Below are 72089 nucleotides of genomic sequence, written 5' to 3'. Positions count from 1 at the left end.
AAAGATGAAAAAAGATTAATAATACCAATACCATGAGATAAAACTCTAGGCCCATTAGTCACTGTAATCGTAGATAATTTATCCGATTAGGATAAAGAAGAAAATAAAGATTTATTACCAGTAATGTGATCAATGACACCTGAGTTAAGAATCCAAGGTCCAAGAGAAGAAGGTTGAGTTAGGCCAACAAAAGATATATTTGTGTGTGCAACAAAAGCAATGGAACTAGAGATCTGACGATCTTAATAGCATTTGAGAAATTCAATGAAAAGAGCAAATTTGCCTGCAATATCAGAAGAGGCAACAGAAGAAGCCATGGAAGAAGAGAAAGAAAAAAACCCTAAAAAGACCAAAGAGCAACGATCAAGTCAACAAGCCCAGATCAAGAAAGAGAAGGAAAAGGCGACCTTGCGCATGTGATCGCTATGGGAAAGGAGGCGTGACATGCTACCACACGTAGTAGCAAAACAAATAGTGGCGCAAATTTGAATGGCGCGTGAGGAATTGTGGCTAATCATATCAGCGATTTTTGCGACATGGTGGTCACCTGGTTGAGATAAGCAGAATGTTGTGGTCAACGGTTTGAACTATAACTCTGGGCGGTGGTGGCAACTTTGACTACGGTGATTGGTGCAGTTTCAACAGAGACAAATAAATAATCTAGAAAAGCTAAGCTCTATGTACCATGTTAAGAAGTGCACTTTAAGCCTAGCTGAACCCTACAAAATCGGTTTGCAAGGTAAAGTTAGCACCCACTTATATATTGTAAATTGGTCTTATCTCTAGTCGATGTGAGACTTCCAACACCCCCTCATGTCGAAGTATATACATCTTGAGCGTGAGACTAGACATTAATGTGTTGTCTGATAGCGACCCAATAATGAGTAGAATAATATATTCAACAAACATCAAACTTCGCTAGGATAGGCTCTAAACCATGACTATGATACTATATTAAATATAGAGAAAAACTAGGTACATGATTAATCTCTCTTATGTTGAAAATACACATAGAGTACTATATTTATAATAAAAAAAATATGGACTAAGTCCAAAATATAAATAATGACAGAAAATAAATAATAACATATAAACAAAAGATAAAAGATAAAATTATCTAACAACTTTCAAAGATAAAAACCAAAGAAAAGAGTAAAACATTTCTCCTTTGAGTGATTATTTTCTTGAATGATTATTTTTTATTTGAGTTGAAAGATTAATGTATTTTTCATAATTTTACATTGTTCTATTTAATAATGATATTAACCTCAAAAGATGTAATATAATAATTATTTAATTACAAGATGCCAAGAATTCACATATTTATACACATTTGTTTTTAATTTTTGAATCAATATGGTTAAATTGTCGTATTGAAATAAGTATAAATCTTATTTCATAACTAGGTTTCGTAAAATTTCGTGCAATAAGACTTTAAATCGATCCATAATACTTGAAACATTTAAATTTTGTATAAATTAATCTAACATTGTTGGAAGTTTTATATTAGATAAAAATAAACAATATATAAACATATTTTTCTTTGTCAGAAGTCCAAGTTATCCTCGTTTAGTAAAAATCAGCAAAAAAAGACAAAGTGTTTCATATTCTAAAAAGACAATGACGTAATTAGTCAACTCATGTAAAGTGGCATTTTGTTTTTGCTTTAACATGTGTTTTTCAACCAAATTGAAAATGTTTTTATTGATTTGAACTGCATAAAAATTGTCCCTCCAGATCCATCTGAGGAATCATGAAAGCATGCATATATCCGTAAATTGGAAAAAACATTTGTTGAGGTGGTGTTTCTCTGCTTTTTTCAACTTTTTTACTAGCATCTGCACCAAGTTTTTCATATGAAAAAAAAAATGAACAATAAGAAGTGGGGAAATGAAATTTTTCAGACAAAAACAATTCACTCAAAAAGGTATTATCACTTAAACATTACATATTAATAACTACATGCTTGCATTGTGTATGTTCTTTTAAAGTTAATGAAAGACTTAGAAGTGGATGTGCTGCCATATGCAATTTCATATTTCTTGGCAAGTTTGAATGGTCTTAAGAAATTGGCTACATTCCTTCCCTTTCATAAACTTTTTTTCATATGAATTTTAGGACTGAATTCCTTGGTCAAAAGGTACATTGTTAAAAGTCTTACACTAACCATAGAAAAAATCAATTCATAATATATAAATTGGTACAAACATTACTTTACAAGTTAGTTTTGTAAGGTTGAGTTAGACTTAAAGTTTACTTCTTAACATGGTATTAGAGTCATGAATTAGAGTTTATTCTAACGAAATTTATTGTTTGTTGGGTCTATTGCTCCACCCGTTATTAAACCATTCGTTAATGTCTAGTCTCACGCACGAGATGTATATGTATCGGTGAGAGGAATGTGTATTGGAAGTCCCATGTCAACTAGGGATAGGCCAATTCATAATATATAAATGGGTGCAAACTTCACTTTACAAATCGATTTTGTAAGGTTGAGTTAAGTTTAAAGTCCACTTTAACAATCATAAATAACTAACTCAATATGCTCGGCAAGTTTTGCCCGATCGACAAGGGGAAAATCCAGAAGATTGGGTAGAATATGACTAGTTTTATCAAATTAGTTGTTAAAGAAACATAGTATTGCAATGAATAACCAAATGAACATTTTTCTCTTTACTTCTTCGGGCTAGGGAAAATCAAACACTTGCCACTTGCCATGCAGAAGACATCATCACTGGCCTTCCTTTCCATCCAAGTAGAAGGTTTCCCTTCTCACTGGATAATGTGTATCCATCACAATCATAAACAGAAAGCATCATTCTAACTTGGCTTGTGCACTTCAATGGCATCACCTGAAATCCTGCTCTGCCTAATTGCCTTCTCCATTGGTCTACCCTTTCATGTCTTTCTGTTCTCTCTGAACCCTCACAAGCTACAATATTCAGAATTTCCTCTGCAAAGTGCAATCTCTCTATCCTCATCCTGTGTTGGCTATTTCTTGGCATGCATGCCTCAAGAGAGTCAAATATTGCTGAGTAATAGTGAAGTGACTCCAAAAATCTCCCAAGGAAAAAAGGGCCATTATGGTTTGTGTCTTGCTCCACCACTGTAAAAGCAGTTGGACCTAACTTCTTCACTGATAGGAGAATCTCCTTCAGATTACCCCTACTCTCTTTCACATACTTGTGCAACTGCAAGATACCGTTAACAAATAAAGCTTCACCTTTTCTCAAGTTCAGCTTCTCCACAGTAAGAAGAGAAGAAGATGCAGGCTCAGAAATTGTAAAAAATTCAAGATGAATCCCCAAAGAGCTTGCTTCATTCACAAGCACATTCATGCTGGTTTGAAGTTTAGAGGTATCTTCTTCATTGTGTGTTAATCCAGTGATTCTAACCATTGGAGGCCCTTCAGGCCTTGAAGCAAAGGCCCTTATAAGGGAAGACCATTGAAGGGTATGCTCCATTCCTAGATCAACAATGTGTATTGAGTTCTTTCCTTGTGATGCTTGGAATATGGCTTCATTTGCTGCCATGAAACCAAAGGCAATGTAAGGTGTGGTTTGGTAAAGAAGATGAAATGCTTCAAGCTTGTTCTCCCTATTGATCAAAGTTATATCCATGGAAGTGCTTTTTGAGAACCTGCACTTCAATCCTGTGGCAAAACAGTAAGAAACTCTCTGCAGTGCATCTCCTGAAGGGCTTGCCAAAGCAAAAATTCTGTTAATCAGCAACTCTGCTTGGTGGTTGTCCCTGCACCCCACAGCTTCAGCACAAGCCAGAAGCATATGAACTAACTCCAACCCTTGTTGCACACCAAGGTTGGCCTCTTTTCCACAATGCACAAACTCTGGTAAAGTACCAAAAGAGTCACTCATTGTTGCAACCTCCTCTTCCAACATTGTGAGATTTTCATACATTTCCAACTCTGAATCCTCCATGGTGGTTGGAAGATATCCAAAGACACCATTCATGGAGGAGTGTTCATCAGCATCGGCATCAGCATCATCATTATTCATCACCATACAGTGGCCTAAAGTTTGATGCTTCTCTTGGTGCCCTTCATCTGCTTTCTCATACTGATCCATGTTGATGAAGCTGTCAACAAAGTCATCAACTTCTGATGAAGCCAAACAAGGAGTGCTTGCATCAGAAGAACATAATTCAGTATCATCAAACACTACTCCCTCTTGATCTTCCTCCATTCTTGCAGGACAATACCTTCTGATGGCAAAATCATGGTTAACACTTTCATTCAAATAAGATGATAATAGCCACTTGTTTATGTCTTCCATTGTTACTTGAGATGCTTGAAACCTGGTAGAAAACAATGGAAGAAGGGTTAGATTAGAGTGATTTGTGAGCCTAGTTGGTCTTTTTCAAAGAGATTTCCCACACTTCTGTGTTTTTTATGCTTCAAAATTAGCTTGCAAGATACATAATAAACACTATTCAAAAGGGGTATTATTGAAGAATGATACTTTGATTCTGAGTAAAACTTGATTGTACATACTTTATGATTTAATATGAATTGCGTAATATTTTTGAAACAATTTGAGAATTTCCAGTTCAACATGGTCGTGCAACATTTTTCCCCTTTGTTTATAGTTTTTGCGCTTACTAAAAGTTCGTTCTGTTATGGATTTTTAGTTAGTTGTCATCTACTGAAGATTCTATCGAGGAGGCTTTGCAACAGTGCCACACACTATGTACAATTCTTTCACAATAAAATATTCTCTTCAGCATTTGTCAATTTTTACCTTTTCTTTTTTTCAAGGAAACATTTTCATTATACTTTTCTTACTTAATTATATATATGCAAGACCTAAGCGTAGGGTTTAGGGTTATGATTTAAACTCGTATTTAAATTTCTAAGAATTTTCTCATACTTGAATTTTTTTATTAGTATTTTTCTTTAATACTCGACCATAATCGACCATAATGTACATTTGATTTTCATACCACTGACGTATTTTTTGAGAAAATTCATCGAGAAGATATAATACTGATGAAACTAAATTGAATCTACATAAAATCTACATAAAAGATTAACATCATTTTCAATTCAAAATCTTTAAAAAAAATTTATAAGTTTTTTTCTTTATATGTTATTGTTCAAGTTTTTCATTTCTTCTCAAAATGAGATTTAGACTCAATTTCTTGATAGTTATAACTTTGGCAAAGGTTCTTTTATATTCAATTTTCATATAATTTTACTCTTATTATAGTGATAATGCTGTAGGATTTTTTATTGTTAATTCTACACTATATTGGTTTATATTGAGATAATTCTTTTATGGTACCTAGTTCTTGGCAATTTTTATTTTTTGTCGTAGGGGATATTCTTTTACACTATAACACCTGCATTTTTATTAGTGTAAATAAAAAGAGGTTAACAAACGCCTTAAAAAGACTTGTAACAAAATTAAAAGTGAAAAGCTCTTGCGGAAAAATATTATTCGACATGTTTGTTTGCAATTCAATAGCATAAGTATAGAAAATAATACATATTTTGTTGACGAAAAAATTTAAAGGAAAATTGACGACTAAGTTTGATCAAGGAAATATAAGTTTTTATCTTCTTTTACTCCAAAAATCCCTTTGAATTAAATACTCTTATGTACTATTTTTTTTTTAATGTGTATCTTGCTTGTTAACAAGACTTGTGTATATTTAGTTAAACTCACGGATGATTATTACTTACTTTAATTAACCCTTTAAGTATTACTTTAATCCAAGTTAAGAAAACAGTGATTTGGAGGTAAGATATCTAGAAAAAAGGTTACGTAATTTTAAAGACAACAAAAAGAAAAATTACAATAAGTGATATCATTGGCTATATATAATATTTCATCAAAACTAGTTTAATATTTTTTTTACAGGTTAAATATGTTTTTGGTCTTTCAACTTTTAGTAAAAATTGGAATTAATCATTCTTGAAAACCTTGAACCAATTTAGTAATGTGTGGATTGAGTCTTTTAAACCAAATTTTTTTAAATTTATTTAACAGTTCAAACACGTTTCTCAGCTAATATTGAAGAGAAAATATGTTAAATAATGTAAACAAACTAAACTATTATAATGAAATATGTTTGAAACATCAAATAAACTTAATAAAATAAATTTGGTTAAAATGACTACATCAACGCATTTACAGGATTGAGAGATTAAATTGGTTCAAATTTTTAAAAGGGACTAATTTCAATTTTCACTTAAGGAGCAAAACATATTTAATTTGTTTTACTTACATTTGTCATTACATTTGTCATTGAAGTTCAAACATATGAATTTCATACTACATTCATAATGTTCCTATATAAGTGGTACTTGGAAAAAGTGTCCAACGCAACCGTTCCATAGTTGGTGAATTCTTAGTTAATTCAGTACCTTGAATGAAATAATTTATCCAAAATTTTAAACATTGCTTGAAACTTATTGTGCAATGAGTTTGTAACAAACAATAATCAAAGTTTATACAAAATCTCAATTTAACACTAGTTTCATGGATTGACATCTATGTTAAGTCTTTTCAAAAAAATATATAAGAAAGATTCGGTATCAATGATGTATGAGTCAATCGATATAAAAGATTTGACGTTGTTTCTTACATTTTATATGTTAAAATAATGAGTTTATAAGTTTTGGCTTTTTTTATGTATTTTTCAATTTTTTATATAATATCCAAATTCACAATTTGAATCTTTACCATAGTTAAATATTTTGTAGGTTGATTTGTGTTCGATTTTATTATGTGAAAATTTGTTGGACCACGACAATCACCGTTCTACTAAAAAAATTCATTCATTTATTTAGAAAATTTTCATACCCCAATGCATGCATAAATTACTTTAAAGTCATTTAAGAATTTATTTTTTTTGGTTAAATATGTTTTTGTCCCTCAAGTTTCAGTGAATTTTGGAATTAGTTCATTTTCGAAACTTTATACTAATTTAATCTTTCATCTTTAGAAATGCGTACATTTAGTCTTTCTTACAAAATTTTGTTAAGTTTATTTGACATTTTAAACGTTTTTTATGATAATATTTGAGTTAACATTGAAGCGAAAATGTATCAAATGGTATAAATAATTCAAATACTATCATAAAATGCGCTTGAAATATCAAATAAACTTAACAAAAGTTATTTAAAATGACTAAATTCACGCATTTTTAAAGATTAATTACTAAATTAGTCAAAAATTTTGAAGAGAGACTAATTCTAAATTTAACTAAAACTTGAAGGATAAAAACCATATTTAACCCAAATTTTTTTTACCAATTGTGTTGTGAGTGTATTTTGTTATTGGCATCAATAAAACAGTTTTACATTATTATTAAACTTTAATTAATATTAATATTACGTGTGCGTGAAACTTCATTGGTTTAATAAAAAGTCTCATGTCTCCACGACCATTTTATTTTGTAAGTAAATTAAGAGATGAAAGTATATATGAATCAAATTTTTTCTTGAATTATTAAATAATGTGAGGCTATAAAATAAAATAAAAAATGATGACTGAAAAATCAAAGAGAAAGAAGGATAGACATGTTGAAATTATTAATAGAAGCCAATAAAAATGAAAATTGCAAAAGAGTATGAAGCCGGCCACACACACTAAACATTTATATTAATATTTATGGCCGGTTGGTTCACATAATTAATCACCAAAATTCTCTTATTTTTGTTTTAAGTCTATTCTCACTATGGTCGGCTAACAAGCAATGAGACACAAGGTGCCTTCAAAATATTCCATGTACTTTTATAGTACAAGATTTTAGTTAAATATATATAAATAAAATGCCATTCAAAAAAGATTTACAATAAAATATAATATTAATAAGCTCAAATTCAACTTATATAAATAATTAAAATCACTTTTGATTCATTCTAAACCTTAAACCTAAACCCTAAACTCAAATTAATCTTTTATATTTATTTTTTAAATTATATTTTAACAATTTTTTGTTGACAAACTTTTTATAATATACACGTGATAGCACCTCAATAAATGAAAAAATATTTGATGTGACTTTAAAAGAGAAAAAAAATAATATTCGTTGAAAAGTAAATTTTGTTTATAAAAACAAATTGCCAAAGTATCATAATCAATTTATTTAACTTTTTATCTAATAATATAAAATGAGACGACTTAAATTTCTAATAATATATAATTTAGTTAGATTCATTAGTCTTTCTCATATGTTTGTGTTTATTTTAAATATAAGTAATCTACTTCTTTTAAGGACTTTTTATTAAAAGAAATACTTATTTCATAAACACTCAATTTAAGTTTAAATAAAATAATTCCTGAGTGAACCGATTCCCTTTTGAATATCTTTATTATTATTATTTCTTATTTTAAAAAATATGTGTATATATATTAACAAACATATGATGACATATTTGAACAATTTATATTATATTTATAAACTAAACTTTGATGTTTGTTTCACAATATACGTATTTTAGGATTATGACAATGAGAATTGGCTTATTTATGTTTTTATGTAGTTTTTCATGTTTCATTTATTACTGGTCAAATTTTAATAACAACTAATATACTTTTTTGATAAGTAAAATTCGAGCAATCATGTTTGTGTAAGAAAATAATTAAGTACCTAAAAAAATGACAAACTTTAATATTTACTTAAAATTCACTTAATTTGAGCATGAATCATTTTTTTACTATTAATTATAAAATATCCTATTTTAGTAGTATTATGTTATTAAAATGGAATGTTACATATTAATTGAATTATTAAAAATTAAAGTAAATAAAAATATATTTAAAAATTGAATTAAATTGTATAATAACTTACTAAATTCAATTCAATTCTATCATGACATAAGTGAAGTAAATAAAATGTAGTTAGCTAGTAATATATTTTTTTAATTTCTTATGATAAAATTTTCAATGTTTAATAAATTGGAAAACTTTAACAAGTTTACAAGATTAACCAAAGATTTTGGAGAGTTGAATGATAAATTGATAATCTAACATTTTCATCCATATTTGTACTTTGACATGCACGATGAATTTTTTAAATTGGCATATTCAGAAATACATAATACTTGTCTTTTCTACACATACAAGAAGTTGAAACGTTCATGTAAGAGTTTAAAGAAAGTAACTAACATACACAACTGAAAGTTTTTATTTTTTGCAGGTGGGAGCCAGCACTCGACCCCTGGCCCATGCGGGCTGTGGATTATGCAGGTTGACTTCTGCGGGTTAGCGGACTCAATATCTCGGTATGTCCCGTATTTTTCGACTACATTGCCACCCTTAATTATAGTAAGTATATTTCCATTTTTTAGGCTAAATTACTCTTTTGGTTTTTGTTTCTGTCAAGAAGTGTAAAGTTGATCCTCCAATCTCTTTTCTTTATTGTCTCAATTTGGTCTTGGTTTTTTTAGAAGGGATTCAATTTGGTCATTGTCGTTAGTTTTTCACAAATAATGTTAAAGTCGGTGTCAGGTGTCAATTTATGGTTTTTTTACTTTTTTTATTTAAAAAAAAGATTGAATTTTTATTTTTTTACACATGTCACTCCACAGTTGTGCCACATGGACAGAGTCTCAATTTGATCCCTATATCTGTTTATATTTTGAATTTAGTTCTAATTTTTGTAAAAATTGAGCAATATTGTCCCCTTTTAATTGAGACTCAATCTATTTTTTGTATAAATCTTATGTTGATATTTATACTAAAATTAACATTTTTATTAAATTTTTAAAAATATTTTTAAATTAACTTTAAAATTTATACGAAATACATGTTTGAGATCATGTTAATTAGAGTTTGAATGTGATTATTAAAATCTAACATGATGCGGAACACAAATCATACAACAAAAAAGTGAACAAATTAAAATTAATAAGTTGAATAGTATAATTCTCAAAAGATTTAAGTATTAATTCAATCAATTTATCCATGCCAGTTGTGTTAAATATTTCGCAAAGATTTTAAAGTTTTTTTAAAAATATTTCTATAAATATTTAATAAAAATGTAAATTTTAATAAGAATATCATTATAAGATTTATAAAAAAGTAAATTTAGATAAGACAATATTATTCTATTTAAAAAAAAAATTAAAACTAAATTAAAACTAAAAGTAAATATAGCAGTCAAATTAAAACTCTATCCACGTGTAAAAAAAATTAAAAAATTTACAAATTGAATTATTTTTAACAAAACCAGAACTAAACTGAGAAAAAAGAAAAAAGACCGGAGAATCAAGAAAGTAATTGAGCCGTTTTTTTTTTTAAAGTTCGTTTTCAGTTAAGAAAGATTTAACTTACGGTTTCTTCGTTTAAGTCATCTTGTACTATGAGATTAATTGGTGCATTTCACATTATCCTCTACCATTTATTAATCTAAGAATATATTGATACCATATGGATCTGTTAAAGCATCTCCTCCCACTTTAAATTAAAACTATTATTTTTAAAACAAAAAAAATAAAAATAACACCTTTATTTTTATGAAATACAGTAGGTGAAAATTAAGTTTTATATATAAAAATTAAAACATCCACACAAATCCACAAATTATAATGAATAAAAAAAATATAAAAAGTCACATCAAAATTTTCCACAATTTTAAATTATAATAAGTAAATAATCGATTAAATACAATATTTCATCTTTAGTGTAATAAGAAAAAAAATTATAATCTTAATATAAAATTTGAACTATGTTTGATAGGTAATTAAATATGTAATTGGTTTTTAATAATTTTCACATATATTTAATAAAAGAAATATTAAGATTAATATGCAATTTTCTTTTATATTTTAAATTTACAAAGGACAAAATTCTATGTAAGATTAATTGCATATTAATCTTAATAATTCTTCCGTTATTAAACACATATAATACTTATTAAATATTAAATATATATTTAAATACTTTAATTATTAATAAAGTTCAAATAAATTTAACGAAATTATAATTTTATATTAAAATTATAATTTTTTTATTATCCAAAAACAAAATGAGTAACGTCCCAATTAAAACTTTATTATAATTCTAATAAATAAAACGTTGTATGTTTATAGTACAAAAATAGACTACGTAGATCAGAATTAACCTTTTACAATTATCCATAATATACTGAAAGGAAAAGTACTAAGGCACAAAATAAGGTCATAAGCTTAAGTTAGACATGCAACCGTTTAACTTGAGAGTGCTCACGAGTTGCAAAATAAAACAGTTCGACAAAAGGTGCTCAAAAGAGCATTAGCTACCACGCCCAAGACTAGATAACAGTATCACTATCATCTAAAAAATCTCCAAGACTCTCTACGTCTGCTCACACCAAATATTTGGTGATCATTGCAAAAAGGAAAAGTCAAACAGAGAACACAAACACAGAAAGAAAGGGTAAGCTAGAAATAAATAAAAAAATAATTTTCATCATATATGTATACATGCAGATTTTTAAACAGGCATTAGTAAACACACAAGACATGTGAAGGCAAACAAAACAAGACCCTCAAACTCAATTATCCGAAATAGCGCTTGATATAGAATTCTAAAGGAAGTGTGCACATATGCTGGTTTCTAAACTCTGCAGAGTCTAGATACAAAGGGTTATCACCCAACCATATACAAGGTTAATCCCATTATGCCTTGGGCCCAAACACATCCCAAGACTAGGATCTCCTGTCACTCTCACCACATAATTCATTTTACTCTATATGAGTGTGAATGATTATCAGAGTTCAGAATACCTTCCTTTATTTAGACATCTTCTTTATCAAGGCATATACTAATCACACATCACCAAGAATTTCCCTCGAAACTCTTTGATCATCAACATTACACATGTTATCTTAGAATAATTATCATCCCATGCTACACACATCAAGTACAGGTCTAAAAAAAATGCCACATCATCCATGCATAGCTTCATACATCATATTTTTAACATTAACTCAATCAATTACAAGTCAAAATAAGGAATTAAAATTCTACAGCAATTTTCGCTTAAGCTAGAGTGATCTCGCTTAAGCTAGAAATTCTCGCTTAAGCTAAAAATTGAATAGAGAGCAAAGTGGAATTGTTATTCTTGCTTAAACTAAATTGATTTCACTTAAGCTATAAATTCTTGCTTAAGCTAAAATTGTAGGTTTTAACTAGTTTCAGCATGCTAAAACCAAAAATATCAAACAACAAAACTAAAAACACAACCACGAACATCAAACCAACATTTTAAGCACGATTCAAGACCAAAAATATGCAAGACACTTTAAAAAAAAAGTTTTAATGCCCTAGCTTCCCTTACCTTAGACATGGATTAACCCAGCCAAACAAGCACCAATAGTAGAGCACCACAGCACGACTACTACTTAAGTAGCTGACAACCAAGATCAAGAAAGGAAAAATGAGGCCATGACAAACCAACAAAATCATTCCAAAACTTTGGAACAGAAACAAAACGGAAAAAGGGACGGAGGTTTAGTTCAACTTACATGTTACATGGAGGAGGAGCTTTCAATAAGCTCGGAGGAAGTCGTAGGTCAAGTTCTAGCAGAACTTTTGTTTTAGGAGGGGGGAGAAGGAAGGTGAACTATTTGAAAAAGAAGACAAAATAGGGAGTGAGTGGCTAAAAGGGAGTCTTGGGGGTAACAAGTGGGTTGACCCTGGACTCTTTAATAACATCAAGCCCAAAACGTTTTTAAGAGAGAAAGTGGACCTTACAAAATATGTAGTAAATGGATGATGTTTCTCTTTGTCAACTTCCAACTTTTACATAATATCAAATTAACTTTTACAACTAAATTGTTACATGTTTAGTAGCTCTCTCAACCGTTTGTTTATATACATTTAAAACCTACAATTTTTTTCAAGACAATAATATTTTAACAATTAAATTTTGATAATTTTTTTCAAGATAAATTTTGTTAAGTAATTTTAAAATATAGAAAAATTTAAAAAATTAAAAAAAATACCGCCTTAAATTATAAAAGAAAGATATCAAAATTTAGTTATTAAAAAAAATATCTTCCTTCTTTGTATGGCAAAGGAATTGGTTGGACATAATGAATTGACTTTTGCACCATCAAATACTTAATTGAATGTTCAAAATTTTACCTTTGAATATTCCAACGTGTATTCATTAATGATGTTAATAGTGACAAAAACTAGTCAATTTGCCTGAATCGGACGTTCTTATAATATGTTAATAGTGACAAAAACTAGTCAATTTGCCTGAATCGGACGTTCTTATAAAACCTCTTAAGACGTCACACACACACACACACACCACACACACACACACACACACACACACACACACACACACACACACACACACACACACACACACACACACACACACACACACACACACACACACACACACACACACACACACACACACACACACACACACCACACACACACACACACACACACACACACACACACACACACACACACACACACAGAGAGAGATATATATATATATATATATATATATATATATATATATATATATATATATATTCAATGCATGTCTTCTCTAACCAAGTCTATGCAACTACCTTCTAATTTCATAATATACTTTTCAAATTTAATATTCTTCTTTTGAAATATTAAAAACAAAATATCATCTTCATAAAACTCTTATTCTTAACATTTTTCTTATAAATATTATGTTCATGATAACACTATTTCATGTATCTCTTTTATCTCTTTTTCGGCACGTGGTTCATTTTCTTTTTCTAAAAGATAAAAATTAGAACTAATTTTTATTTTGTCTTTGCTCAGGTACTTGAAAAAAAAAACTTTTGAATATTCTGCTACTAAGGAATTTTCATGTCTTGCTATATACTGAGAATATCTCTGTATTGCTATTAGCAAAATTATTCTATACATAAAAATATATAAACTCTAATCTCTATCCTTTACATTCCACGTTTTTTTTCCTATTAAAGGTACACAAATATTACTTTAGTCTAATTTCATTATTACTTATTAAATTTATTTATCTATATGAAAACATATTTATCAGATTCTTGATATTGTGCCCAGCAAATAAGGTATATGTTATTGTTTTTATATTTGAGAAATTACTATTTATGTGAATTATGAAAAAACACATAACCTTTTTTGAGACAATTTAAAATGTAAATTTCATATAATTACCACAAATACTTTCCAAAATTGTCGTAAAAAATACTTTTCTTTATATTTCTAAAAAAATATTTTCAGAGGAAACTACTCTTCAACTCTTTGTTTCCGTACTAATACGTTTTTAGTTGTTGCTAAATAGAGAATCACCAGAAGAAAAAATAATATTACCTACCACCAAAATTCATAGATAATTCGTAAGTAAAATAAATTTACTTATGGATTACTTACAAACAAAATTCTGTAAATATATAGACATAACTAATGCTTACTTACAAAACTTTAGATTCATTGATAATTACCTACTAATAATTTCGTAAATATAATAAGTTATTATCTATCGATATATTCGTAGGTAATTATCCTTTTTAAATACTTTCTAAAATTTTTTTCAAACTCGAATCTTAAAAAAGTACTTTCTAAAAAGTGTTTTCTGTAACAGTTTTGGAAGTTATTTTATAAAACTCTTTTTTATTATACTTTTAAAATAATAAAAAAATGTTATATATATATATACACATATATATATATATATTCTATACACGATATCAATAATTTGATAAAAATATTTCATACAAAGAACTACATTTAATAAATTATTTAAAAAAATTAAATTAGAAAGTAAGATTTGCCTACTTGTGATAAGTTAAAAGAAAATAGTTAAGATTAAGGGTACTTATAAAATGTTTATGCTACAAGTTTGAATGTAAAGCATAAAGTTTATGGTTTATAATATTTTAGTTAAAGGGTATTTTTGTAATAATAATATAAAGAAAAGGGAAAGGTAAAAAGTCATTTCAATGTTAAATAGTAAAATTTCGAATATTTATTTTTGTTATCCCTCTATTTACTTAAAAATGATCTAAACTTAAATTAAAATTTTCTACTAGATTTATTATGTTAATATATTAATTTTAATATATTTAAAATATCGAAATCAATTTTTTAATATATCAAAATAATGCATTTTAAATATACAATTAAAAGACAGTAAAAAAAAATCAATATAAGATTTAGACTATGGTTTGTCCAATCCTATATTAGTTTTTTTTTTTTTACACTTTTTTACTCCAAAACATTATCTTAAATAAATAATAAATAAAAAAACAAAAACACATATATCACTTCTCTTCAAAAATTCATTAAAAAACACAAGATTTGAAAATAAAATATTATGTATTAAAATGGCTTCTATAGATTTTTAATGATAAAAGGATATAATAAAAATTTTCAAATGCTCAAGCCAAAATTAAAATATATCTGTCACATATTACATCTGATTAAACAAGTGTAAATTTGACCATTTTTAATTTCGTTTCTGTTAGTAAAAGTTTTTTTTCTTTTTGTTTTTTTACTTACAGGGTCCTTCAGTAAGAAAAAAAGAGAAAAAAAAGTTAAAAATATATTTCGTATATATATATATATATATATATATATATATATATATATATATATATTATATAAATACGTATAAATACGAAGGCAGAACTAAAACAAGTATAAAGGTGAACAGCAACACATTTTATAAAGTTACCTTAATTTCATTTTATATTTGATAAAGATGATTTGGTATTGTTTTCATTTTGTAAATAGTTTATAATGCATGACAAAATATTCATTTTCCAAATTAAAAGAAACAAAAGATAGATTTTTAATAGTTGTAAATTTTTAAATTAGAAATTAATTTAAACATTATTTTTTGTAGTTAAAATTTTGATATTTAATGTTAAAAGAAAATTTTAGATTCTAATTTACAAACTAATTATTATATTTTATTCGAGATCATTTTAAATATTATTAATTTTTAATTTATAAATGAATATTTAAATTAATAATTATAATAATTAATTATTTTTTATCTGTAAAATTAATTGCTATTTAATAATTTTTTAATGCATTATTTTCCTCTTTAAATAATTCTAACTAAAGTTCATATTCGAGTATACAAATAAAATAAAATAAAAATAATTTTGTATTAAAAGTACAATAGGTCCTATATTTTCTATAAGATGGTTCTATTTTTCCAGCAGCCACTAATTATTCCACAAATAAATTTAATATTTGTAAATATATTAAAATTGGTGAGAATGGAGTGTAAAACGTGGCATTTCTAAGTTCTGACCTATTCCAAACGGGTACTAAGACATTTAATTAAATAGTTGCATATAGACTTCCCAATACATACAAGACTGAAATTGAATATGTGACCTAATGAGGTTTTATAAGAAGTTTTCTTCACGAAGACTAGTATGCAGAAATTACTATTACTCTTCTGAATATCAATATTTAATATTAATATATAACTATATTAACTATTAGTAGAATTTAAATAAAACTAAAGTTTTTAAAATAAAATTGTATTTTTTTTTGTCATATTTTGAAATGAAATATATTAATATTTTTTGACAAATAATTTATTATTTACTCTTAATTTTGTATGGAGAGAAAAAAAAAAGTGTTCATATGATTTTTCAATTCCAATTATGTCCATGGCCGAAATTAGTGGTAGATAATCGAAGAAATTTGAAGAGTGAATAAGTGATTGAAGGGGCTAAAGTCAAAGGTTTTGTTTGTTTGGTAATAAGCACTTCATGCATATAAATAGAGGTTATGGAAAGAGAAAAACATAGAACAATTGTGTTATCTTCATACATTAATATTCATATGTTTCATAGAACCAACTCACAAATGTCTGCGATATTGGTGCTTCTTCTTCTTGGAATATTATCTTCCATTACAGGTCTCTATGCTCCTCTTTCATTCTTTTTACTGTTTTATTAAATATTTTTGAGTATACAAATGCAAGTTTAATAACTCAAGTATTGAATACAAAATATTACTTATTTTTAAGAAGAATTCAGGCAAAGGTATCTCATTGACATTGTAATGAATTCTTCATAAAAATATTCATTGATAAATATAGATATATATTAAGGACAAATATATTTTTAATCTTTAACTTTTGATATTAAATTGAAATTCATTTCTGTTTTAAAGTTTGATACAATTTGGTCATCAAACTTTTAAAGTAAATAAATATATATAATTCTACTAATCAAAAGTTAAATTTGTTTGACATGTCACATTTGAATTGTTTACATTGTTTAACGCGTTCTAATTCAAATGTTTGTGTGAGATATTGTTTAACACGTTAACAAATTTTAACTCCTAACTTTGCTGAGTTAATTTTTGTTGACAACTCAAAATGCATTTCAAGTTGATATTTGAATTGTTTACATAATTTAGAACAATCATTAATAAAAAAAACGTTATTTGAAACGTTAATAAAAAAAACTTAACAAAATAGGGTTAAAATGACTAAATCCTGACATATCTAAAGTTGGGGGACTAAATTACGTTAAGATTTTGATGATGGACTAATCCCAATTTTTACTAAAAGTGAAGGGACTAAAAACATATTTAACAAAAAAAAATAGTAACACTAACATGATTTTTACATTTTTTTAAAATTTTCAAGTACATTGTTTTAAAAGGATCACAAGAAATAAGAATTTTTTTACATATTTTTGCTGTAAATTCTGTAAAGTCCCATAAAAACATTTACAAAAAGAAAATTCTATAAAATATGAAAAACTTTCACTATATAATTTTAAATTAACCGCCAAAATTGAGACTTTAATTGTTAAAATTTTAACAATCTCATACTGTACACCATAGCTGACATTGTATTAAATTATTTGTTTGTTGATTATTTAAATTTTCACATTGTTGTATAAAAATTGGTAAGAAAATATCTTTTATTAATTATTTAATGAATTGGATGAATAGTTTCCATTTCAAAATAGAAAATTATCTATTACAAAAAAATAAGACATACAAGATCTATCATTTAACATGCTCCATAGACATACATGTATATGATAAAGAATAAAAGTATAGTAATATTATAAGTTATACAATAGATAACTTTCTATTTAATTATTATGAAAAAATCTACCATTAAATAGATTGTCCTTAGAGTATAAATCACATATTTAGCATCTTATATGTATTAATATAAAATCATATATTAAACTTATTAAAAAATTTATAACTATCATGTTACATAACATCAGTTAAATAATTTAATGTCGAGTAGTTTCATATAATTTAGAATGTCGAGTAGTTTCATATAATTTAGAAGTCTAAAATAAAATAATTTAAATACTCATTCTTTTTCAAGCACTTTTTTTAAAGACAAATAAGTAAGAGAGGGAAGAATATTATTTCTAGAATAATTTATTATTCAATATATTATAACGATATTCTTTCTTATATACTATTGAATTATTGATTTACCGTGTTGGTTAAACATTACGCAGTTACTGAATCAATAGGAGTTTGCTATGGACAACTTGGTGATTCTTTACCATCAAAGCAAGAAGTTGTTGATCTATACAAAAGCAATGGCATAGATAAAATGCGTATATATTTTCCACAACCAGAAACCCTCGAAGCTCTCAAAGGTTCAGACATTGAGGTGATCATGGACGTGGCTAGGGAATCTCTTCAATCCATGACAGACCAAAACGCTGCCATGGATTGGGTGAACACAAACATCGTACCCTACGCACAAGACGTGAATTTCAGGTACATAGCAGTGGGAAACGAAATTCGTCCAGATTACAATGAGGCTCAATATATTTTGCCTGCAATGACCAACATTCACAATGCAATTTCCTCAGCCAATTTGCAAGATCAAATCAAAGTCTCCACAGCAATAGACTCAACCCTGATTTCCAACCCCTACCCACCCAATGATGGAGTTTTCAATTCACAGTCATACATGGGACCCATTGTTGATTTCTTGAAAAGCAATGGAGCCCCACTTCTTGCAAACATTTACCCTTACTTTGCTTACATTGGTGATCAACAAAACATTCCTCTCGAATATGCTCTTTTCACCCAGCAAGGCACGAACAGTGTTGGGTACCAGAACCTGTTTGATGCAATGCTTGACTCAATATATGCTGCTCTTGAGAAAGTGGGAGCATCTGATGTGAAGATTGTTGTTTCTGAGAGTGGGTGGCCATCTGAAGGTGGAGATGGAGCTTCAACACAAAATGCAGCCACTTACTATGCAAATTTGATTAATCATGCAAAGAGTGGGAGTGGAACTCCGAAGAGACCAGGTGGGCCTATAGAGACTTACTTGTTTGCGATGTTTGATGAAAATAACAAGCAAGGTGCGGAATCTGAGAGACATTTTGGTCTATTCACTCCTGATAAATCACCTAAATACCAACTTAGTTTCAATTAGTTGAAATTGACATGCAAGTTATAAGATAGATTTATATACATATACTTCTTGTTTAGTTTGAATAGGTGTCAGGTGTCCAAATAAACTTTAACATTTCAGTTTACTGACATTCCAGAGTCCATCAATGATTTGTCATAGTGAAATGTGTTTATACTTTTAAGTTATCAATGTGAGAGATCATAGTTTTGTTTTGTAATATATTTACTTATTTTGCTTAAATAAATATCAAACAAATTTACGTTATTTCAATGAAAAGATATTTATGATGTCACTTTGTTCACTATATATATATATATATATATATATATATATATATATATATATATATATATATATATATATATATATATATATATATATATAATTAATTAATTTTGTGTCTTGAGTTTTTTAATTAAATCTAAAATTGATGATGAATCTTGATGATTTTGAGAGGATGGTATAAAGATATTAGTCATTAAAGTGATGAAAATGTGATTTTATGAATGTAGTGTGAATATCATTAATAAAATTAAATATTGAGACTTTATTGATGACTTGAATAATGTAATGAAGATTTAAGGAAATGAAAAGTCAATAGGTGTTCTTGTATGTAATTTTGTGGAATAAGTTTGCAAGGAATTCTACTAATTTAATGTTTACTATTTGGGATAAAAAAAGATGTGGTTTTTGATACTCTGGTGTGCTTTGATAATAAGTTAGATGTTTGCATAAAAGTATTTAATGACATTTTTTCAAAAGTCTAGTACTTAAGTTGTGGATGATTTTGTTTGACATTATGAAGCAAAAAATGAATTTACTATCTTTGATGAGACAAGAAAAAAATTGTGGTTAAAAGTTTTTTATAGTTTTATAATATATGTTTATTTGTTATATTTTATTTTACAATTGTAATAATTGAATGTTGACAGCCAAGAGATAATGTTGCACATAAAAAGTTTGCAGTTGATTGAAATAGGCAATACTAGAACTGACCAGGTATACAGGTTTAAGTATTTTTATTCTCGTCCCAAAATATTAATTATTCATCATCTTGATATTATTCGAAAGATATACTTTTTTTTATCTAATATCAAATATAAAAATAAATTATAATAATATAAATATCAAATAAAAATATAGAATAATAATTGAATAAATATGAAATAATTATATGAAAGAATAAAATTGGTCAAATATATGTCTTAAAGATAAATTTTAAAAATAATTAAAGAAAAATTTAACATAATTTATTTAGTAACTTAAAACTGAAACGGAGATGACCGGAAGGAGCATTGGAACAGAAACATAATATATATATATATATATATATATATATATATATATATATATATATATATATATATAATCATCCTTATCTCCGTATACAATTTAAAATATTAGATATTTTTTTATACTCATACCGGTCTTCAAAAATTTTTTATCAAAATAAAGACTAATTTAGACAATATTTATAAAGACAAATTCAATTAACACTCGTACATACAATACAATATTGTTTCGGGGTGTAGGGACCAAGAGCCTACTACGAGAATCTCTAAGCTTAGCGTCCTCTTTCTTCTTCTCAGTAACTTCAATGAAATCCACTCCTCAGCTCGATCGGTTGGGATGACGATCGGGGTACCTGTCTAAAGTACTCCGATGCTTAAGTCAGAAAGGGGGCCGGTCGGTTTATCGGAAATCAGTTGTAATAAATGCGTAATTAATGTCCTTACCAACCTACCTCTGGGCCCTATTTATAGCTTTCAACATGGGCCCGCGATTAGGGTTTCTTAATCTCGGCCCAATGACTCCTTAATGAAGATTATTGACTCGTTTAGCGAATAATCATGGCTTAAGCTATATGACCGTGCGACCGATGGTCGCTTGATTGGGTTGACGACGTTGTGCTTTGAACAAGCTATGGATACGTTTACCCGATCGACCGTTAGATGTTCCTATAAAATCAGCCGACGCTATCGTTGCTGATGTACCGAGGGACCGGTGGTCCTTTGGGCCAAAAGGTCCGTTGCTGCTGTTATACCGATGGACCGATGGTCCTTTGGGTCAGATGGTCCATCGCTGCAGTTAAACCGATGGACCGATGGACATGAAAATGTTTCGATCGTGTGCTTGTATATTCAACCGTTTGGCCGATGGTCTGATGTTTTATCTGTTATTCGTTCGACCGATGGTCCTTTAATGATGCTACGTAGTTGTTCGCTTACCCGTGAGACCGTTGGTGTCCTGAGGGTCAGTATGCCGACTGACCGACTGGGCATACTGTACAAATATCATAGTATACTAGAAATAAATATGAAATATATTTCTAGAAATGATTTTTTCCTTTTTAAGTTGTCATGTATATATATGTATATAAATATGTAGTTTAGATACATATAGCCCTCTTAAATTCATAAGTATATTGAAGTTTTTATTTTACTAATAATGCATAAACTCATCTTAACAATTATTAATACTAAGATTGTATTTATAGTACTCATTTAACCTTTCTTTTCATTACTCCATATTTTTTATTATATATATATATATATATATATATATATATATATATATATATATATATATTCCCTTTCTACACTAAAAAAATTGAATACTTCAAAGAGTTTTACATTATTCATATGTGACCTTGTAAGTCTAGGGATGACAACGGGTCGGGTCGGACATGGATAGTATGATACCCGTACCCGACCCGCTAAAAAAAAAATCCGACCGCTACCCGCCCGTTTACTCGCCGGGTATCCGTTTAAAAAATACCCGCGGATATTTTTAAAATCCGCGGGTACCCATGGATACTCGATACCCGCAAATATTTAAAAAAATGTGTATTTTATAAATTTTTTAATATCAAATTATAAAAATAAAATATAAATTAAATTAAATTATAATTATAATTATAATTATAATTATAATTAAATTTGACATAATAAAATATACTGTTACGTCTAATTTTAATTAAATTTAACTTAATAAAATATAAATTAAATTTTAATTTTAATTTTTTTGCAGGTAACGGGTACTCGCGGGTACGGATAGTATGATACCCGTACCCGACCTGTTTATAAGCGGGTATTAAAATACCCGCTACCCGCTACCTGCGGGTAATAAATACCCGCGGGTAGTAATTATCCATCGCGGATTTTATCTGCGGATATCCGCGGGCACGGGTATTTTTGCCATCCCTATGTAAGTCTAGATAGGATAAAAGCACGGTTGATGAAAAAGTTTAATGTTTTTGATTAATAAATATGCACTAAATGTTAAACGAATACTTTTAATGGATACATGTACTACGGATACAAGTTTTAGTGAAAAAATATACATGATATTTAAGTTATGCATACATATTTAGAGTTGTTAAAACGAGTTATCCTTCCGACTCACTACAGATTGATCACTCAGTGAGTCAACTTAATTTGGCTCATTTATTAGTGAGACAAAAAATTTGAATCCGGTCCGGCCTACCACGGAATGGTAAATTAAACGAATTAGTTCAGTGACTCACTTAATTAGAAATATACAACTTTTTTCTTCTAGTCCCGAAAAAACTAAACTATAATTGTGATTAAAATATAGGTAAACTTCAATACAATCCATATACAATTCAAAGTAATGTTCAACACCGAATACAAACAAAAATCACAAAAATATTATATTTGCATTTGTCGATCCAGTATGTTAGCTAAAAAAAATAGTCCTACTCAACCACAATACAAAAAAATTATGTGATCATTTATTTGTGTGTGGGTTGGTGAGCCAAACTGGCTCACCACAGGTTCAACTCGGATGAACAATGTTTTTTGTGTACCGAATTAAAAATTAATTCGTACTAAAATTTGTAAAAAAATTTCAATCCAACCCGATCAAAACCCATGGTGGGCCACCTTGACCCATAGGTTATGACGCACCTTCACCCATATAGTTTTCCTAATAAAAGTAACAAAATAAAGTTACTAAGAAGAGAAACATTAACAAGTAAAACTTAATTTATAATTAAATTGTATAAATTTATGTGTTTAGAATTATGAAATTAAAGTTGTTTATAAAGAAATTAACTTTTTAAAATATTATACTTTGTGATACAATTTATTAAATTTTCTTTTTAAAATTAAAATTTATTTTCTTTAATATTTTACTATATGTACTGTACGCCCCATCGGGCCATCGGCCATGCCCAGTCCTCCAGTCCATCGAACAAGGCTGGGAGGGCTCGCATATAAAACATATCCACCGGTCGAACGATCTCACGGATGAACTGTATAGGACCATCGGTCGATCGGTCTCACAAATGAACCACGTATTATAACGTAAGGGACCATCGGTCGATCTGTCTCGCAAACGAACCACATATTATATCGTAAGGAACCATCGGTCAATCGGCCTCACAAATGAATCATGTATTATATCGTAAGGGACTATCGGTCGATCGACCTATATATTAATTACGCATTACTCCACAAAGGACCATCGGTAGTTCGGTCCCACACGAACAGTGCCTTAACTTATAAAGAACAATCGTTTGATCAGCCACCAGGTCGATCGGTCGATCAGCCTCCTAAGTGATTCGCGTAGCGCTTTACATGTGACCATCGGTCGATCAGTTATAAAGATGAATTATTCACTTGTTAAAATCAGAAGATAACCAGCCTAGTCAAGCGGCCATCGGTCGAACGGCCAAACGACACCAGTCAATTGGATTAATTAACGTTAAACAAGTCAGTAATCTTGATTAGAGGATCATTGGGCCGTGATTAAGAAATCCTAATCACAGGTCCACACCGGAAACTATAAATAGGGCCCAACGGTAGGTTGGTGAGGATCTTTAATTCGCATTTATTACGGCAGTTATACTGATACACCGATCGGGTTCATTAACTGACTTAAGCATAGGAGTCTTTTAGACAGGTACCCCGATCGTCTGTTCGACCGATCGAGCGAGGAAGTGAATTTCTTGGAGAAGAAGTTATTGCAGTTGTGAGAAGAGGAGATTTTCAAGAAGAGGAGTAAGATCGAAGAGGTTCTTAGTAGACTCTTGGTCCCTACCCCCGAAACACTATACAATATTATTAGACTTATATTTTAATATAAAATTTTATTTGATTTTATATTTTTGTAAAGTTATTTAAAAATAAATTTGAGAAACTCAATAAATTATTAATGGGGTGAATTTCTATTAGATAATATGTACAAGTACACACCACTAGTAGGACCATCTCCCAAATATAACAGTTAGAAACTGAATGTTGCATTCCACATATCCTTTTACTTTATGGGGACACATACATAATGAACTACTTGCATTGGCTAGGGTAGGACCCTATCATATCTCTTTCTTTATCTAAGAGATCAAATCATATACTTTTTGTTCATATTACTCATATTCATACATTATGCTATCTATCTATTTAGCTATATTTCATAGTGCAGTGGCAATTGAAATTGTGAAATGGAGACCCTTTGTTCTGCTGTGGTGTTCCCATCTTTCAAAATCAGAACTTCACAGTTTTCCAAATGTGGCAGCATCAGGGCTTCTCTTGCCATTGAGCAACAAACTTCACAGACTAAGGTTGCTCTCCTAAGAATTGGCACCAGAGGAAGGTACTCTACTCTTCCCTCATAATTATGCTTTCAATTATGAGCATTTATTGTAATGGGGTTTCTCTATATGATAAGTTTACTGGAGTGTTGAAAATATTCAATTCAGAATTTTCTGAAAGGACAACTAGTTTTCAAATGCCAGTAGTATTATGACAGAAATGAAGACAATTCCTGTGCTTTTACTTGAAATTTGATTGTCAAAACAAAAGGGTTTTACTTTTTGCAGCAAAATGTAGTTCATCAAGATTGTCAAACGATTATTTGTTACACCGTGCTGCAAGCTTGTGTTTTTTGTTTGATGTGATCAAAGTAGAAACATCAGAAGAAGGGTTATTGAAGTAGTGGGTGAAATGCTTGTAAATTACAATCATCTTGGTAGGTTTAAGTTTACTTCATACCCATTTAAACCCGAGGGTTGAAGTGCATGTAAGCTATTTGAAATAATGACAATCTCATCTTTGTCTTCTACTGTAATGAATTTTTATACCTACTTACCTGATTATTACTAGCTGGCATGGTCCTTATAGCTTCCATGACTAGTTTTGCAAATGGTCTTTGTTTATTTGGATTTATTTATACTTTTGTGATATTTAGAGCAGTCCACTAGCTCTGGCTCAAGCATTCGAGACCAGAGACAAGCTCATGTCCGTGCCACAAGGAGGTCTTCTTCGTTGTTGTCTAGGTCTTATTTGAAGGATTTGAACTAGATCGTCGTCATCATTATCTTCATCTTGTTGTCTTTGGTTGGCATCTTGTTGTCTTTGGTTGGCATCTTTCGCCATTTGTGGCGACATTGTAGGCCAATAATATTGTTGGAAGGATGTGGGATATATGGATGGAGGTGTTGACGAAGAAGTTGCAAATACATTTTTTGTAGGCCCAGAAAAAGTATCTATACTGGCCAAATTTAATGTCTGACCCCCACATGCGACAAAACAATCTAGGAAGACAAACTACAACTCGTATCCACAACGAAATGGACCGTCACTGCCAAATAAACCAAATAAATATTTCTTTTTGTAGAAATATTGGTCACAACAGAAGCAATTGTCCAAATAGACAATGAAATTTTATTTTATGTAACTCTCATCACTTCAGTTTAACGACTTTGTTCACTTTAATTTTAATATATGTCATCCACAAAAATATTTTATTATGTATTTCTTATTAAGAAAACTTTTTCTTTTCTTCATCATCATATTTATTTTATTCTTGTATAATTTATATACAACAAAATTTCAACTTCTTTATTCAATTTAATAATAATATCATAAATAACTGAAAAGTAAAAATTTTATTTACAGTGAGTCACAACTCCAACATGAAGATATTGATTCAACAAAGTCGTACCATTATGGCAAGACTTTGTATAACTGAAGTCATACCATTATTGCACTACTTTGCTTATTCTAGTAATTAACTTTTAGGGAAATTGTCTCAAACTGTAATGACTTTTCTCATATGCATAAAAGTTGTTGTGATTTGGTACGACTTCAGCTCTATTTAACTAAAATTGTGTTACTTTCACATGATTTATTCATGACAAAGTCGTCCTATTCTTTCACAACTTACCTCCGCTGAAAATTTAAAAAAAAAAGTGCATCACTTTGGTAATTAATGTTTTAAATTGTCCTATGGAAAAAAAAACAAAGGATGAATGTAAAGCATAAAGTTTATGGTTTATAATTTTTTAGTTAAATTGTATTTTTGTAATAATAATAATAACAACAATAATAAGAATATAATAGAGAAAAGGGAAAAGTAAAAAGTCATCTCAATGTTAAATAGTAAAATTTGGAATATTTATTTTTGTTATCCCTCTATTTAGTTAAAAATTATCTAAACTTAACTTAAATTCAATTTTTCTACTGGATTTTTTGTGTTAATATATTAATTTTAATATTTTTAAATATTGAAATCCATATTTTTAATATATCAAAATAATGCATTTTAAATATACAATTAAAAGACAGTAAAAAAATCAATATAAGATTTAGACTATAGTTTGTCCAATCCTATATTAGTTTTTTTTTTACACTTTTTTCCTCCAAAACATTATCTTAAATAAATAATAATAAAAAAAAACACACATATGTCACTTCTCTTCAAAAATTCATTAAAAAACACAAGATTTGAAAATAAAATATTGTTATGCATTAAAATGGCTTCTGTAGATCTTTAATGATAAAAAGATATAACAAAAATTTTCAAATGCTCAAGCCAAAATTAAAATATATCTGTCACATTCACGTATTACATCTGATTAAACAAGTCTAAATTTGATCATTTTTAATTTCGTTTCTGTTAGTAATAGTTTTTTTTTTACTCACATGGTCCTTAGTAAGAAAAAAAAAGAAAAAAAAGTAAAAATATTTTATGTATATATATATATATATATATATATATATATATATATATATATATATATATATATATATATATATATTGCCGGCAATTGTCCTCAAGTTTGGTCTAAATTTAGAGATGATCCTTGGTTGAAACTTAGTTATTGTTTGATCATGTACTTTCAAAATCATTGTTTTTGTCCTTATTTTTGGATGACATTAAAAATAACAAATGGTGTGCCATATGGTTATTTAATTTAATTTATAAAATAAAAAATTAGTGTCGACCTAGCCACTTTTCACGAACAATAAAAATAAAATGTTTTTGGTCTCTGAAGTTTAAACTTAAGTTAGAAATGATCTTTGGTCAAAATTTTGTGACTTTTTAATCCATACACATTGAATAATAATTATATAATAATAATAATACTACTGTTACTACTATTAATAACAATAATAATAATATTATTATTATTATATAATATTATTTCTTAATAATATTATTATTTATTTTTAATATTAGTAATTAATAAGATTATATAATAATAATATTAATATTATTAATAATATAATTATATTATTGGTATATAATTATTAATATTATTATTGATATATTAATATTATTATTTATTATTAATATATAATAATATTATTGTTAATAATTATATGATAATAATATTATTATTATATAATGTTGTTATTATTAATAGTAGTATTGTTATTATATTTTAACAATAATTTTGAATGTGTATGGACCAAATAGTAATCAAATTTTAACTAAGGACCATTTCCAAATTAAATTTAAATTTTAGAGATGAAATGTATATTTTTTTGAATTTTCATGAAAAGTATCAAGTAGACCGACACTATTTTTTTTTTTGTAAAAAAATTAATACGGAACCAAAGACTTTTTTTCTGCCTTCATATTTTTGTAAAAAAAAATGTAAAATATGAAGACAGAACTAAAACAAGATATTCCTTTTCCAAATTAAAAGAAACAAAAGATAGATTTTTAATAGTTGTAAATTTTTAAATTAGAGATTAATTTAAACATTAATTTTTGTAGTTAAAATTTTGAAATTTAATGTTAAAAGAAAATTTGAGATTATTATAGTTTATTCGAGATTATTTTAAATATTATTAATTTTTAATTTATGAATGAATATTTAAATTAACAATTATAATAATTAATTTTTTATCTTTAAAATTAATTACTATTTAATAATTTTTTAATGCACTATTTTCCTCTTTAAATAATTATAACTAAAATTCATATCCGAGTATACAAATAAAATAAAATGAAAATAATTTTGTATAAAATAAGAAGTAGGTTTAGTATTAAAAGTACAATAGGTCCTATATTTTCTATAAGATGGTTCTCTTTTTCCAGCAGCCACTAATTATTCCACAAATAAAGTTAATATCTAAAATATATGAAAACAATGCCCTCTGGAAAAGACCCCAATACCCCCACTTACATTCTTGACAGTTGTCCCATTTTAAGGTTTTTTGGTAACTTTGCTTCTTCTGTCATCTGCCCATTGTCATTTTCGTTTCTGACCAATGTACCCCTACGATGAAGCTTGGATTTTGTTCGATTGTGTGGCCAAAGAAGTCATTTTCGTTTTCCCGCCTTAGATGGAGGAGTACTGCATGATTTGATTGATTTGCATGGATTAATTAATGCTCTCAGTTGCTTTGCTCAATTCCTTTGCGTACAAAGTTCATTGTTGTGTATTTCAAAAATTGTTTGAGTTGGGTTCTGCAGTTTCTTCTTCCTCAGTTTTCCATCTTTGTTCTGCAGTATCTTAACCCATCTTCTTAAGGTCTTCCATTTCTTTGGTTTTTGTGGTTGAGTCTTTATTTTATTTTCTTTTCTGAGTTCGTCGTGGGTTTGTGTTATTTTTGGTTCTTGAGTTTTGGATATTGGGATTATTTAGATTTTTTGTCTTTTTAGTTGGTTCAGATTTGATTTTGTAGTTTTCTTCATTTTTTTTGTTGTTTCAGTTTGTATGGTTTACCAGGTATGTATTCTGTGATTTTGTAGTTTTCTTCGTTTTTTTTTTTGTTGTTTCATTTTTGTATGGTTTACCAGGTATGTATTCTGTGATTTTGTAGTTTTCTTCATTTTTTTTTGTTGTTTCAGTTTTGTATGGTTTGCCAGGTATGTATTTTGTGTTTTTGAGTTTATGAGGTATGGTTTCCGTTTGTTCTTTCCGTTAAGGGTGGCTGTTATTTTTTTGTCCGATTCTGTAGTTGGTGTTATTACGTTCTTTGTGTTTTAACTTGGTGTAGGTTGTGTTTGTATCTTCTGATGGCAAGAAAACTTGATCTCATCAAAGATATTGATGACAAGAAAGAAACATTGAAACTTGCTGTTAGAGTGAAAGACTTGTGGTTTGTTCAAAACCGGGATAATAGTCGTCATATGGAGTTGATTCTTTTGGATCAGAAGGTAATGCAATTGTGATGTTGTTTTATGTGTTGCTGCTTTATGTGTTGCTATTTTTATGCTTTTTTTTTCAGGGTGATATGATTCCTGCCATGGTAAGAAAGGGTGATATGATTCATTCCCGTTTCTGACACAAATACCCTCTCATGAAGCTTTTATTTCGTTCAATTGTGTGGTCAAAGAAGTAATCTTTGTTGTTATCTTTTTTTTCAGTTTTGGATTTGGGATTATTTATGTTTGTTGTCTTTTTAGTTGGTTTTGTTGTTATGTTTGCTTAGGTTGTCAAGTTAATTCTCTCTGAGGTCCATCATAAGATCATTTTTCTAAAGACTAAAATATGCAACTTTCAAATCACTTACAACCTCTAATGGCTATACAGACAATATTTAGCTACACAGTTTCCCTGTCCTATACTTCTGTTACCAGTTACTTATTAAAGAAGTGTCAGGAGTTTATGAAGATTACTAATCTTTTACCTTTATGATAATATAGAGATTTCAAGGACGCACTTACGGTGTGCTTAATTCCTTTGAGGTTGATCTTGAGATGGAACCAGGTTCTACCAGGCAACATGACGATGAGTTCAATTTCACAGAAGTCTTCGTTCACCAAATGATTCACTCCATTGAGTTTGTTCTAGGTTCAGTTTCAAATACGGCCTCATATCTACGACTTTGGGCATTAAGGTTTGGTTAGCTATGATTTACTCATTTGTCTTGGGTCCTTATTTTATTAAAAATATTAATCCTTGGTTGATATTTTTTACCACGGTGCAGCTTGGTTCACTCAGAACTTTCTACTGTTTTTTATGAGAAAGTCCTGCTACTTGCTTGGGGGTGAGTTTGATTCACACTATTTCGTTAATATAACATACTATCTCCTGTTATAGAAAAAATTGTAATTTATAATTAAAGCTTTCTGAATGGTTATCATGAAAAGTAAATAAAGGAAGGTTTTCATAGTCCACAAAACCAAACTTGATCTTTTGAGCAGAGAAGACTCAAAGTACAACATCGGGAAGATGTGATTTTTTTGGTGTGAACACAGAGGAAGTACTGTTTTTATATTTTTTTTGTATGTAAATAGCATCATTTATATTTATCAAAAAATTGCTTGATTTTGTTATTTTGAAGTACTGTTTTATGTTTGATCTGTATGGCAATAACATGCATTAGTTTTGATGTATTAGTATTCCTAGATTAAGATCATGGTATGGAATGAGCAACATTGTTGCTGACAGTTAGAAACTCGGATAAGTCAGTAAGGTATTTTAATGGTGCAGAGTAATTTTGAACATATCATGTGCATATGGCTGACAAAATTATCTTAATTAAACCAGTCGAGCCTTCTATGTAATGTAGTTTGCACGAGCCATTTGCAAATTCTGGTAAGTTTGCATTCCCTTTTTGGCATTTATCGTTTTTAGTATCAGTTTTTAATTTTCAATTGTTGATATCATCGCTGGCTGCAATTATAACAGGTATGACAATCTTATCATTCGGTTACTGGGACTAGCTGTCTTTTCCTTTGCAACTGCCTTTATACTATTAATGATGGAGAGTCTCAGTGCTTTTCTTCACGCCTTGTGTCTTCACTGGGTGGAATTTCAGAACAAATTTTACCATGGTGATGGATACAAGTTCAGGCCTTTTTCCTTTGCTTCCTTAACAGAGGATGAAAATTGATCCATTCTTGTCTGTCTTGGAACACTGTTGGCAAAATATGTGCAAAGTATATATATACAAAAGTAGAAGAAGGAACACAATGAGAAATTGTGGGATCCAATTCTACAAGTTCCGGATTTACTTGATAATTTGACTTCAGCAACAATATCCTGCTCATTTTCCCATGGCTATGCTGGTGTGACAGATTTATACCAACAGTATTACTAGAACTGATTATAACCACTGTTGCAGATGAATACGTTGAAAGACTTGGGGCTGAATGTTGTTAAGGCAAATGTGTTTTTGGATTCTTCTGGCAAGCACAACAAGTTTTCCGTTACAAAAGCGTAAGAACTGTATTCTAGAATCAATTATTTGTTTAAAAGGAAAACAGGAAAAAAAAGGTAGGCTTGAAAGTTCTAGATGGTTACTAAACCGGGAAAGCTTTTCTAATCATGTCCACTATTTACATTGAAACAACCTTTATAATTGACCTATGTAACCCTTTGATTGATTGTATTAATGGAGCTTTGTTTACGGTGATTGTGGTGTAAAAGTGGAAGATCCAAAGTTATTAGAGGCTATCTGTTTGACAATTTTGAATATAATGATTCAGTATCACCCGGTATGTCTCTTCAGAAACTCTCATTCTTGAGTTATATTGAAGCATGCATGGTTTAGTTTTGGAATTAATAGAGTTAATTTGATTGAAAATGGTGGTGAAGAAATCAAGCGCCCCCTTTCCTAATAACATTTTGAAATGAGATGCCCATGGATGAGCTTAAAATAGTGAAAGAGTAGTGTAACTTACTTGGAGAATCATGTTCCTCTATGCTTTAAACCATAAGTTCTTTAAAATAGCTTGTAGAAATGATCCACCATATTTCTCCTATTCTGATGTTAATGTTTTAGTCTGCCAAGTAAATATTTTTATAATTTATCATTATAAAACTATATATTTAAAGTAGTTTCTGAAGTTCTTCTATCAGAAAATTTATAAATATTTAAAACTATATATTTGGTGTTCTTCTATCAGAGTTAAAGTTCTACTAGAAAATTTACATACTAAATGTTAGCATTACAGATTAATATTGTCACTTAGATGAAATCCAACTCATTGAATAATAATGTTAAAAACATAGAGAGTTGTACCTAAGTTTTATCCTTTATTGCTGCCTATCATCTTTCATTTCTTCTATTTGGCATCAACCAATAATTGACTGCATTTGTTATTCTCATGTTTGTTGACACGGAGGGACTATGAAGAGTTCAAAGTGAGGATTAATGCATTGGTATAAATTGGGCAAAAGGTTCATGCAGATAGTTGGACAATGCAAGACGGCACTCCGCTACCTGGGAACAATGTCAAAGATCCTCCTGGAATATTTAACTACATTCTATTATTTTATTTTTTTAAAATTTTATGGCATTAACCATGTTCTATGTGAATAAGATCCTTTTGGAATATTTAACTGCATTATATTTTTTTTTTATCATTTTGGCATTAATAATTTTTATTACGTGGTAGTTTTGTAATTAATTTTAACTATTTTAATATTTCAATATTGATTCAAATGTTATTTTTTAATTTTAATATTTATGATCTAAAATAATAATAATATCTTTGATTTTATATATCAATTTATTTCAGTAGTTTTGTATGTGTTTGTCAATATCTACATGTATTTTTATTTACAAATTTTAACATTATGTTTTTATTTTTTACGGGACCATATTTCGATTATGTACATATTTTGTATATAATCATATTATTATTTGAATTAATATTAACAATAGTATTAGTAACATTATTATTATTACTATTATTATTATTAGTGGTAATGTTAGTACTATTATTATTAGCATTGACATTAACATTATTATTGTTATTATTATAATAATAATAATTATTATTATTATTATTACCATTAAAATTGATATTAACATTACTATTATTATTAGTTCAAATACTTTTATAAGTCATCAATCTGAATTCATATGGGAATTAAACTTTTAGTTTAAACTTTGTATTTGGTCGATACGTTCTAACATCAATTTCATGTTGTATTTATTTTGTACGTAAACATATTACATAATATATTTTAGATTTAATGTCTGCGTTGATAACAACACCTGTATGTATTTTTGTTTAAAAAATTTAGCATCAATTTTAAGTTACTCTAACTTTTTTTTAATAGAGACCATATCATCTCACAATATGTTTGTATTTTTTTCATTTTTTTTAAGTTGAATATTTATATGTAGATAATACTTTTACACGGGACAAAAATTCATAATATATCTACATTTTATTTTAATAACGATATATACATATGCATATTATTTTAATATAATATATAATAACCAACTTTACGTATGTTTAGACATTAAACAATTAACTCACGTGAATATGAATCAGGTGCCACGTTTCTAAATCACACCTTCGTACTTTTTTTCAATTTTTATCTTATATTCAGCATCACATTAATTATACAATAATAATTAAAGCAAATAACTACAAACAATACCATAAAGACAAAAATACACACAACAACAATAACACAAACAACAAAAAAAAAGGCCCGTGCGTATGCATGGGTCTCATACTAGTTTGTAAATATATTAAAATTGGTGATAATGGAGTATAAAACGTGGCATTTCTAAGTTCTGACCTATTCCAAACGGTACTGAGCCATTTAATTAAATAGTTGCATATAGACTTCCCCATACATAGAAGACTGAAATTGAATATGTGACCTAATGAGGTTTTATAAGAAGTTTTCTTCATGAACACTAGTATGCAGAAATTACTATTACTCTTCTGAATATCAATATTTAATATTAATATATAACTATATTAACTATTAGTAGAATTTAAATAAAACTAAAGTTTTTAAAATAAAATTGTATTTTTTTTGGTCATATTTTGAAATGAAATATATTAATATTTGTTGACAAATAATTTATTATTTACTCTTAATTTTGTATGGAGAGAAAAAAAAAAGTGTTCATAAGATTTTTCAATTCCAATTAATGTCCATGGCCGAAATTAGCGGTAGATAATCGAAGAAATTTGAAGAGTGAATAAGTGATTGAAGGGGCTAAAGTCAAAGGTTTTGTTTGTTTGGTAATAAGCACTATGGTGTCATCATGCATATATAAATAGAGGTTATGAAAGAGAAAAAACATAGAAAAAGTTGTGTTATCTTCATAAATTGATATTCATATGTTTCATAGAACCAACACACAAATGTCTGCGATATTGGTGCTTCTTCTTCTTGGAATATTATCTTCCATTACAGGTCTCTATGCTCCTCTTTCATTCTTTTTACTGTTTTATTAAATATTTTTGAGTATACAAATGCAAGTTTAATAACTCAAGTATTGAATACAAAATATTACTTTTTTTTAAGGAGAATTCAAGCAAAGGTATCTCATTGACATTGTAATGAATTCTTCATAAAAATATTCATTGATAAATATAGATATATATTAAGCACAAATATATTTTTAATCTTTAACTTTTGATATTAAATTGAAATTCATTTCTGTTTTAAAGTTTGATACAATTTGGTCATCAAACTTTTAAAGTAAATAAATATATATAATTCTCCTAACTAAAAGTTAAATTTGTTTAAGATGTCGCATTTGAGTTGTTTACATTATTTAACACGTTTTAATTCAAATGTTTGTGTGAGATATTGTTTGACACGTTAACAAATTTTAATTCCTAACTTCGCTAAGTTAATTTTTGTTAACATGTCAATATGCATTTCAAGTTGATATTTGAATTGTTTACATAATTTAATACGGTGTAGTTCAAATGTCAACATGTAACTGATGTTTTACACATTTAAAAAAATTAATATCATTGAGTTAAAATGATTATATCATTTTTTTTTAAATTTGTTATTTTTCTAGTTGTGTGTAGTAATCAACAAAGGTGTATTATTTCTTTTAATTTTACCATAAATGAATTATTTAATTATTTTTATTTGGTTATAGAATACAATGTTGGTCTTTCCAATTTTTTAATGTCCAATTCAGTCTTCTATTTTAAAATAGCAGTATTTAGTCTTTTTTTTAAGGGTTAAATATGTTTTTAGTCCTCTAACTTTTGATAAATATTGAAATTAGTTCATGTTCGAAACTTTAGTCCAATTTAGTCCCCCAACTTTTGAAATGTTTAGATTTATTCATTTTAATCAAATTTTGTTAAGTTTATTTGACGTTTGAAACATTAAAAAAAACAAAAACTTAACAAAATAGAGTTAAAAGGACTAAACTCTGACATATCTAAAGTTGGGAAACTAAATTGGCCTAAAATTTTGAGGATGAACTAATTTCAATTTTCACTAAAAGTTAATGGACTAAAAAGATATTTAACAAAAAAAATAAATAGTAACACTAACATGATTTTTTACATTTTTTTAAAATTTTCCTGTACATTGTTTTAAAAGGATCACAAGAAATGAGAATTTTTTTTACATATTTTTGCTGTAAATTCTGTAAAGTCCCATAAAAACATTTACAAAAAGAAAATTCTATAAAATAGGAAAAACTTTCACTATATAATTTTAAATTAACCGCCAAAATTGAGACTTTAATTGTTAAAATTTTAACAATCTCATACTGTACACCATAGCTGACATTGTATTAAATTATTTGTTTGTTGATTATTTAAATTTTCACATTGTTGTATAAAAATTGGTAAGAAAATATCTTTTATTAATTATTTAATGAATTGGATGAATAGTTTCCATTTCAAAATAGAAAATTATCTATTACAAAAAAATAAGACATACAAGATCTATCATTTAACATGCTCCATAGACATACATGTATATGATAAAGAATAAAAGTATAGTAATATTATAAGTTATACAATAGACAGCTTTCTATTTAAGTATTGTAAAAAACTCTACCATTAAATAGAATGTCCTTAGAGTATAAATCACATATTTAGCATCTTATATGTATTAATATAAAATCATATATTAAACTTATTTAAAAAAAATAATTTAAATACTCGTTTTTTTTTTTTCAATCTTCCAAAACATTTTTTAGGGAACAATATTATTTCTAGAATAATTTATTATTCAATATATTATAACAATATTATTTCTTATATACTATTGATTTATTTGATTTACCGTGTTGTTGGTTAAACATTATGCAGTTACTGAATCAATAGGAGTTTGCTATGGACAACGTGGTGATTCTTTACCATCAAAGCAAGAAGTTGTTGATCTATACAAAAGCAATGGCATAGATAAAATGCGTATATATTTTCCAGAACCAGAAACCCTCGAAGCTCTCAGAGGTTCAGACATTGAGGTGATCATGGACGTGGCTAGGGAATCTCTTCAATTCATGACAGACCAAAACGCTTCCATGGATTGGGTGAACACAAACATCGTACCCTATGCACAAGACGTGAATTTCAGATACATAGCAGTGGGAAACGAAATTCATTCAAATGACAATGAGTCTCAATACATTTTACCTGCAATGACCAACATTCACAATGCAATTTCCTCAGCCAATTTGCAAGGTCAAATCAAAGTCTCCACAGCAATAGACACAACCCTGATTTCCTACCCCTACCCACCCGATAATGGACTTTTCAATTCACCGAAATACATGGAACCCATCGTTGATTTCTTGAAAAGCAATGGAGCCCCACTTCTTGCAAACATTTACCCTTACTTAGCTTACTTTGAAGATCCACAAGACATTCCTCTTGAATACGCTCTTTTCACCCAGCGACGCAAGAACAGTGTTGGGTACCAGAACCTGTTTGATGCAATGCTTGACTCAATATATGCTGCTCTTGAGAAAAAGGAGGCATCTGATGTGAAGATTGTTGTTTCTGAGAGTGGGTGGCCATCTGAAGGTGGAGATGGAGCTTCAACACAAAATGCAGCCACTTACTATGCAAATTTGATTAGTCATGCAAAGAGTGGGATTGGAACTCCGAAGAGACCAGGTGGGCCTATAGAGACTTACTTGTTTGCGATGTTTGATGAAAATAACAAGCGAGGTTATAAATTTGAGAGACATTTTGGTCTATTCACTCCTGATAAATCACCTAAATACCAACTTAGTTTCAATTAGTTGAAATTGATATGCAAATTATAAGATAGATTTATATACATATACTTCTTGTTTAGTTTGAATAGGTGTGAGGTGTCCAAATAAAATTATGGCAGGCCTCATAATAAACTTTGATATCTTAGTTTGCCGTTAACATTTCAAAGTCTATCGATTATTTGTCATGTCTAGTAAAATGTGTTTGTACTTTTAAATTACCAATATGTGAGATCATAGTTTTTGTTTTGTAATATATTTACTTATTTTGCTTAAATAAATATCAAACAAAAAACAAATTTACGTTATTTCAATGAAAAGATATTTATGATGTCACTTTGTTCACTTTTTATTTATTTATATATATATAATTTTGTGTCTTGAGTTTTTTATTAAATCTAAAATTGATGATGAATCTTGATGATTGTGAGAGGATGGTATAAAGATATTAGTGACTAAAGTGATGATAATGTGATTTTATGAATGTAGTGTGAATATCATTAATAAAATTAAATATTGAGACTTTATTGATGACTTGAATAACGTAATGAAGATTTAAGGAAATGAAAAGTCAATAGGTGTTCTTGTATGTAATTTTGTGGAATAAGTTTGCAAGGAATTCTACTAATTTAATGTTTACTATTTGGGATAAAAAAAATGTGGTTTTTGATACTCTGGTGTGCTTTGGTAATAAGTTAGATGTTTGCACAAGTTAAAAGTATTTAATGCCATTTTTTCAAAAGTCTAGTAGTTGAGTTGTGGATGATTTTGTTTGACTTTTTAGTGTCTTTGATGAAGAAAAAATGAATTTACTACTCTTGATGAGACAAGAAAAAAATTTTGGTTAATTTTCTTTTATAATTTTACAATAAATGTTTATTCGTTATATTTTATTTTACAATTGTAATAATTGGATGTTGTTGCACATAAAATACAAGTTTGCATTTGATATAATAAGTAGGCAATACTATAACTGACCAGGTATACAGATTTAAGTATTTTATTCTCATCCCAAAATATTAATTATTCATCATCTTGATATTATTTGAAAGATATATATATATATATATATTTTTATCTAATATCAAATATCAAAAATAAATTATAATTATATCAATATAAAAAGGGTTAAATATGTTTTTGATCCCTTAAGTTTCAGTGAATTTTGGAATTAGTCCCTCATCAAAACTTTATACCAATTTAGTCCTTCATCTTTCAAAATGCGTGAATTTAGTCCTTTTAACCAAAATTTGTTAAGTTTATCTAACGTTTCAAGCACATTACATGATAGTATTTAAGTTAATATTGAAGCAAAAATGTATCAAATAGTGTAAATAATTTAAATACTATCATGAAATGCGCTTGAAACATCAGATAAACTTAACAAAATTTGGTTAAAAGGACTGAATTCACGCATTTTGAAAGATGAAAGACCAAATTGGTCAAAAATTTTGATGAGAGACTAATTCCAAATTTCGCTGAAACTTGAAGGACCAAAAACATATTTAATCCATATAAAAAAAATAGAATAATAATTGAAAAAAAATGTCAAATAATTATAGAAAATAGTAAAATTGATCAAATATATGTCTTAAAAATAAATTTTAAAATTAATTAAAGAAAAAAGTTAATATAATTTATTTAAATTACCTAATAAATTAAAAGTATATTTTAGTAACTTAAAACCAGAACGAAGATGACCGGAAGGAACATTGGAACTGAAACATAATATTAGATATTTTTTATACTCATACCGGTCTTCAAAAAGTTTTTATCAAAATCAAGACTAATTTAGACAATATTTATAAAGACAAATTCAATTAACACTTATATATACAATACAATATCATAGTATACTAGAAATAAATATGAAATATATTTCTAGAAATGATTTTTTCCTTTTTAAGTTGTGATGTATATATATGTATATAAATATGTAGTTTAGATACATATAGCCCTCTTAAATTCATAAGTATATTGAAGTTTTTATTTTACTCATAATGCATAAACTCATCTTAACAATTATTAATACTAAGATTGTATTTATAGTACTCATTTAACCTTTCTTTTCATTACTCCATATATATATATATATATATATATATATATATATATATATATATATATATATATATATATATATATATATTCACTTTCTACACTAAAAAAAATTGAATACCTCGAAGAGTTTTACATTGTTCATATGTGACCTTGTAAGTCTAGATAGGATAAAAGCACGGTTGATGAAAAGGTTTAATGTTTTTGATTAATAAATATGCACTAAATGTTAAACGAATACTTTTAATGGATACATGTAGTAGTACCGATACAAGTTTTAGTGAATAAATATACATGATATTTAATTTATACATACATATTTAGAGTTGTTAAAACGAGTTACCCATCCGATTCACCACGGCTTGATCACTCAATGAGTCAACTTAATTCGGTTCATTTATTAATGAGACAAAAAAATTGAATCTGATCCAGCCTACCACAGAATGATAAATTAAACAAGTTAGTTCAGTGACTCACTTAATTAGAAATATACAACTTTTTTCTTCTAGTCCCGAAAAAACTAAATTATAATTGTGATTAAAATATAGGTAAACTTCGATACAATCCATATACAATTCAAAGTAATGTTCAACATCGAATACAAACAAAAATCACAAAAATATTATATTTGCATTTGTCGATCCAGTATGTTGGCTAAAAAAAAATAGTTCAACTCAACCACAATACAAAAAAATTGTGTGATCCTTTATTTGTGCGTAGGTTGGTGAGCCAAACTGGCTCACCACATGTTCAACTCGGATGAACAATGTTTTTGGTGTACCAGATCAAGAATTAATTCGTACTAAAATTTGTAAAAATATTTCAATCCAACCCGATCCAAACCCATGGTGGGTCACCTTGACCCATAGGTTATGACGCACCTTGACCCATATAGTTTTCCTAATAAAAGTAACAAAATAAAGTTACTAAGAAAGAGAAACATTAACAAGTAAAACTTAATTTATAATTAAATTGTATAAATTTATGTGTTTGGAATTATGAAATTAAAGTTGTTTATAAAGAAATTAACTTTTTAAAATATTATATTCTGTGATACAATTTATTAAATTTTCTTTTTAAAATTTAAATTTATTTTCATTAATATTTTATTATACAATATTATCAGACTTATATTTTAATATAAAATTTTATTTGATTTTGTATTTTTGTAAAGTTATTTAAAAATAAATTTGTGAAACTCAATAAATTATTAATGGGGTGAATTTCTTTTAGATAATATGTACAAGTACACACCACTAGTAGGACCATCTCCCAAATATAACAGTTAGAAACTGAATGTTGCATTCCACTTATCCTTTTACTTTAGAGGAACACATAATGAACTACTTGCATTGGCTAGGGTAGGACCCTATCATATCTCTTTGTTTATCTAAGAGATCAAATCATATACTTTTTGTTCATATTACTCATAATTTCATACATCATGCTATCTATCTATTCAGCTATATTTCATAGTGCAGTGGCAATTGAAATTGTGAAATGGAGACCCTTTGTTCTGCTGTGGTGTTCCCATCTTTCAAAATCAGAACTTCACAGTTTTCCAAATGTGGCAGCATCAGGGCTTCTCTTGCCATTGAACAACAAACTTCACAGACTAAGGTTGCTCTCCTAAGAATTGGCACCAGAGGAAGGTACTCTACTCTTCCCTTCATAATTATGCTTTCAATTATGAGCATTTATTGTAATGGGGTTTCTCTATATGATAAGTTTACTGGAGTGTGAAAATATTCAGTTCAGAATTTTCTGAAAGGACAACTAGTTTTCAAACGCCAGTAGTATTATGACAGAAATGAAGACAATTCCTGTGCTTTTACTTGAAATTTTATTGTCAAAACAAAAGGGTTTTACTTTTTGCAGCAAAATGTAGTTCATCAAGATTGTCAAACGATTATTTGTTACACCATGCTGCAAGCTTGTGTTTTTTGTTTGATGTGATCAAAGCAGAAACATCAGAAGAAGGGTTATTGAAGTAGTGGGTGAAATGCTTGTAAATTGTAATCATCTTGGTAGGTTTAAGTTTACTTCATACCCATTTAAACCCCTGAGGTTGAAGTGCATGTAAGCTATTTGAAATAATGACAATCTCATCTTTGTCTTCTACTGTAATGAATTTTTTATACCTATTTACCTGATTATTACTAGCATCCATGACTGGTTTTGCAAATGGTCTTTGTTTATTTGGATTTATTTATACTTTTGTGATATTTAGAGCAGCCCACTAGCTCTGGCTCAAGCATTCGAGACCAGAGACAAGCTCATGGCTTCACATCCTGAGCTAGCAGAAGAAGGGGCTATTCAGATTGTAATAATAAAAACAACTGGTGATAAAATACTGTCACAACCACTTGCAGACATTGGTGGGAAGGGCCTTTTCACAAAAGAAATAGATGAGGCACTCATAAATGGTGACATTGACATTGCTGTTCACTCAATGAAAGATGTTCCTACTTACTTACCTGATAAAACAATTCTACCATGTAATCTTCCACGTGAGGATGTTAGAGATGCATTTATATCCTTGAATGCAGCTTCACTGGCTGACCTACCCTCTGGAAGTATTGTCGGTACTGCTTCACTCAGAAGGAAGTCACAGATACTCCACAAATATCCTTCACTAAATGTAAGTTTGTATCATTATTATTGTCATGATCTTTCCACTATATAATACTTCATTAATGTTAAACTCAGTTCTCTTCTTGACATTATCTTTTATTTTTCTCATAATTATCCTAGAAGCCTGGAAGTGAATTATAACTTCTAATTGATTGTAGTAAGACATATATGCTTCCCTTAATGCAATTTGGTTTTAAGATGAAATTTGATATCTTTGTCTTTATTATTAGTCTTGCATCATATGATCTTCTGATTGATTGTTGTTGTGTTTCCTCAACATTTCCTTTTTCTGTCTTGTGTCATTTAATTGTTCTTCAGCCAATTAATTAGTGACAATTTAGTTTTCTAGACCACTGAATGATTCTTAATGGTTTCTACTTAACCTATAATTTTAATCTCAGGTGGAAGAAAATTTCCGAGGCAATGTCCAAACAAGACTGAGAAAACTCAGTGAGGGTGTTGTCCAAGCTACCCTATTGGCATTAGCTGGTCTCAAACGATTAAACATGACAGAAAATGTGACTTCAATCCTATCAATTGATGATATGCTACCAGCTGTTGCCCAAGGTGCAATTGGAATAGCCTGTAGAAGTAATGATGATAAAATGGTGAGTATTTAACTAAGTGCATCATTTGCATGATATTGCCACTTCAAACTGTTACAAATTGGTTAATATTAAATTATATTTTGTAAGCCATATATGCCTAAATATGTAAATATAGGTTCAAACCCGTGACCAACCCGACTCACCACGGGGTTAAGCCAAATTGGATTGGAAAAAAATCAATTTTTTTTAAATATGGGTCAAACTGAACCCGAATCACTTAATTTACAGGTTAAACGATTTCGAGCCGAGTGGAAAGTGTTATAAAAGATGAGTTAGTCAATATACTTTGATTGTACTAAGATAGATATATAAAATAAATTGAAAGAACAAAACATCTTTAAGTGAGTCAATCTACCTAACCCACCAACTTTTGATGGATCGATTCAGGTAAAAGAATTTCTAGCTCACAAAAAAGTAAATTGGATTGAACTGATTCATTTTTAGTTCAACCTGTGGTAAACCAACCTGTGAGCCAGAGTGACTCACTTTGACACCCCTACTTCTGGGTACATGTGTGGTTTTTGGCTGCTGTAAGTCAAGTGAAAAGCTATGTTGGAGATAAAAACTTGTGTTTTCATCTAAGAGCATAAACTAGAAGATATAATAGATGATATGACTTGTGGATGTAGATGTGTATGATAGTGTCTAACAGGTCAAAATAGCTATTCTACATTAAATTATTTCAGTTTCTATATGTGTTTGGTTGCTTTCTGCAGGCAGAATACCTCGCTTCACTGAATCATGCAGAAACAAAACTAGCAGTTTCCTGTGAAAGATCCTTCCTTGAAACATTAGAAGGGTCTTGCCGCACTCCTATTGCAGGCTATGCTAGCAGAAACGTGGATGGAAATTGCTTGTTTAGAGGATTAGTTGCTTCCCCTGATGGAACCAGTGGTATGAACTTCTTTATAATTCCATGTGTATTGAAACTTCTGGTTTAGTTTCTGAAGGTTCAGAAGTTACTACTAGTACTACTACTCTTTAAGCTTGTTTGTAAATCCATTTGTGCAGTGCTTGAAACTTCCAGAGTTGGTCCATATGTTGCTGAAGATATGATTCTGATGGGTAAAGATGCTGGGGAGGAGCTTCTTTCTCGTGCTGGACCAGGCTTTTTCAGTAGCTAGCAGTGGCAAACAAAATACTTGATCAGGATATATAGCTACATGGAGATTGCAGACAGTTCTTGGAGTTTATCACATTCCAAGTATGTATGAGAGTTGGAAAAGTGAACCACACATCATGGTCAAATTACTGCATCTTAAGGTGATTTAGAAAGCCAAATTTTTGTAGTGTGTTAAGTGCACTATTCCCACAAGTATTGTCCTTTCTACGTAGAAATCTTGAAATGGAAATATTAGCTATATTTATCATGTTTATCTACTTTTAAAGTTTATTGTTCTTAGTTACGGATCTTCACCAATCATTTTTGAGAAATTAAAATAATATTTTTAATCTAAACATAATTTGAATGTCTAATCAGCACGTAAGACTAATGCAATTTATTCTCCACACATGGCAAGGTAGTAGAGATGAATTTCCCTCGCAAACTCACCACTTTCACTTTGCGTGTAAAAAAAAAAATACAGAAAAATTGCACCTTTTTCATTTTTCATTTTTCTAACTTTTTATTTTAATCCTTGTCATTTTTGTTTTAGTTCGTATAAGCATTTTCTTTAATTGTTATGAGAGCAATTTATTTTCTTGGTAAATACCATATCAAATTTTAATTAAAAATAGTCTGAGTGAAATTAAACAATTTTTAATTAAAAATAGTCTTACTGAAATTAAACAAGATTAATATGGATATAGTTATTTTTTAAAATATTTAACATAATTGAGTATTCAAAATTTAAATTTAAACTACTAACTCAAATTAGGAAGAAAAATAAATAAATGTGTGTCTGGATTTCACGTGAAATAATCAAATTAATTTTTATTTTCTGTCAACAATTTTGTGTCAATATTTGACATTCTTTTATATAATTAAAAACAAAATTCATTTTAAGTTCCAATTAACTTAAAATTTGAAATAATTTTCTTTCTATGTTAAGTTCAACTCAACATTAAAACAAAAATATAAAACACACTAATTATGTTTATTATTCCCATAAAATAAATTTATCTAATAAAATTGTCTTTATTAATGAAAATTATCAACTATATTATACATTTATCAATATATGTATTCATTGAATGTATTGTTTAAAAATAATTAATATTAATATTTTACATATAAATTAATATGATCTTTATATTATAAAGGCTGCTCTAAATGTAAATTACAATATCTTTTTTCTCAATATTTTAAAAAATAAGGTCAATAGTATTTGTTTATATCGATAGTTAAAAATAACATATATGAGAATATAATTTATTTGTAACAAATTTTCTTTGATATTTATCCATTGTAACAAATTTTCTTTGATAGTGATGAATATTTTTCTTTCTCGTGTTTCCTTTAATAGTTTTCTTGATTATATAGAATGTGTCCCATAAAATGTTTTCTTCTGTCAAGTTGTCAAGTTACTTGTCTTTCATTATTCAGGAACATAACTTTTTTCTCATTCATAGAAGAACATGTAATGTAACTCCTAGCTGTCCTTTCTAAATATTTGTCAAAATACCATAATACCCGTGATGAATATTCAAGTTACTTCGCTTTGTCAATATATATATAATCTAATATTCTAACTAGAGATGACAAATAAATTTGTCCTCGTGAGTATTGTCTAAACCTGTTCCCGTTTTGACGGGAATCCCTGCATTAACTAGGCATGGGTATGGTATGGAAAATCTTCGACTTTTTCAATTGGGTGCATGGATGGGTATGGGGATGTATATATCCTCGTCATAATACTGTCCCCGTTTAAATTATTAAAATACTTACAATTAATTAATTAACCATATATATATATATATTATTTTTTATTTCTTCTAATTATTTGGTTTGTCATGAAACTCATTCTCATCTCAATTATATTTTTCATCTTATCATAACATTTATGTAATCATGTTAAAAAGATGTATGTCAATTCAAAAAATTTTATGTCTTATTTCTATTATTTTTTAATATTTTTATTTATTGTATATTTTTCTTTCACATGAGAATGATTAATACTCTCAATTTAAGTATTTAATAGCACAAACCTTTCGTTTAATGCGTAATATAAAAAAAAATCTTTTACTTATTATTATTAGTTTTTGTTTAATTTGAAGAACTCTTTTGTTTCACTAAAACAATTTTTGTTATTTCTCAACCATTGAGTATATATGTTGATATTTGAAAAGTTTTCTTAGATCTCTAAGATATTTTTCAACTTATCATACCTTTAATTATACATTTGTTTTTCTTTATGTGATTTCTTTCAATAGTCTCTCAAATTGTTTGTAAACATTTATTAATTTTTTAATATTTTTATTAGTTGTTTATTTTCATTATATAGAATATTATTTCAATATATTTTATCTAATTATTTTTTATTTTCTAACTCATTATCAATCATACTGTAATTTTTTCACTATTTGTATAAATAACTTTTATTTACTACAATATAACAATTTAATGTAATTGTCATGAATATTTTTTTATCAGCATCCAACATAATTGAAGTTCATAAGATACAAGATCTATGTTTGTTATTATGATTATTATTTGTTCTTTGTATTATTTTGATAAAGTAATGTATTATAACTTTTATTAGTGTATAAAAAAGATATTCATTAGAATTTAAAATATTGAAGTAAACAAACATTTAAAATGTATTTTAATTTCAATATTTGTTTTCCTTTTATATTTTTAAAAAAAATATTTTTAAATTTTATCAACTAGGTTTCGTTAATGTTTTGTAAATTTAATAAATGTGTTGATTCTCATGAAATTTTATTTGGTATTATAATATAAAATGTAAACAATTGTAATTTATTTTAAACTTTTATTATGATTATTATTTGTTCTTTGTATCATTTTGATCATATGATGATTTATAACTTTTATTAGTGTATAAAAAAGATATTTATTAGAATTTAAAAGATTGAAGTAAACAAACATTTAAAATATATTTTAATTTGAATATTTGTTTTTCTTTTATATTTAAAAAAAATTTAAATTTTATCAACTATGTTTCATTAATATTTGCAAATTTAATAATTGTTTTGGTTCTCATGAAACTTTATTTGGTATTATAATCTAAAATGTAAGCAATTATAATTTATTTTAAAGTATTTGATATCGAAGAAACAACCATCCTTCTAATATTGAATATTTAATAATATTATGTTTCCTTTACCATAATTTTTTATTACTTTATAAAATTAATTAAAATTAATATTAAAGTAGTAAGAAAATGGGTATGGATATAAGTACAAGATTATAGCCGTTATCCGATGGGGATGAGGATGAGACAAAAGTTTGATACCCGTTGGATTTGGGTATGAGGATATGGATGAATTTTTTTTACGGGGATGGGTATGGGATAGCGAAACCCGTGTCCGTCCCTCCCCATTGCCATCCCTAAATCTATCATTCTCCTAATTGACTCATATAATTACTTGAATATTCAACAATTAACTTGAATGCTATGTTCATTTGAGGTAGAGTGACAAAGCGAAGATGGATTATAGGGGTGATCAGCGGGATGGAGCAGGATTGCAATCTCCCCACCTATACGCTGATTTGAGGGGATTCACCAGCTTAATGACAATTTTACCCATCCATGGTGTGAGGGAGCTGAACATGGAGAGTTGAGTGTGCTTAAACAAAGGATCCGATCCCACAAGGGATCTATGTTAAGAGAGAAAGTGAGAGTTTCAATCCCCATTTGAATGGATCGGACGGATCTAGGGCTTGAAGGATTCGATCCCATTGAAATTGGCTTGTTGAGGGATTCAATCCCATTTTGAATGGATTGGATATAGGGTGAAGGATTCAATCCCATATCATGGAACATATTTGTTGGTTAGTTAAAGTTGAAAGAATTCGATCCACGTGCTTGGTTTCTTTTTTTTTACTAATACAAATATCAATATATACTACTTATTAAATTAAGGACAAAATGGTAATCTCATCTATACTTCTATTAAAACATATTTTTTAATAAATCACATCAATCAAATCTCTCACAAACTTTTACAAAAATTATTTATAAATTTACTCACAATCACTTCTAAATTCTTTAAAAATAACAACACATAATTCATTCTTAAATTCACTTAAACCTATTTACTCTCTCTCTCTCTCTCTCTCTCTCAAATACTCTCCTTCAAGTAAACACAGTGTAAGTGCACACTATATATTGAACTTATCAAGTCATTACTATTCATTGACTTAAACTAGAAGATTAGATCATAGTGATTATAAGTTATCCAATAACAAGATTCCTTCCATGTTTCACAAATCATTTAACTTAACTTAATTTTAATTAAATGGTAAAAAATATTAAAACATTTACAATGAAAATCACAAGTATTAAACAGAATAAATATTACAACCATCATATATATATATATATATATATATATATATATATATATATATATATATATATATATATATCAAACTATATTGTAAACAAGTACTTACCATTATATTCGTTTTTTCAAAACAATTAATGGATCTCTTGTGTGGTAAATTTTAGTTAATAGATTCACTATCATTAATGAACCCTTTATTTATTTATGCACTTCTTCTTTAATTGATAAATATTTCAAGTCCATATCTTTTGTTCCTTTCAATTATCTATATTCTTAAAAGGAAAAAAATGGTTGTAAAATTATGGCAATAAATCCTCATTATACCAAACCCGTAAATTATATTAAAGATTTTTTTATATCATACGAAATAAACTTGAAGAATTTAACTACTATATTTAATCAATTTGAAATGAAAGGTGCGTAAGAAAACTAAGTAAATTTGGTAAAGATCGTGATCCCGTTGGGAAAGTTTTTAACAAATAAGGACACAACATTATTTCATTATCGCAATATCTATGTATTAAGAATAAGTCTTATTCATTTTATTAGATTTAATTATCAAAGGCACCAGTGGTCTAGTGGTAGAATAGTACCCTGCCACGGTACAGACCCGGGTTCGATTCCCGGCTGGTGCAATTGATTTTTTCTTTTTTCGAAATTTAGGTGAAGTGGTCCATTAACCCAATAAAAAAATGGGTCGGATTACATTTTGAACCCGCCATTCTAAAAGATTTCGACCCGCTACCCGTAGCCCGTAAGGTCAACCTCACCCGACTCGCTAACCCACAACCCTTACTTCCATTTTTATTTTTTCCTCCTTTCTTTCTTCATTCATTCTTCATCAGCGACAACACAACAGAGTACGAAACAGGTTCTTCGCCACACCGCTGACACAGAGCAGAAATCGAACGTGAACATTTTCAAAGAAGAAGTTGGTGCCTCAGAGAACAACGCCAAAATGTCGGTGTTGATCGTGACGAGCTTAGGGGACCTTGTCGTCGATTTGCACACCAACAAATGCCCCTTGACCTGCAAAAATTTCTTGAAGCTTTGCAAGTGAGCTCTCGAAATTTCTCATCCCCTAACTCTAGATTCGAACAATTTTGCAATTTATTTTTTGGGTTCTCTTCCGTTTTCGATAAATTTCTCGGTGCTTCTGGAACGAATACCCTTATTGGGTCTTTGTTCTTCAGATAAAAAAGGCACCAAACTTGGTCTTTTGTAATGCACTGTATGGTATTTGCGTAAGTGGATTCTTGATCGAAATCACAACATGCTCTCTGTTGCTGTGAATGCTCTGTATGTGTTGTTTTATTTTATGTACTATTGTTATGCTAGTTGCATACATGAATTATTTGATGGAGTTAGGTTCCGTTTGGAAGATTTTATTTGCAACTTATTTGAAATTATTTTATAACTTAAGAAGTAAGTGATTGAGAGTTTATGGAAACAGCTTACAGTCTCTAAGTTGTTTTTCTTATAAATAAGTTCTTTAGGGTAGCTTATGAAAACAACAGCCTATTTATATGTCAACAAGCAAACCCTGTTTTCTATTTGATTATAAAAAATAACTTATGTACAAACAAGTGTTTGCATATTGAGTACTTACTTATTAAATAAGTCCTTATTTCAGTTGTTTGCCCAAATTGGTCCTTATTGTTATTACTTTGTTTTGAAAAAATTGACGTACTGGTGTGATTTCTCATATATGGTTTTTGTTCAAATCATAATGTCTCTTTGTGGGTTTGGAATTGTTGCACCAGGATTAAGTACTATAATGGGTGTTTATTTCACACTGTTCAAAAGGATTTTACAGCTCAAACGGGCGATCCAACTGGCACAGGAACTGGCGGTGATTCTGTTTACAAGTACGTAAACGGGACTGCTTTTGCATTTTGTGGCTGTTTAACATTCACTGACCTTTTTTTTTTTATATATATAAAATGTGAAGCTTCTGACGTTGCATTCTCGTCTATGCAATGGCTTTCTCTTTTTAAGGTTTCTTTATGGCGATCAAGCCCGTTTTTTCAGTGATGAAATTCATATTGATCTTAAGCATTCCAAAACTGGAACAGTTGCCATGGCAAGTGCTGGGGAGAATTTAAATGCTTCACAGGTATGGCATGTTTGGAGCAGGTTGAGGGTTCCTTCCCTGTTATTTAAGAGTAGTTGTATGTAAAATAACTTTTCAATTACTATTGTTTTGTTGTTTCTATTTTCAGTTCTATATCACACTGCGTGATGACCTTGACTACCTCGATGGCAAGCACACTGTAAGTATTCCATGCATCCTTGCTTTACTTGTTTCACAGGGTATGGATGCTTCTTTATTTTGAAAATATGGAAATATTTTTTTTTTTATGGATTTGGATCAATTGACTCTAGGTGGTTTAACTTCTCTTGCTCAAAATAGTTTTAATTTTTTAGGTTGTAATTACATAGAGAGAAATTAGGGAAGGTCTTATTTTACTGAGGGTTTTAATAGGGCTCTATTGTGTTGCTATAACAGTGTAGCCGTGCAAATTGGTCCCTTGCTCGCTATAGGGCTGCTGTAGTGGAATAATTCAGTGGATGTAGTGGACCAAATTGTAGGTTGAATAGCAGGCACTATAGCAGTGCTGTGCTGATTCCAAATAATGCCTTAGAATAGATACTCACATTAAGTATCTACTGCAGTTATCAGAATGATGTCTTTATTTCCATTTTTTTATGAAGGTTGACAACCAAGTTATGTCCATGCTTCTTGTTAGATATAATTTGATATTATTAAGATATTGTTAGATATTGATAACCACAATATCAAACAATATCTTCTATTTAATCTTTTTATTTTCAGTTACTCTTTTTACTTGTACCTCTATTATAAATAGATTACCCTATGTGTGATTTATACACAAGGGAGATTAATCTCAATCCCTATTTTCTTTATTCTCAACACTTCTCATCAACTTTCTCCTCTGTAAACTGAAACTTCTACTGGATAAAGTGATGAATATTCTTTTGGTGGAGCTCACTACTAATTCTGCTCCATACTCGGATTGCTGCTTGATCTGCTTACTTTACTTTCCACAGGCAAATAGTCTGTTCAAATGTCAACTACCTTCCTAACAATACCACCACCATCCTATACAGAAAATAGTAATCAGCAGCAGCAGCTTCTGCAAATGCCTAAATAAGTGCCCATCCCTGAACTCGATAATATTTGCTACTATATCAAGTTGCATCCTAGTAATCACCTCATGAAGCCTGAAAATTTGCTTAGCCTTTCTCATGTATATAACAAAACACCAGAAAATCTAATGATCTCCTGGTATTAGACTAACCATAGGAGATAGTAGATCACTCATACCCTAGCAGTAGCTAATTTCAGGGTCATCTGATAGCATCTCTGTGCGCTGAAACATGCCATTTGCTTATTTAAGAGGCTCTAGTCTCTACGACGTTTCCTAGATGTGGCCTTGGAATTGAAGTGGGAATAGATATTTGCTGGTAGCCCAATAGTTGATGACAAGGCTGGCTGAATAACAATTGTTAGGATAGATTTTGATACCATTTTAAAATTGAATTTGGATCTATCTCAACTCCTTAATGTGCGCATGTAACTGAAGTGGAAATAGGTATTTCTTGGTATCTGATAGGACCTGGTAGTATTGAATCAAAAATGTAACAACAGCGGAACAAAAAAATACTGAAACCAGAAAAACATAAACCAGAGAATGTTCTCTGCCCTGTGACAACAATCACCCCACAATACCCTAAAATGATTCCTCCCCCTAACCTCCTCCACTCTCTAGCTTTTTATTCTCTTTTTCTCCCTACGTATTCCCGCATCACCTTTCCCCCAATCCTCCCATGCCACGTGTGCAGTTAGTTACCTCCACTCATAACAGACTCATTCCCACTAGTGACCTTTTTGCCCCTTCTACGGTAATAATATTTCAAAGGCCTTTGCTGTTGAGGCCCATCAGTATCCCAATAGTGGGTGGAATGGCAGGCTTAACAACAATTGTTAGGACAGATTTTGATACCATTTTAAAGTTGAATTTAGATCTAACTCAACTTTATAAAACCAAATTTGTTGCTCCGTCAGGTATTTGGTGAACAAGGTATTTCTCAAGTTGTTGATGTTGGAAAGCATTTTAATTCTGTGCTTATTCTAGCAAATGGTTATTTGAAAAGCATGGATCATTTTCTGGGCCTAGAGAAAGCATAAAGAAAAGAAGAGCAATTACTAGAGTCCGAGGAGGTGATCAAGAATGAAATATTACCTAATTCTATTAAACATTGATTTGGAAATGCTACTTTAATTATTTAGGGTCCATTTAATTCTATTAAGAAATAAGGTACTGTATAGTACATGAATATTTGTCTCAAGTTTGATTTAAAAAATAAAAAAAGATCACTGGACAGTGCCAATTGAATGGCGATGGGCAGAACAAAAATTCTACTTTTTGTTACTCCAAAATCACGTGACAACATTTTGTCCCAAGTACAAGATACTGAAAAGATAAAGGAATCCTTACCTCTCTTTTCTCTCTTCCCCCACCTTCCCTCCTCCCACTCGTTTCCCAACTGTTTCAACTTTCAGCACATACTTTGAGTAAATGCATATATACTAAATGTAATGGAGCTATCCACATAATGGATTGTGTGTGTATCAAATGATATATAATTAATCACACAATATTATATATATATATATATATATATATATATATATATATATATATATATATATATATATATATATATATATGTTATTATTTGTATTTAGATAAATAATATTAAAAGGTATCAAAGCTTATCTATATATTTTGTTTGTGCTGTCCATTGTTTACCAACAATGCATGGTACAAAATATTGTCAACTTTGTCTTCAGCTGTTCACCATGTAGTTGAAATTATTAGTAACAAAACAAGTCACGGAGGATGTTACTGTTCTGATACCGATTAGGGATACAATGAATTCCCTTTGTTATGCACACAAAGTATTATTATTTAAAATGAAAAAGTGATACATAACAAAGAACACAATTAATATCTAGTAATGAGAAATGTTTTGTAAGATATTTTCCTATCAGATCACACTCTAACTAAATCAAAATATATCTAATCAAATTATATCTGTAACACTTACATTTAACTTTAATCATGGAAGTCACTTTTTTGTTTTTTTCTGAGATTTTTTCATTGTTACAGGTCTTTGGTGAGGTAGCTGAAGGATTTGAGACTTTAACTAGAATAAATGAGGCTTATGTGGATGACAAAGGAAGACCATATAAAAATATAAGGTTTATACTCATTCTTCTCCACTAAAAACATGAATTGAAAACAATGATTTCTTATTTGTCATTTTGAGAGGAATACAATGTATTCATCTTCTTGAATTACTTGAATAGAATCAAGCACACGTACATCCTAGAGGATCCTTATGATGATGCTTCTCAACTATCTGAGTTCATTCCTGAAGCTTCTCCAGAAGGAAAACCTAAAGATGAGGTAATGGTTGATTGCAACACTTTATTTCATTACTTGAAAATGCAGAAGATACCATTGGTTATTTGTTAGCATTGCAATTGTCTTTTATAATGTAAAACTATTTATCATGGAATGTGTTCAATTGATTCAAATTGACCTTATTTTTCTCAACTTAACATTGGGAAAACCCATTTGGTACTTTATACAATGCGTATCTTTGATTTTGCTTTAATTCATTTATAGAAATATGACAAGTTTGTCTGCAGAGATATCTCTATTTTGAATTATTGGAAATGCATTGGTCCTAACTCATGGGTGGAATATTGCATGAGCCTATTAGGAGTATTTGTCTATAATTGACTTGAGACATCTAACACCCACCCATCATGCCTAAATCTAGAGTTGTGAAATGTGAAGTTTACAAGTTGGCATTTATAACGAGAAGACTGGATAGTGCATGGTTTTTCATGAACCAACTATCGCAAAAGGTTAACTTCTTAAGTGAAGATGTGTGGATGTTTATGTATTTATAACATGCCGCTCATGGAAGAGCCTATTGGGATGAGAGTTTGAGTAATGGTCATACTTATACCGAAATTTGATTTTATTAAAAGAATGATGGGGCAGAGATCAAACGCAAGACCATTTTTTTTGTACACCGGAAACTGTCCAAGTCTAAATCCCCAAAGCTAACATAATGGAGGAGGATTGCTGAAGCCTTAAAGAGTGTATGGGCCATATTTGAAGCCGATAGGGTACATGATAGCATGAATCTTTGCCCCTTGTGATACTTAATTGAAATACTGCCTTATTAGAATTAAAAAAATGCAGATTTTAGAGGTTTTATATGATCAGTAGAGTACTTGGAATGGCATTTATCCTTCTGTTCCATGTATGGTGTCGGTTGCTTTTTTCAAGCAAGGTTTTCTGAGTGTTCTTTTCATGGTTTCTCAGTGTGTTTTGTTTCCCCGACATAATTGAAGGGTTAATTAACTTATTTTGCATTGATGTATTTGTTTAATTTAAGTGTTTTATTTATTTATTTGTTTTGGAGAATATCTCTTTCTCCCCTAGTAGAAGGTGAGATGAAGACTGAGATTTGTTTCCCACTTTTTGCAAGTTATAACAGTTAATCATGGATTGATTACATGATGATTGGATTCTTTTGATATTACAAATTAATTTATGTCTGGCTGTCACTCTGTAGCTTTAGATTGATGGTTATATTGGATTTTACTTGTTATGCAATGGTATATTTATTCAGCATTCATTGTAAAAGAGTTTCTTGTGATTCTTGTGATTACAAATCAATTCAATTCAAGTCAAGTTTTATAATAATGAAAAATTCAATTTTACAGTCTTCAGTAAGCATACATGTTCAAACACCTAAGGCATGACTTAAGCAATTTTACTAGGTTGACGATGAAGTACGACTTGAAGATGATTGGGTGCCCATGGATGAGCAATTAAATTCAGCAGAACTTGAGGAGGTTATCAGATCAAAGGAAGCTCATTCTAGGGCAGTTGTACTTGAGAGTGTAAGTATAATTCATAGTTTTAGTACTTCATTTGTGAATATGATCCCTTGTAAGTTGTAAACTTGCTTTTCTTTCTTATTTTAGATTGGGGATATTCCTGATGCTGAGATTAAGCCTCCTGACAATGTATTGTTTGTCTGTAAATTGAACCCAGTGACTGAGGTGAGTAATCCCGTTACATAGTTATCATATTCTCCTTCTCCCTCCCCCACCCCAATTTATACTGAGGTCAAAATCAATACTTGTCTATTAATACTTTTTCTTTTAAATTTTAGGATGAGGACTTGAATACTATATTTTCTCGCTTTGGAACTGTATCATCGTGAGTATTAATATTAGGCAGTTTACCTGTCATGCATTTACTAATAGTGATATCGTTTTGTATATACTGTTCTTACTTGATATTTTAATTATAGGGCTGAAATCATCCGTGACCACAAAACTGGTGACAGTTTATGCTATGCTTTCATAGGTCAGTATGTATATCCACCACTGTCATTTGTGAACAATTTGTGCTTCTATATTGAGAAATGATCTTCAGATTGCCAATTTCAGTTCCTTGATCCTGAATCTGGAAACAATAGTTATTGTTTTTTGTTTTCCTGTTCTTTTATATCTTAGGATCAGTTCTAAGAATTATGTCAACCTCCTCTGATTCACTTAAATCCTACTTAATAAGTTTCTCTTTGTATTTGGTTATATTTTATTAAGCCCGGATACGGACATGACACGAACACAAAGATACTGTTAAATTGAAAAAACATAGGACATGGGACACGACATGTATATAGATATTAGTTTCAAACTTTCAACTAACACATTGTCAACTAACACAAAAATGAATTTAATCTATCTATCCGATATCCAAAAAATTGAAAATAGTGATCATATAAGATTTTTTTTCTTATTTTTATAATCATAATAGAAACTTAACTTATGTGATAAGTTTACAAGTATATGGGCTTTTTAGAAAATCATTGAATTTGTGGTTATTAACATTGTGTTGGAGTCATGTCAAAATTATGTCAAAGACAAAAAATGTCTTTCAAATTGGACACTTTACTGACACATGTGTCGTACGAGTATGTACACGTGTCGGTGTCCAATACGTGTTGGACACGGGACACACCACTGATATAGTGCGTCCGGGCTTCATAATATTTGGTGTTAGAAGTTCATACATGTTTGGCTAAATGCATACATACCCCATAAAATTTATTACATATTTGAGAAGAAATAATGGTTATTATTTTATCGTTAACTATTATTTCATGGTAAATTATTTTAGAATTGGAGAGAAAAGAAAATAACAAAGTGAAATGAAGGATAAAATATCCTACTTAGGAAGGAGTAAGATTTAAAAAAAAACAAATCATCCACGTATCTCTCCCCATTTTCTTTGCATATTGATAAGGCTGTTAACTTAATAAGTCATAGACAAAATTCCACTTCATCCAAATATGCTAAAGATATGATGAAACTGTAAAACAATTAACTTGCCTTTCTTATTCCTTTCTAAACCTGTGAGTTAATCGTTAAGAACTCTTCCCAGATTCAAAAAACACATCCAGAATTCATAAAAACCCCAATAAGTTTATTTTAATCAGAAGTGGCTGTTGTACGGTGCAAGAATGGACCGCATTTTCTGAACACAAGCCATAAAAACACATTTAAAGAGCTTTGTTTCGTGTGAACTCTGAAGATTTAACCTATTATTAGTTTTTTATCATGTTATGTTCCATTATCCAAGGAAAAGGCCCGAGCTTTGGAGATTTGGATTTGTGGACACCAATGAGTAAATAGAAATGTACGTTTGTACAATTAAATTTGTGCTGCAAACTAATTGTGCAACCATTTTCAACATTTTATATTGGTTTCCTTCAAATAATTTATCAATATTAGGATTGATTTGTTTCTTAGTTTCTAGATAAAACCCTACTCTGTAATTGGAAAATGAATGATCTCTTTTTGTTTTCATGCAATTAACCACTTCTCATTTTTACTCATTGTGACAGAATTTGAGGACAAACTGTCATGTGAGCAAGCATATTTTAAGGTATACTGAAAATTTTGAAGCATATTTTTACCACATGAGTATTCTTTCTATTTCTAAATTACTCTGTTTTGCTTCATGCACATTAAGTATTGTTGTAGATTTATTTATTTATTCCTTCTATCCTTGGTTGGCTTAAATATACTATAGATACTAAAGATAATGATAATTTTGTTATTCTTTCAGATGCTTGCCTACCTGTTACATTTCCTCTATGATCTTGCGTTTCAATTTTTATTTGAGTTTTAGACGGTGGATTGAAGAGTTCTTATTTCTCTAGCAATTCTGAGTTCAAATAAGTATTTTTAAGTGTATATATAGAAAAAAGTTGTTGTGGTTTGAAAAGAAAATTCGTATCCTGAACTTTTTTCTCCTTGATTGCTCCCTGAACTGCAGATGGATAATGCTTTGATTGATGATCGAAGGATACATGTGGATTTTAGTCAAAGTGTCGCAAAATTGTGGTCCCAATACAGGCGGAAAGATCAAAAGGGTAAAGGTAAGGATAAAGATATCTGTTAGGATAAATTGCTAGGTATGGATGTAAGTCTCACATTAGAAATATGAGATTCTTGTGAGGTTTATAAGAGCTTGGGCTTTCCAACTACAATAGGTAGCTTTAGCTTTTGTGATGTGTTCCCAAGGTTCTTTACCACCAATATTGCAATTTTTAAGGATTTGTTTATTACCTGTTTCGTTTTTACAGCATTGTGCTGAATGCCAATATTTGGTTGTAGACAGCTGCTCTTTTCCCTATGTAATCTCATTACAATAATTTATCACCGCAGGTGGTGGTTGCTTCAAGTGTGGCTCTACAGATCATATTGCCAAGGACTGCACTGGAGATGCTACAATGAAACAACCACAAACAAAATACATTTTAAAGGATGATAATACCCAACGTGGTGGAGATAATTCTAGGTATGTACTTCTGATTGCATGTACCACTCTTTGACTGTCTCTGATTTTTGTCTGTCCAAATGTGTGACAGCAATTTCATGGTCCATGCAGATATGAAATGGTTTTTGATGGAGATGATAACCCAGAAAGTCCAAGGCAAGATGTAAAACACCGAAGGCATGATAGGGATGACCCAGTTGAGAAAAAAGGTAGGGAAGAAGATTTTAAAGATCATAGAAGTCGTAGGGATCAGGATATGGTAGACTCGAAAAGAGATAGGTACGGTGATAGAAGTAGAGGGGATGGGGGAAATGGAGAAAACAAAGCACGATATGAAAGAGGTGCAAGGGATTTGGATTCCAACGCTGACAAGAATGACAGAGATAGGCACAAAGGTAGACATGGAAATGATGATTACAGGTGGAAACATGATCATGGATCCAGAAAAGAAGAGGATGATAGCAACAAGCGTAAAGATGAGCGAGACACTAGAAGAAGAGATGAAGATGATAGCTACAAGCGTAAAGATGAGCGAGACACTAGAAGAAGAGATGAAGATGATAGCTACAAGCGTAAAGATGAGCGAGACTCTAGAAGAAGAGATGAAGATGATAGGAGAAACACAAATTCTAGCCATTTGGAGAGAAGGAATGACAGAGGTTATAGGAAGAGACCTGAAGAGAGTGGAAAACAAGATGTGAAGATTGATTCTGGACGAAGAAAAAGAAGTCCAGCTGATGATGATTACAAAAATGGAAGGAAAGATGAAGATTACAGACATAGAAAGGAAGAACGAGGTAAAAGGCAAGATATTGAAGCTGATGAGGATTACAAACGTAGAAGGGAGGATGGAGATTACAGACCCAGAAGGGAGGAACGTGGACACAAAAGACAAGATATTGAAGCTGATGATTATCCTCATAGGAGGCATCATGGTGACAGGAGATGATGATTGCTCTCACTATATCCTAATGCTAAGCACAGAACCTTTGAACCGCTATTATGTATGTCCCTTTTGCTTCGATTTTTCTGGTGAAGCAGATATTGATATGTTTTAGAACAAGGTTTTTGAATGGCTTTAGAAAACTCATTTTCAAGTTTGGTGCTTAAAATAGCAGTTTGTTTTCTTGACATAAATATTGGGTTTTCATAAACTGTTAGATGGTGTTTGACTAAAACCAGCTTTACTAGTGGTACATGGGATGTACTAACAAGTCCCATGCAACACTTTATGTAATCCATGATTTCTGATTTGAGGTAGGGGAAAAGTCAAAATGTTTAGGTAATGCATTTGTAGGTTACGTAATTAGAAATGCACTTATGAACCTGAAAATATATTTTTTATTGCATGACATAGAAGTATTTTTTGGATGATTCAGTCTAGAGTTGGTAGTTATATTTCTTGATTTTTCAAGTTCGGAATACATCTCTGAAACGGATGATGTGTAATTTTCTTTTAATCAGCAGATAATATGTAATACATTTCTAAATTCGAAAGTCTATTATGGATTATATAATCTTGAAATATATTTTAAATTGCATAATTTAAAATTTATAATTATATATCTGGATCGAGTGTTTTACAACTAATTTTTGGATTTTACAATCATAAATTAAAAAATGCAGAAAATAACTCACTTCAAAAACTCTTTGGAACATATCCCATGCGTTCCAAAAACCTCTTTCCAAAACTTTATGTAGAGATGTTATGGAAAATTTGTTCTGAAAAATATTATACATATTTCGAAAAGTTTATTTCAGAAATCCATTCTTGAAAGCTTGTTCCGAAATACATTTGATGTATTTTGGAATTATATTTCAAAAATTTTATTTGAGAAACTATATTCCAGAAATTTCAATCTATAATATTTTTTTTGGAAATTTCAGAAAACTTCTTCTGGAAACTTTTCAGAACATTGTATTTCGAAAGTCACTTATACAGAAGGTGGAATGTCATTTTGAAAATTTGAGAGGTTGCTGAAGAAATTGTTGTAGTGCAGGAAGTAAAAGCCTTTATTAAACTATTAAAAAGGCTAGTAACCCAATTCTATTTCTGGTATTTTATTACCTAGTTTATATTTTTTCTTTACCTTTTTATCATGTCTAAAGAGGGAGAAAAGTACTTGTGTTAATTGTGGAAAATATTGTTAGCAAAGCATGACAAAACATGATGTGTTGATTTGATGATTTTGTGATGTTGGCGTCTCTTATTATTTGTTTCTCTTTCCATGATGTACTATGTAAGACCCGGGAAAATTAAATAATTATTTAACTAATTATTTAATTAGGACGGGTAGTGAGAACATTTAAAGCAATAAATGTGAGGGACTATGACGTGGAAAGGTACTAGCTCAAGTGGTTGAGAGTATTTTATTGTGTGTGAGGACTTGGGTTTGAGTTCTATGTGTGTCACTTGGATGTTATTTAAATTATGCATTTTTGTGTATTTATATATTGAATGTGCGGTTTGATGATAAACTCTTAGGATTATAGGACTTATCACGAAATAAGGATTGGTTGGATGGTTTGGTCTTGGTTGGATATGTGCATGAGTGTGGGTTCAAACCTTGGTGAGGACTAAATAATTTCTTTTTGCCAAATTTTATTTCTGCATGGAATTTGAAAGGGGCAGCTTAACCTAGTCGTTTAAGGGGCTGAAAAATCAGATGGATGATCCACTCAATGGTTATTAAACCCCTTTTTAAGTAATTTTCGTTTTGGAAAGTGAATGAGTGAATAGATTACTCATAAGCCAAGAGAGAGAGTGAATTAGTGAAAGGAGAGGTGTTGTGGTACGTGGGGGACTTTGGACAGAAGGTTTTGTGGGTTTAGGACTGAAAAAGCAGAGAGAAAGTAAGGAGAAGAAACTAGCGTGGGAGTGTGAGCAAGGGCAAGGAGATTTTGATTGGAGCGCGCTCACATTGATTCGTAATTTGAAGCAAATTCCAGGTTAGGGGAGTTGTTTTCTTGCCTTTTGATTGCAATTGAATAACTGTGCAATACCTTGAATCATAGCATGATCACTGTGTCGTTTTCTGCACTGTTGTATTGAAGTTTCTGGATTTTTCCAGAAACCGCCTGGCGGTTCATCCCGTACCGCCAGGCGGCACATCAGACTGGTGTGTTGTTCTTGTTTTGGCATGGATCGCCTGGCGGCGATGAATTTCTGCCAGGCGGCGCGACACTGTTGCGTTCTATTTTGGTGAGTTGTAATGCTGTTTGCGTGTTAGTCAATTGGATTATTGAAATTAGTATGTTTAGTTTCTATTGAATATTTGATTGGGCGGAAATTTAATTGGAATTCAGAGTATGGCAATTTTCTAGGTATATTCGTGAATGAACTGATTTGGGGGATTTTAGAGGGTAAAGATCGAGGAGTCTATATGCATTGAATTAAGAACGGGAAACTAGTCCTTAAAATAGGTATGGTCATTTCTGGATGAATGGATATGGTGGAACTGAGTACTGGAAAAATGGGTGGAGTCTGTCACAGGTATGGAAGAAGCCTAATTCGTGCAGGCACTGTTACACCGCCTAGCGGCAAGCAAAGCGCCGCCAGGCGATGACGCGGGCAGGGAGCTATTCTGTGAGGTCTTGGTGGCGGAATTGAGAGTAGAGATTTGGAGTAGGTGAGGGTATTGATAATTTGGTAACATAGAAAAATAGGGGAATAAAAATACTGTGAGGATTAATAAAAGGGATGGTAAAGAGTAGATGTATAACTAATCATGGTGTTGGGTTGTGCATAAGGGAGAAAAGGGAGAGGGGAGAATTGTGATTACTAGATCAAGTTTCTGGAAGCATGGTATTTGTGAAATTGTGACTAGCCAGGGCTGATTGTGACTAACAGATTTTTGTTAAGGATTGGGGGGTATAATCAGTAGTGGTGATAATTGGTTATGTTATATTGCATGAGGAATTCTGCCGGATGAGAGGGAAGGTTAGCTTAATGCAGTGGGATGTACCTTGGAATGTAATTGAGGGTATTAAATTGTGGACTGTGTCCTTAGATAGGGATGAATTGCCTTACCATAACAAAGCTCACATATAGTAAAAGCTTGTATAAAGGGGGACCAGGGTAAAGTTAGGTGTAGATACTTATGTTAGTTGTAGAGTAACCATAATGTACATTCTACAGAAGAGTTTATTCGGGACCCTGGAATGGAACCACTTAGCAGATTTGACTAACTGAGTTGATAAAAGAAAACCAGAGGGGTTTCGCTGCTGATACAGCGCCTGGCGGCACGGGTAGGTGCGCCAGGCGGTGGAACTAGCGTCAGGGGTCCCTGTATGGGATAGCGCCTGGCGGCACGGTGAGCTCCGCCAGGCGGTGACGAGAAAACAATGGGTCTGGGAGGACGCTGGCGCCTGGCGGTGAGTGAATACCGCCAGGCGGTCTGGAACAGTTTCGCCTGGCGGCGTGTGGGCCGGGCCAGTTGAAAACGCTGTTGTTCTTTGCTTTCTGGTGTGTTGTTTTTAACTGACAATGATGCTTTGCTTGGATCGGGAGATGCTGTGGCATGAGCGGGTAGGTTCATGGATGGTGTGACATGTGATGATATGAGCGGGGAGGTTCATATCAAGTTACTCTCACGTGAGGATACGAGCGAGGTAGGTTCGTATGTCCCGTGCTCACATTGAGAGATGCCACGTGCGGGGAGGTACGGGGGCTGGTGGATCACATGTGTTGGACTACGGGCGGGTAGGTCCGTAGAGCAGGACTACGAGCGGGGAGGTTCGTAGAGGCAGGACCACGAGCGGGCAGGTTCGTGTGAGCATCAGATTCCCGAGTCCAAGGCTAACAAAATTGTATGATTTGAAGACTGATAAGTCTTGGGGTTAAGGTCTTGGCCAAGAATTATATATATATAATGAATAAGATGGGTGTATGATTTAACTGGTGTTTTATATGTTGTTATTTTATTTTCTCAGCTCACCCTTTCTGTTTGTGTATGGCGATGATCGTGTAATTCGTTACACGGGAGCAGATGTTGATACAGGTGGTGCTGAGGATGCTCAGATGGCGGAGTGAGGGTTAGCATGGGATTAGAGCTAGGGTTTTGCTAATTTGTAATTTATGTTTTTAATACAAATTTTGGTAACTTGTAACCTTTTATGGATTTAGTTATGAGTTATGGCGCACTATTTTAATGAGTTTAAATTCTTCCCGCGTTGGGATTTTTATCGAGATGACTATTAATGTAATTATTTCTTTTATTATTTATTTTTAAGTAAAAATCCCTAGGGATGTTACATACTATCTTAATTTCATTAAAATGTAAGGCATGAATCAATATCAAAGATAATATCGAGTAAATTTGGATTGAAAAATTGGTTATATGTATTTGTTGAACATAGTAATCAATTATTGTGCAATTATAGAATCAATTATTATGTATTGGAGATATGCATATATACATTACAAAATGATCAAAATTAGGTATGCAGTTATGCACAACATAATTACTGAAGATTTAATAATCTACTTACATAAATTTGAGAAGCTTAATTACATCAGATTGATTGTTAATTAGCTTAATAACAAAATAATAATTTGAATTTTATCACACCTATGCAGTTTAAGTTGGTCCGGAAATCATCAAAAAGAATCCGAGGTAGGCTTTTGGTGAAGATATCAACTATATGGTGGTGGGAAGGTACATGAAGAACTCGTGCTTGACTGCGTGCTACTTTTTTCTGAACAAAGTGAATATCCATCTCAATATATTTTGTATGCTGATGCTGCACAAGATTACCAGAGAGATAAATGACATTAACACTATCGCAATACACCAAAGTAGCTTGAGGGAGAAGAAAATGAAGCTTTAGGAGAAGATTGATGAGCCAACAAGATTCAGAAACAACATTTGCAACACCTTTGTATTCAACTTCTCCACTAGAACGAGAAAGGGTGCTTTGAAGCCAAGAGATGAGGTTGTCACCATGAAACACATAGTAACCAGTTGTGGAATGTCTAGTGGTAGGACATTCATCCTAATCAACATCAATATAAGAGATAAGTTTCTTAATAGAGGTCGGATAGAGGTACAAACCATATTGTAATGTACCCTAAACATACCGCATAATGTGTTTCAATGTTAGCATGTGCTTGGTGTAGGGGGCATGCATGTGAAGAAAGACCTGTTGAAAAACACAAGAAATGTCAAGACGAGTGAATGTGAGATATTGTAGGGCACTGACAAGACTCATATGGTGTGTCAGAGAATGTACTAAGCCTTTGCATGGTATCAACTGAAGTAGTAGAAGGATTGCAGGAGGTCATTCTGACGTGTGCAATGATGTCACTAGCATTAGTGTTTTGACTGAGGAGTAGGCCATCTGCATGTCTTGTCATAACAATCCCAGGAAAATAACTCAAAGGACCAAGATCCTTCATAACTAATTTAGAGGCAAACAATGTCATGATAGATTTGTTGAGGTCATAGGATGAGAATGATGTCATCAACATAAAGGACGATGTATGCCATGTCAAAACCACATCAGTAGATGAAGAGGTAGTGATCTAAAGTCCTATATTGGAACTCAATGATAGAAACATAGTCAACAAAGCGTTGGTACTAAGCACGAGGAACTTACTTTAGACCGTAAAGAGATTTCCTCAGGCGACAAACATGATCGGGGTGAAGGGGATCACGGAAACCTAACGGTTGGTGCATGTATATAGACTTATGTAGATCACCATAGAGAAAAGCATTCTAAACATACAACTAATGAATGTCTAGATTTGGAAAGAGCAATGGTAAGAACCGTTCAATTAGTCCCAAATTTCACCACAGGACTGAATGTCTCATCACAATCCACACTTGCAATTTGAGACTTGCCTTCACCTACAAGACGAGCTTTGTAGAGGATGACGTGTTGGATGAATGGGAAAGTAATCTTGCATGTTGTGGATTAGGCAACGACTTTGGGTCAGGGTTTAGCTAGGGATGAATAAGGGAGGGATGTATGCTAGTAGTGAAATTGTCGTAAGTAGAGATATGGGAGGAAGGCATATGGGAAAAAGGAAACTGTATTTCATAAAAAATGACATGTTGTGATATTATTACCTTTTTGTGGGACAAATCAAAACATTTATAACCTCTATGATTAAAGGGATAGTCCAAGAAAACACACGGAGTCAATCGTGGTTGTGGTTTGTTAATGGCAAGACAAGGGAATAAAGGATAACAAAGACAACCAAAGACCTACAAATGTGTACAGGAGGGATCACAATGATATAGAAATTGAGAGAGAAACCAATTAGACAAGGCCTTTTAAGGAAGTATATTAAGGAGATAAGTGGACATTTGAAGGGCGTGATGTCAAAATTGAAGGAGAAACGAACGAATGAGCGAGGAAAGTGTGAATCATGTTATTAATGGTTTGAATTTTACGTTCTGCTTTGCCATTTTGAGAAGTATGAGGGCAAGAGAACCGAAAGAGAAGACCTATTTTGATTCTTCCGTATCATAGCACATCAGTCATTTCCAAAGAACTATAAATGGGTTATAGAATTTCATAGTGGATCGGCAACTTCTTGGGCCGAGCTGGATTTGAACCAGCGTAGACATATTGCCAACGAATTTACAGTCCATCCCCATTAACCGCTCGGGCATCGACCCAGCACAATAGGAAGAATACATTTCAGTTTTTATTGAAAATTTTTGGTCACCACAAAATCGATGAAACAAGGTTTTGTCATACTCATGCCCATGATCACATTGAAAACATTTAACTTTTCGCGAAAATTGTGTTTGAATTTGATCAGTGAGAGATGTGAACTTTTCAAAAACTTGAGATTCAAAACCTAAAGGAAATGTCCACAAGAAATTAGAGTAATCATCTAGAAAAAAAAATATAATATTGATGACCAAAGGAACTTAAAACAGGTGATGTTCAAATATCATTGTGTGAAATATAAAAATACAACAAATATCATTATTGGATGACACAAAAGGCAACTTAACATGTTTTCCAAACACACAAATAATAAATAGTTTTTGAATTCAAATGTTCAAAGACAATGAACTAATTACTAGGAAGAGACTGCAAAACAAAAGAGATGAGATGACCAAGACGATTGTGCCAGACACCGAAAGCTAGACTTGCAAAATAAGTAAGACTTATGACTGGACAGAGGACGTCAACACTGTCATATCTCATAAGAAGGATCCCCATCTTGAAATTAGTAACAGAGAAGTCAAAAGGGTCAAAAGAAACATAAATGTAATTATCAATAGTGAGTTATCGCACAAAAATTATATTTTTGATAATATGTGGTGTGTGCAAGACGTCTTTAAGGTTTAAAGGTTTATGATAATTTTATGTAGGAAGGACTGTGTGACCAAAACCTTGAATTGGAATACCTTGACCACTACCAACAATTAGTGTCTGATTTAAATTACTCAAGTTAGAATAAAACTTGAGATTTCGTTAAGTGAGACGAGGCTTTAGTGTCCATGTGCCACATTCTCTCAAGAGGTGTTAGGGACATAATGCGTATAACAACGACAATGTTGGTAGGTACTGAGGAAGCTGTAGCGATATGGGCCTGAGGATGCTGACCTAAAATGTCGGCTTGCTTCGGAGATCCTCTAGGATGAGTCCACTAATATGTTAGATAAGGATAAGCAGGCATACCCTAAGGAGGGGGAGTCCAACCCTAGGGATTCTAAGGAAAATACTGAGGTGGTTGCCAAGATGGAGAATGAGGTACAACAGGAGATACAAACAAACCAAATTAACCATTTGAGTAGGATCCATTATGTTGATTATGTCCACTGGAGCAACCCAAATTTCTACGATTGCGACTACACCTATAACGATTGTTTGAGTTATAATTGGAGTGTGGTTATAAGGAGTGATTAGAGTCCCATGTGTGACGAAAACAAATATTACTTTTTAACTATTATTTATTTATTTATATTATTTTCTATATTATACAAAAAAATTTGAAACATAATTTTACAATAACATATCACATAATTAAAATATTCACATAAACATATATTTACAATACTATATGCATCTTATATCTACACCATTTAATACCTCTTATATTTCCTATACTAGAAGAGGAAGAAGTGTTACTTATTTACAATTTCCCCTTCATATAGTGGCTTTCAAACAGGAGGAGGAAAAATGTTATGGATAGGGTTCACTTGGACTGTTGGGGGTAAATAGAAGGTAAATCCAATTTGTCCTTCAATGACAATCGACGCGTTTGGAACAAAGAAGAAAGTAATAGTAGAGTTTCCAGTTTCCTGAAATGTCACAGAATTATTCACTGCATTGGTTTGCCATGCATTCCCCGGGAAAACAGCCACAATGTCGGCGAAGAAGGGATCATGCATGTTGGGAGCAACCATCTATGATAAGGTTATAATTTTTTTTTCACACATAATCATAAAATAGGGAAGTGAGACAAATATCACAAAAAGAAATATACAACATATCATAATAAGATAAAATGAAATGAAAATTCTCCCAAATCCATAAAACTGGATTTTATCATACTTTATAAAGATATTGATTAATTTTGTAGAGACTAGTCAGGATAAATGAGCTCATGGCCAACAAAGTAACTCAAGAACATCTCATTTTGAGTAATACCAACTCGTTTAAATCCCCAAGGTCATACCTCCAACTACAATAATCACATATTTATTTATCATAAATTTTATTTCAATATTAAACCATATAATTATATAAATAAATAAATAGATAGGATCACTAAATAATTAAAATAATAAAAATAAATAAAAAGGACCAGTACGTAATTGGAGATAAATATAAATAAGTAAATAAGAGTTAATATAAATTGAATGAATAGAACCAATGCACAACTGGAGATGAATATAAATAAGTAAATAATAGTAAATATAAATTGAATAAATAGGACCAATGCATAAATGAAGATGAATATAAATAAATAAAAAGGAACGAGAACTAAATATAAATTAGAATGAGGTTAGGGACACTCACTTTAGGTAAATAATATAGAGATAAAAATAATTATGAATAGATAAAGATAATCAAAGTAAAAAGATAAAATGATAGATGTCTCATCCCCTTACCTTAGCTATGGAAGATATGCTTTTGAAGATGATCTTTGTATTTTATTTTTCTCCTCTTTCTTTCCTCGCACTCGCAAAGACTCTTTGCTTCTCCTCCCTCTCTTTTCTTTTTAATTGTCTCTCTTTCCTTCTCCCCTTTGATTCACTTCACCCATATTTATACTAACATTTTGTAATGATTGCATTTAGTTTAAAATGCACTATTTTGTTTTTGTTTCAGTTCTTCCTTGGTTTAGTTTAGTTAGTTAAAGATTGGGCTACCAAGACACGATTTTTTTTATCCTATCTGACGTTAACATTAACCTGGCCTGACATTAATTGTGATTTGCCATTTTAACCACTCTTGGTGCATGTACATGGATTGTAACGTTGTGGTGCAGATTCAATCTAAAAATTTCTTTAGTTTACTTTATCATAATATATAACGTTTCTGCATATATATTATTAAAGTTCAGTTTGGAGAAGACTATAATTTTGTTTTAAATATATCCATGATATTTAAAATTACTTCAACAAACAGGATAATGGTGTATAACGGAACAATATTATAAAATTATTGTGTAATGCGTATTATAAATGTGTTTATAATTATTATTATTATTATTATTATTATTATTATTATTATTATTATTATAAAGGCAAAACATATTTATTTCTGAAACCGAAATGCTAGTTGTAATGTTATAAGTATTATAACTTATTTTATTATTGAAGTATATTATTTTGTAGTAATATTTTTATTATAATTATTTTAATTGCAAACACTTAAATTTGGATTTCTTGAATAATTATAATTTTTATATCATATGTTCATAATTTATTATCCTAGTCACATTACATATGGAAAATAATGTATTATAAAATTTTAGGTATTGACATACTAAAAATATTGTGGTATAAATTTTGAGATGTTACACCATGGGTCGAAGTATGCATGGCAGTATAAGAAACAATGGCTTGCAACTTCGCCAAACCAAATTCCGCAAGAGTCGGCATAGAACATGCCTCACTAAAAGAAAAGTCTTAAATAATAACCAATTTTAGTGACAAAAAATATGCTTATTCCTTTGTTAGCCAAAACCTTCTTAGCTAATGTCAGTTACTAATTTAGAGACCAATTCATAATAAAAACTATTTTAGTTACTAATTTAGAAATCAAATATAATTTTTTTAAACTATTTATTTACCAAAAAATTTTAGTTTATAAATTGGTTCTAAATTGATCATTCTAGCGACTAATTATTTTTTGTCACTAAAATTGACTATTATTCAAGGATTTTCTTGTAGTGCCTGGACGAAGGAAGGCAAATGGTTGCTCTGATGAATCCATGTGAGTGGAGGAGAAATCCTACTCGAGAGCAACAACATGAGAATTCTTGTTGTCCTAAAAAATGGCAACTAAACAATTCCATGAAGCGTGGAGCCTTTCTCCATAACAATGGCGAGAATATTAAAATAGATTGTAGAGATAAATCCACTAAAGTACGATAGAATCAAGAGTGATTTACTGTTTGTGATCAACATCGATTAGAGCTAAACGTTCCTTTTTTGATTGAGGAATAATATGGTAAAAAGCTATGATTTTCCGAACATGAGTTTCAAAAAGTTCGGTCCACGTAACATAATAATCATTTTCCATTTTCAGCACAAAGGATGCTTTTTTTTATATATATATTAGAGATAGTGAGTTATTTTTTATATCAGAGACAGTGAATTATTTTTTTTACCAGAGATAATTAGTTATTTTTTATATTTTTTATAATGCTATTTTGTATATTAGAGAAGTTAATAATTTTAATAAAGTCATAACACTATATTAAATGTTTATATTTAAGTATTACAAATAGTATTTATTGTAATATTATTATGATTAAATTTTAAATTAATTATAATGTATCATTATATTAAATACTTATATTTAAGTATTACAAATAGTATTTATTATAATGTTAATATTATAAATAGATACATCCAAATATATTTAATTCTAATATTATTATGATTAAATTTCAAAATAATGATAATGTAATTATATTTAAATAATGTTAGATATTATTATAAAATAAAGTAAGATCTTAGGTAAAATTAAATTTTTGCGTGGAGTGTCTATTCCTGAGTAAGGAAAAATTTAATATTATTCTTTTTTTATCTTGAAATAACTATTAAATGCATATTAATGAAGAAGATAAAAAATTGGTTTCCAAATATGAGACTAAACTTCCATATGATAAAACATGTACAATCATCCATAAATATCTATATTATACAAAATTTTGGCTATAAATACTCACCTAGTAAAGTGGATAGTGTAACTAATCATATGTGTGCCAACCTTTCTCATTTCCATCTTGTTCCAAAAAAGTAAAATACCATATAAAACAAATCTCAAAATATAGTATTTAAAAATGACTTTAAAAAGAATAAAAACAGTTTTTAAAATATTTTAACACTTACTTTTACTTAAAAAAGTATTTTAAAATTATGTTTAAATTACACAACTTTGGTATTAAAAGAAGAAAAAAAATATATTTGGACTTACGATTTGGTCTTTAATTTTCAAATGGTTCATAACTTTTTATATCAATATAAATTCCAATGAAATTGCAATGTTTTTCTCGACACACGGTGATACAAAAATAAGCGGAATGCACGTGATCAACGTACTTTAGTTGAACCCTAAAATAATTATTTAATTTTCACCTTTTTCTTACACATATATATATATATATATATATATATATATATATATATATATATATATATATGTATATATGTAGTGAAAGTGGAGCAAACAGTGATTTCAACCAACAAAGCATAGGAAGACGAAAACAAATCGTTGAATCTTATGGAATCGCCGTTCAAAGCAGGAATTCTGAAAGGGAAGGTGGCTCTGATAACAGGAGGAGCCTCTGGAATCGGCTTCGAAATTTCGACGCAATTCGGCAAACATGGAGCCTCCGTCGCGCTCATGGGTCGCCGCAAGCAAGTTCTTCACTCCGCTGTCTCCGTTCTCCAATCCCTCGCCATTCCCGTAATCAATTCACTCCTACTTTTCTCTCCACTCGTTGTTTTCCTTCAATTTAATTCGTGTTTTCTCGGAGGGAATGGTTCTCTCGCTGCTCTATTTTCACTTCCTACACTCTTAGAAATCAAATAAGTAAGGGTTTTTATTCAAATTATGTGGATTTATAAAAATGAGGTTAACACACTTGTTACGAACTCAAGTTATTTTTTGTGTATTACAAGACTCTGCTTCTACTGTGTAAATATTCATCCTCAAGTTATCTGTCAAATCCGCTACTATAGGCCTGTTTGAACAAGAAGAAAATAATGAAATGAACTTTTTTACAAGTTAAAATTGATATATTAGTTCATTTGTAAAAGCTCTTTCAGATAGTTTCTCTATTTTTTTTATAATTTTTTAATTTATGCATAGATGAACTTTAACTTACAGTGAAACTCATTATATATATTTTTTTTCTCTTATAAAAGTTTGTGGGGAAATTTGTTTAAACAGATTTTGGAACTAGGATAATCGCAACCAAGGTATAGTCAGGATTGGAGATCAGTATGAGCGTCACAGATTTATCTGGAATGGCGTGTTTATGATTTGAGAGGGAAAAGTGTTTATAAACTAAGTCCTGTGAGACTATTTTGGTTTTGAAGTACCGAAACATTTATTTCCACAAGACATGCCTGGGAAAATTTAACATGGGAATATTAGTG

At 30.0% G+C, this 72089-nt stretch overlaps 6 protein-coding genes and 1 non-coding gene across 8 annotated transcripts in view; 6 read left to right on the top strand and 1 right to left on the bottom strand.

The window, feature by feature from the left end:
* Window positions 1-2696: 2696 nt before the first annotated feature.
* Window positions 2697-4292, bottom strand: LOC114170121 (DELLA protein RGL1-like). Its single transcript, XM_028055608.1, has one exon. The coding sequence runs from the start codon at window positions 4290-4292 to the stop codon at window positions 2697-2699; it is 1596 nt and encodes a 531-aa protein (XP_027911409.1).
* Window positions 4293-18253: 13961 nt separating this feature from the next.
* On the top strand, window positions 18254-19558 carry LOC114170120 (glucan endo-1,3-beta-glucosidase-like). Its single transcript, XM_028055607.1, has 2 exons — window positions 18254-18260; window positions 18461-19558. The coding sequence occupies exons 1-2, from the start codon at window positions 18254-18256 to the stop codon at window positions 19396-19398; spliced, it is 945 nt and encodes a 314-aa protein (XP_027911408.1). The 3' UTR covers window positions 19399-19558.
* Window positions 19559-34683: 15125 nt separating this feature from the next.
* LOC114170058 (glucan endo-1,3-beta-glucosidase-like) lies at window positions 34684-37801 on the top strand. Its single transcript, XM_028055536.1, has 2 exons — window positions 34684-34759; window positions 36637-37801. The coding sequence occupies exons 1-2, from the start codon at window positions 34684-34686 to the stop codon at window positions 37572-37574; spliced, it is 1014 nt and encodes a 337-aa protein (XP_027911337.1). The 3' UTR covers window positions 37575-37801.
* A 3143-nt stretch (window positions 37802-40944) lies between these two features.
* Window positions 40945-44217, top strand: LOC114168924 (porphobilinogen deaminase, chloroplastic). Of its 2 annotated transcripts, XM_028053902.1 has the most exons (6): window positions 40945-40966; window positions 41069-41257; window positions 41841-42246; window positions 42641-42847; window positions 43564-43741; window positions 43859-44217. In XM_028053902.1, the coding sequence occupies exons 2-6, from the start codon at window positions 41106-41108 to the stop codon at window positions 43969-43971; spliced, it is 1056 nt and encodes a 351-aa protein (XP_027909703.1). In that variant the 5' UTR covers window positions 40945-40966; window positions 41069-41105; the 3' UTR covers window positions 43972-44217. The 2 variants fall into 2 exon arrangements, with proteins under 2 accessions (XP_027909703.1, XP_027909704.1); XM_028053903.1 differs by lacking the exon at window positions 40945-40966 and having other exon boundaries at window positions 41126-41257; window positions 41836-42246.
* A 4663-nt stretch (window positions 44218-48880) lies between these two features.
* Window positions 48881-48951, top strand: TRNAG-GCC. Its single transcript has one exon. It is a non-coding gene; the product is annotated as a tRNA-Gly (tRNA).
* A 153-nt stretch (window positions 48952-49104) lies between these two features.
* Window positions 49105-59590, top strand: LOC114169783 (peptidyl-prolyl cis-trans isomerase CYP59). The gene is made up of 14 exons (XM_028055088.1): window positions 49105-49372; window positions 50080-50184; window positions 50315-50432; window positions 50539-50589; window positions 53515-53606; window positions 53715-53814; window positions 55209-55331; window positions 55416-55493; window positions 55607-55653; window positions 55748-55803; window positions 57347-57387; window positions 57781-57883; window positions 58173-58305; window positions 58396-59590. The coding sequence occupies exons 1-14, from the start codon at window positions 49275-49277 to the stop codon at window positions 59231-59233; spliced, it is 1983 nt and encodes a 660-aa protein (XP_027910889.1). The 5' UTR covers window positions 49105-49274; the 3' UTR covers window positions 59234-59590.
* Window positions 59591-71133: 11543 nt separating this feature from the next.
* Window positions 71134-72089, top strand: part of LOC114170705 (peroxisomal 2,4-dienoyl-CoA reductase) — a 4649-nt gene continuing 3693 nt past the window's right edge. The window contains exon 1 of the mRNA XM_028056245.1: window positions 71134-71394. Within this exon, the coding sequence (XP_027912046.1) occupies window positions 71209-71394 (186 nt within the window). The 5' untranslated portion in view covers window positions 71134-71208. The remainder of the gene's footprint in view (window positions 71395-72089) is intronic.

The sequence above is a fragment of the Vigna unguiculata genome, chromosome 11, assembly GCF_004118075.2.
Source record: "Vigna unguiculata cultivar IT97K-499-35 chromosome 11, ASM411807v1, whole genome shotgun sequence".
Classification (NCBI taxonomy): domain Eukaryota; kingdom Viridiplantae; phylum Streptophyta; class Magnoliopsida; order Fabales; family Fabaceae; genus Vigna; species Vigna unguiculata.
Note: the sequence above shows the minus strand (reverse complement) of the source record. Positions and strands in the feature narration are given on the sequence as shown.

Coding starts and splice junctions, on each gene's coding strand:
- LOC114170121 (XM_028055608.1), bottom strand. CDS start 4,292: ATGGAAGACATAAACAAGTGGCTATTATCATCTTATTTGAATGAAAGT.
- LOC114170058 (XM_028055536.1), top strand. CDS start 34,684: ATGTTTCATAGAACCAACACACAAATGTCTGCGATATTGGTGCTTCTT. Junction 34,760..36,636: donor AATATTATCTTCCATTACAG/GTCTCTATGCTC, acceptor AACATTATGCAG/TTACTGAATCAATAGGAGTT.
- LOC114168924 (XM_028053902.1), top strand. CDS start 41,106: ATGGAGACCCTTTGTTCTGCTGTGGTGTTCCCATCTTTCAAAATCAGA. Junction 42,247..42,640: donor ACAAATATCCTTCACTAAAT/GTAAGTTTGTAT, acceptor TTTTAATCTCAG/GTGGAAGAAAATTTCCGAGG. Junction 43,742..43,858: donor TTCCCCTGATGGAACCAGTG/GTATGAACTTCT, acceptor CCATTTGTGCAG/TGCTTGAAACTTCCAGAGTT.
- LOC114169783 (XM_028055088.1), top strand. CDS start 49,275: ATGTCGGTGTTGATCGTGACGAGCTTAGGGGACCTTGTCGTCGATTTG. Junction 50,185..50,314: donor GGCGGTGATTCTGTTTACAA/GTACGTAAACGG, acceptor TCTCTTTTTAAG/GTTTCTTTATGGCGATCAAG. Junction 55,332..55,415: donor GGGCAGTTGTACTTGAGAGT/GTAAGTATAATT, acceptor TTCTTATTTTAG/ATTGGGGATATTCCTGATGC.